The following is a 70,667-nucleotide window of genomic DNA, read 5'->3' as shown; positions in this document are numbered from 1 at the left end:
ATTTTGTCTGATTCTTTTTATTTATGCATTGCTTGCTGTTTTGTTTTGGTTTTTTGGGTTTTTTTAAACAGGTGCACTGGCAGAAAGAGCTTTGAAACCCATTATTCCCCAGGATTTCCCATTCACAATACGAGTTACTTCTGAAGTCTTAGAGTCAAATGGTATTACCATTTTCTTATTTTTAAACTTATTTTTAGAGACAAATTTGGTTCTTAAAAAAAGCTTGAGTTTGACAAACTTGATTCATAGGCATTTTAGGTAATAGACCTCGTTTTGAACCTTCGTAATCTTGATAGCTCTATTACCTGAAGTACTTAAAACAAGAAGATCTATATGGTCATGAACAATAGACCTTTCTTTCCATTTGCCTAAAAGCACAGTATTAGTATGAGATGCAAACATAAATTCTGAGTTTAATAAAATAGTATTTGGGGGCATTTTTATGCTACAGAGTGAGGGGAAAAAAAATAGCATGTATTGAGACCCATTCTTTGGTGTTTAATCACAGCTGGTACCCTCACTGACTTAGAGATGACTTACCTTGGCTGTCTGTATTTGTTCTTTCCTATCTCCCCAGTTTGGGAAAGAGCTATCTGTTTTGCCTTCCTACAGAAGTTTCTTGCCACCCTCTCCTGGGTGGCAAGAAACTCCATGAGGTCCACCTCCTATTTCCTAGCACTGTAGTGAGATTAGGTGGGTGGGAGAAGGAGTTAGTGGAGAGAGGGAAGGAGTCCCATTTGCAGCTTCCTGCAAAACCCACAGATTGCTTCTCTAGAATATTTAATATTAATCATGATGTTTGTTGAGCTTTTTTAGTATTGGTATCATGAAAGATTCAAGCTATGTTACCCATTTATTGTTAAAAATACTTTTACTACAGAAAATTTCTAATTGCAATTATTTATTGTAGTATATGTGTTGCTGCACAGTATTTTCTAGCTAGCAGCAAGTTAATTTGTCAAACTGGCATTGAAGAATATCACTAGCAAGTTTTTTTTTTTCAGGTATGTCTGACCAGCGTTTAATACTTTTTTTTTTTCCCTCCTGTAATCTAACTCTGTAGGGTCATCTTCAATGGCTTCTGCATGTGGTGGAAGTTTGGCATTAATGGATGCAGGTACAAAATATGGGACTTAAAAGGACAAACTGCATATGATAATGTGTTCTAGGATTTGGAAATGACCAAAGGTTATAAAAATGTATTTTTGTTTGCCACTATTAGGAGTTCCAATATCAAGTGCGGTGGCAGGTGTAGCAATAGGTCTCATTACCAAATGCAGTCTGGAAAAAGGAGATATTGAGGACTATCGCTTGCTGACAGACATCCTGGTGAGTGTTTCTAGCACTGTTGTCTTCATTGCTGCTTAATTCTGTAAAATACCCTCTATGGCCACCTTCTGTAACAATTTACCCAGTTAATTCTGGAACATACGCTACTGGAAATACTGAATAGTTCTAGCTTCTCTGGTTTGTTTCCCAGACTCCTCACTCATTTCAGAAAATCTCTCTGAAATGTCTAGTCATGTTTCCTCGTTTTTTGTAATCACTTGGTTATTTCTTTTAAGCTCTCAAAGCTCTCTCTTTCCAATGAATTTTGTCTTTTCTCTTGGGAGAAAGAGATTAATAATTCTTGAAAACTTTAATTTACTGAAAAACACAATATATTGGATGGAGACAGAGCACTTGGCAAAGTTGCTGGGAGAGAAAAATGCACATTATTGTGCTGCTGCAGCTTCTTCTTGTGGCACCCACTGCTAGTGGATTTGTTGTTCAGAAACTAGTCCACAAAAGCTCTTAATTTATAAGGCGAGAAAGGAGCAGTGTTAATCATGAACAGCAAAATAAGGCTGAAAAAAAACATGCGAGTCTCAGAAGTAATTGCAAGTCTGCAGAACTACTTTATGGCTTACTGAAACACAGAGTGTACTTTTAGTATAGTAAGACTTGACCCTGGAATAAAGTTACTCCAATTTGCTTGCTTTCTGTCTGTGCTGGTAGGGAATTGAAGATTACTATGGTGATATGGATTTCAAGATGGCAGGTACTAACAAAGGAATAACTGCCTTGCAGGTATTGTAACATTCAGTCTTCCCAAAATTGAACTCTGAGAACGTGTCTAAAAAAGCTTTCATTACATGTTGACATAACTCTCTTTGTGTTAGGTTGATCTAAAACTGCCAGGAATACCAATAAAAATTGTAATGGAAGCTATTCAGCAAGCTACAGGTAGGTCCATATTTGTATTTGCACCCATTTTATCATATTAAATGATAAATTGCATTAAAATCTAAGTTTTAGGAAACTAAATAACAGATTATTATATTTTTTTGTTCTTGTGGAAAAAAATCGCTCTCTTCAAAAAAACTGGTCTTGTGGTCTTGTTTGGGTGTTGCCTGTTATGCTTCAATACGGGTACTTCATAAAAAATAAATAGCTTTTTGTGTCAGAGAAGAGCATTCCATCTCCAAAAAGCCAGGCCCTTCCAACCACACTTAAATTTCATATGATTGTACATTGTATCAGTTAAATTGTCTGCTACTCTTGGAGGTTACTTCTAATAAAAAAAGAGAACAAAATAATAGTCTCTGCAAATGGTGTGGTACTTACGGCCACCAGTTAGTACAAGGGGTAACTTGTTTTGAAAAATACAACAAAGTTAGTGGTGTAGCAAACTGGAGCAGGGGAGTTGGAAACATACGAAAGAGCAACATCACGGTAGAAGAATATATTAAGAAATATTTGCACACAGTATTTTGGATTTGACTGACTAAACCATGTCAGTTCATAAATAATATTTGCACACAGTATTTTGGATTTGACTAAACCATGTCAGTTCATAATTTTTGCCATGCTGTATTCAAACCATATGTGGTGAGTTGGGGAAAAAGGGTTTGCTCTTTGCTCTGCAATAGATCAGTAAAAAGCATTGTTAAAAATAAGATCCAAGCTAACTTTAAAGTAACTTGTAAATGTCTCTTGAGCAGTGAGTTCTTAGAGCTTAAGTAAAAGTCCCTATCGTCTCAGGAGTTCATAGTTAAGCTCTAGCAGCTCGGTAACAGCAAACTATTTCTCATTTACCATAAATTCAGCTACATCTACTATTGAAATTTATTGCTGCCTGTATTCTGATGTGTACAGCTAAAATTTTATTGAGCCATATAAAAAAATGAAGCTGCAAGCTTGAATAAGGATTTAACTAGTTGGAAGAGAAAATTTTCAACTTGATTGTAAAAGCAAGGTTTTAATGAGAAAGCCCTTATTAAAATGTAAGAACTAGTAATTCCTTTTGAATGGTGTTACCACTTCAGGCAGCTCAGCTAAAGTTTGAGGCCAGTGTATTAAAACTTAAGTAATCAAAGCTGCGCCCTGTTGCTATTATCAGCACTCTGATTTATTTAAATAATACACTGAAACAGAACTGTATGTAATGTTCTAGGCTGCATAAAATCAATAAATGTGCTGAAGGCACAGCTTTTGTATACACAGAGCAGAATGTTTCACTGCAACAACCTTCTGCTACCTGAAATGATACCATGATAAAGTCTCAAGCTAGACAGGAGGCAGATTTTATGAATGGATTTTTATCTACTTTAGAACAAAAACTGCATACATTTATTTTAATCTTATACAAAGCTCTTAATTTTAATTTCTTCCTCCTTTCCTCTTCTCCCCCTCTGCTCCCCGGCCAACCCCCACAGCTGCTAAGAGGGAGATTTTACAAATTATGAACCAAACGCTGGCAAAACCCAGACCTAACAGATTATAAAGTGGACCAGTTGTAGGTAATGTTAATTGTATGTTGATATGAATTCATCTCTTATAATAAACTTTTTAACAATAAGCTGCTGCTTAAAACAGTTTTTGTTAATGAATGTTTGTTACGTGTTTCTGCCCCTTGGGGTTATTTTTTTCTTTGGATTTTTTTTGGTTTTTTTACTGCTATATGGGGCAGCACTGTACTATTTCACTGAAAACAAGAAAATAGAATTAAACTGATGTGAAACTGACAAAATCAGAATGTGTATGGAATGTCAGCTTTGGTATGGCTCAAGGTGGTTTACGCTCATCAAAGTATTTGTATCCTGTTTTCATTTATTTTAATTCTTAAATGTAATTACATCAATGTTTAGTAAGTAATACAAGTAGCTATAGAAGATTAAAATCTAAGTGAATGTAACTTATTTTTTGTGATTGTTATATTTAGTATTTTGAAGTAATTTTCAATGTTCTTTCAGAAACTATCCATGTTCCATTATCAAAAAGGTTAAGATTTGTTGGTCCTGGGGCCTACAACTTGAAAAAACTTCAAGCACAGACTGGTAAGACATTCTTGCTTCCTGTGATTAAATTATCCTAATGTGTTATTAACTTCTCTCTAAATGAAAATTACTAGTGTAGAGTTTTTAATTAGTGGATCTTGGTAGCACAGGTATTTCTAGCACAGGTATTTCTGAATCTTAATGCTATCTTTAAGCCCTTACATATTTTAAAGTAGCTACACTTCCCAAATTGTTCTGTAGACCACCTCCATAGAACTGGCATTCGTGCCTCAGCAGCAGCAACCTAGTAAGTAGATATGAAGAAGTATTAAGAGAATAGGATACTTTTTGTGATTTATGCTGCAGACTGTAAAACAGTATTTACCTTTGTTTTCAGCCTGAGACATTTAGCTGATCCAATGCTCAGTACAAACTGAGTCTGCACTACATCTTGATAAGAGATGCGTGTGTTTGGAGGAGCTATGGGAAGCTCACTTCAGCTGCCCTTGGCTGTGTAGATTCTCTCTGTAAAAAAATGCTTGCAGTTTGCCTGGCAGCAGGAATTCCCAGAAGTTTGGTGTACATGTGATGGTGTTTATCAGGGCTTACAGAAGAGGAAATTAAAGGTTCATCCAGGGACAGTATCGTAGATAGTGTTGAACGGAAGATGTGAAGTCAAGCAAGTCTGATTGTGAATATGCCTAAGTGTTGATCAAATCTGTGCAGTTTCTCTTCCTATAAACAAAAGCTTTTTCACTGTGGTTTAGGGGCAACACTGAGCTCTTTCCTACAGTTTTCATCAACTGTTTTCCTAGGGTTCTCTGAAGAGCTTGTATACACTGAGAGCGTGCTGGCATATGTTAGAAATCGAGCTGGCTGTCACATTGTAGGAGTGGCCTGTACTGGGGCTTAAACTGAGAGCAAGTGGTGTGAGCAAAGTTTCCTGACCTTGTTATATTTCTTGAAATAAATTAATTTATTTGTTTACACAATGGTTTGTCCTGCCTGGCCTTAAGTGCCAAATTCAAAGTTTATGCCTTTTGCACTACTGTTTCCTAAACAATTGATGCTTTGCTTGAGATAAATGCAGACTGACAGGTCACTTGGAATTAGGCCTATAGCTTGACATTGTGGTTGCCCTTGGACGTGAATGAATGGAATTTGCGAAGTGTTAAGCGTTTCTGAGAGGTTACACCATTAAACTGCTTTGTTCAAATTACTCAAAGCAGTGAAAGTAGGCATAGCCCATCCCTTACCAACATGATGAAGGTATTGTGCAACCAATAGTCAGCCATGGTAGCACAGGTGAGTTTCTGCTGTGATATTATTAAATTAATCAGATTTCTTTTATGAGCACTTCTTTGTAAATGCAAATTCTTTCCTTTCATAGAATCATAGAATTGTCTAGGTTGGAAGGGACCTTAAAGATCATCTAGTCCAACCATCAACCTAACTCTGACAAAAAAATAAATAAGAAATAAAAATCACTAAACCATATTCCTGAGGACCATGTCAACCCGTCTTTTGAACACCTCCGGGGATGGTGCCTCAACCACTTCCCTGGGCAGCTTATTTCAATGCTTGATAACCCTTTCAGTGAAGAAATGTTTCCTAATATCCAATCTGAACCTCCCCTGGTGCAACTTGAGGCCATTTCCCCTTGTCCTATCTCCTGTGACTTGGGAGACGAGACCGACCCCCGCTTCAGGTAGTTACAGAGTGCGATAAGGTCTTTATTGCTTAATATAGTAAAACTTTTTCATTTGTTCCCTATTTTTAGAAAGCTAAAAACTGGCTCATGTCTACAGAGTATCAAATGGATGTTCTGCTTCAGCTGTTTTGGACTTGAAACTCTTACTGTTTTGGCTAGCTTGATTAGTGCTGCTTAGGGGACTGGGTTGGAGAAAAGGAGGAAAAAAGAGTCATATTTCCCTTTGGTTGCAAGCCTATGCAGTCTGTTGGTCAGAAAACTATTCCAGAGGTGCAAAGAATTTCACCATGCAATCTTGCTGTGTTCTGTCTCTGAAACGCTTGAATTTCCATCAGCTATTAATGAAAGCTATAGTTTTATTGAAAATCTGCGGAATTAATAGAAGCTGAGATTCATTCATAAAACTAAAATTCTGTCAAGAATTTTTCCTGTCATAAAAGGTTTATAATAATAATTTTGTGTGCCTATATGGAACACAAGTTTGTTCAAGTCTTCAGCAAGCATACCTATAACTCAGTTTCCATTCAGTTGCCTGTAAAGCTGTCCGGTGCCTAATCTGAAGAATAGTTGAAATTATTAGGACTCTATGCAAGCCTTTACTGAATGTAACTTTTCTGCTTGCTGAAGCAGTAGCAATGTTCACCTAAATCCTCTCATTAAATTCTATTTCCAAGGCGTAACTGTGAGTCAGCTGGATGAAGAGACATACTCTGTGTTTGCCCCCACGCCTGGTGCTATGCACGAAGCAAGGGAATTTATCCGTGAAATCTGCAAAGATGATGTAAGGAGAGACTTTTGTCGTTAGCTTTTTCAATTTGCATTTTGTAAATTTGTGTCTCACTGTTTTCTTTTCTCACCCTATAGCAGGAAGTTAACTTGGAATTTGGTGCTGTTTATACAGCCACGATAACTGAAATAAGGTATGAAAAGTGCTGTGGAGCCAAAGTAGAAATTAGTTTTGCATAGATATATTCCTGATACCTAAATATGTTGTAAAAGAATTGATTTTTTTAAAGGATGCCAAGCTTCTGCAGGTGACATCGGCACCTGCATCATTCCTGATATTTTCTGTTGAAAATATTCTTCTGTTTCTTAATAAGGCTGTTTATTTTTGCTGCTTGTTCAGTTATTAGAATATCTCTATAAATCATAAAACTTCAGGCCTTTTTTCATCTGAGAAGAGGTGCCAGGAATTTGCTTTTTACTTTTTTGTAAGACAAACATTGGATTGAAATTGCATGCACTTTTTGGATGTACTTATTACTGAAAATATACAGTCCTGAAAGAAGTAATTTCTATCCACTTTCAATTAAGGAAAAATGACTGGACATGTTATGGTTGATAGAAGATTTTTTGAAAAAGGGAAGAGTAAAGTCTTGCTTAGGAAAAGTTTGCTAATGCTTGCTTTGAGGTCAATATGCAAAGTAAAATGCAAACAGACTGCTGTCGATGTATTTTGAAGTAACCGTGCTGTTCTCTGTTGCAGAGATTCTGGAGTGATGGTAAAATTGTATCCAAACATGACACCAGTGTTACTTCATAATTCCCAACTTGATCAAAGAAAGGTAATAAACGCTTAAACAAGTATAAACTAGACAATTTTATACCTAACCTTACAAAATTAATCACACTGAAATATTTTTTTTCTGAAAAACACTGTGTTCTAGATTAAACATCCTAGTGCCCTGGGATTAGAAGTTGGACAAGAAATTCAGGTAATTTTTTTTACTTCAAAATTTTAGTGACTTTTTTTTAATTTTTATTAGTTTGTGTTTATGAAGAAAATATTTTGCTGTATCATATTCCTTTTCTGAGCTGGTTAAAGGCCTGATCATTTCAAATTAGATTTATTTAGTGTCATACTCTTGTTATCTAGGGCACCGCATTAATTTGACAGAGCAATATAGACTAAACAGTGCCTATTGTTTATGGCTTTTTTGCATCAAATTGCAGGGGGGCAGTTGGGAACCAACCATACAAAAAAAAAAAACCTCACCACCTTTTAAGGAAAATGCTCTTTCCAGCTCTTTGAATTGGTCAGTCTTAAAGTGGTTTGTTTTCTTAACAGGTTAAATACTTTGGACGTGATCCGACTGATGGTAGAATGAGGCTTTCACGTAAAATTCTACAGTCACCAGCCACGACTGTGCTTAAAACCCTCACTGACAAGAACAGTATTGTCCTGGGAGGCACCGTTCCACAGTCATCTCCTTCATCCCAGTGACAGGTAAGGGCATGGGAGCAACTTAAGATGATTCAGTACTGCACTTTCTTTAGAACTATGGTAAAGAATTGTATCAGTCTGTTTTATATATTGTGCAGTTACCCTTCAGTGATGTGCAAATATTATTTGCTGGTTAGGTTGCAGCACCTCTTAAGTTAGCAACTGCCCTTTCATCTGCAAGTTGTAAAGAGCTTGATATTGTAAAGTTGTTTCAAATGCATTGAAAGTTTCGGCCATCCTACTTTCTCCAAAACAAACTTATTTGTTAATCTACAACATCTATATAAGCATTCCCTCTTCTCTACCTCCCCACCATTTTTTTAAAGAGGGGGGAGAGGGCTGGGGGAGAGCTGCTTTCTTGAAAGTTTTGAGTCAATCAGTGGAGACTTTTTGGTTAATCTCAGTCAATTAATAGAATGTCTAAAGCTCTTCTCTAGAGCTGGTTTCCCAGTGTGTATTTAACTGTCAATAGACCTATGCCTAAACTTTTCCCACAACTTGTGTATTGGTTTTTCTCTTAGGAAGCTACAATAACAGGAAGGTGTCTGTAAAATCAAGAGCAGTTGCACAATGGGATGGGCAAATGGAAGTGCAATGCACCAATGATAATTTAAGGCAATCTGTGGCAGTCTTTAGGAACGATTCACAATACTAGAAGAAATTAAGATTCACTGATGAATTATTTTTTAAGAAGTGTTTTTGAATTTCATGCCCTGATGTAATTAGTTGGTTACAGAATATTTTCTCTCTCTTTTCAGGAAAAAAGGTGTGATAGTTCGTGGAAGTACAAGTGACCTTTGCTAGAATCTGTAGATGTCTTCGCAAGAATCTGCAGGTGGATGGTAGTGAACCATATTTTTAAAATAGACACTATTTATGCTTAAAGGTGATGTATAACTTCAAATTGAAGTCTCCAAACTTATTAAAAACTCTTCTAAAATAAAAACAGTGCTCTTGTGTAGAATGGGTGAGATGATAATCTATGAAAATGGAATTGTGTAGACTGAAGAACAGATTATATTTCAGTGCCTAAGATTCTTCTCACTAACATCTCAAAATAAAAATGTGAAGATGAGGAGCAAGTACTTAATAGTTATACCCTGAGAGAAGGAATTATCCCATATACTTGGTTGAAAAGCACACTTGGCCAACGTTTTACTGGTTTTTCAGTGTACAAGATTGAAATGTTGAGCAAAACATAAAGACTTAAAAATATCACCTTTAACATGATTACAGTGTCAGATAAATACATCAATAGCTGTCATAGGTTTCAGACTTGCTGAAGTATCTGAGCAGGAGGGGGACAAAACAGAGAACCTGGCTGAAACATCATCGTTTAGTATCTGGGTTTGTTAACACTGACTTAAGTAGATAATTAAAACATTAGGATTAAAACAATTGTTTTGGAATGAACAATTGATGTGACAAATCTTCCCCTTAAAACACGCTCATTAAGAGTGTCAGAATTCCTCTATTGATTATGTTCCATCGGTGGATTCACTGATCTCTTTTAGCCTTCAAAACATTTCCCACGGGCTCACAAGAACTACTTGTTTTTCTACTTGTGAGGTACAGACTTTGAAAATCAAAGAGGTGTCCCTTCTGATGTTCGCCAATTTGTATATAGACCTAATAAGAAAATTAACTTCCCACCTGATGGCAAGTAGGCTCAGAACCTCCTGAAAGAAAAGAAAAATCACTGGGGAGAGGAGAAATGTGAATGTACAGTAAAAATTGCTCTTTTTTATTATTCTAAGTTAAAATATTAAAGGAGAAAGAAATGACTGCCTTGTTTCTTTGTAGTTGTGTTGTATGTCTTTCATCATGCAAGATTGAAAAAGTTTTCCTTAGCAATCTCTTCCTCTTCTTTGAGGACTGTAGTCTGTTATTTCTCAGTAAGAATTCTAATATTTATTATGTTTTTTAATTCTAATGCTTTCTGTGACTTAACGATATATCAGTCGATTAAGTTGGTTACCTATCCTGGGTAGTGTTAATGAAATTATGTAAGCAAATGTTCAAAGTCCCTAAACAGAAGCTTAGATGTTTCCATTTCTCATAATGATTCTCAGGAATTGACTTCTTCAATCTAAAGTGTTTTTCTGAGGTTTAGCTGCTTTTATTGTAGAACAGTTTCTCTAAAGCTCCTTTTTGTAGAACAGATGGATGGTCTAGTTAGTAAAATACTAACTTTAGAAGCTTTTTTTTTTATTTAGCTAGCACATTACCAGTAGGATGCTTGCATTTGAATCTGAAAATTTAGTAGCCAGCATAATCCCATTCTTTTCTGTAAAGGTATCTTCTTGCCTGCAGTAACAGGAGTATTAATAATTTCTGTGGTAGGTGGTGGTCTCAGTAAATCAACTTTGGGAGTGTTGGGGGGATTTTCTGTTTGTTGGATGATAAAGTAGGGAAAAAGACTTTTATGTTCCTGTGGTAGAACCTGTAGAGTCAGCCTGACGTTCTGCGCCTGTAACAAGTTTTAGGCCCTATGGGAAGGGGGTGGGAAAAAAAAAAATAGGCTTGGGAATTGTCTGGGAGGAGCACACCCCAGCTGCTCTTACCTGAGGAGAGAAGCTCGATGGGAGCCAAGAATTGAGTAAGCATGTGCTAGTCTGAACTGTCCTGGAGGGAAGGCAGGCTGGCTGCAGACATCCCGGGTTCACCCGAGAGCCGTCGGGAGCGGCAGGTGGGACAGTGGCAGGAGATACTTGACTCTCAGGTGGTATCAGCTATGATCAGAGAGCAGGTAGGTTAACAGCGCTTGAGAGAGCGAGATCAGCCCTATTGCTGTAGCTGTTTTTTTCATGTTTAAAATAGTGATTTTTTTGTCTCTGCTGCTTCAGCTTCTGTAATGACTCATCTTAAATGGAGCCACTGAGAGGCATTGCTATGGAAAGTGAAGCTGGGCAGTCGCAGTGTTACAGCAGGTCAAGAGTGCCAGAAATGGGTTTATCTGACAAAGCTGACACTTTCACGCAGGTGCAAAGTGTTGGGAGCTGGGGTATCTTTAAATGCCAGCAATAAATATTACAAGTATTATAATAAAAGCATAAGAGCTGACCTGATTGTACTTCTGGGATTACATGCTAGAGAGAATGGTACATTCTCTTAGTTTCATTCCAAGAAATTTGAAGTGATTTAGGAATAAGCTGTCTGTCTTGCTTCTGAAAACCACAAAAAAATTAGAGCTCCCTGCTGCTCCATGTTGTGACACTTGATGACTTGCTCCGTCTGCAGCCTACCCTACCAAAATTCTTTGTTTTGAAGAACAGAGAACTCTGAACAGCTATAGCTTGTCACCTTGTGATAATGGGGAGAGATGAGCTACTGGCAGGTGCAATGCCGCAACAAAGTTTGTTTTCTCTGAATCTCACAATGCAGAGATTCATATGTATTGCTTTCCTGGTCTTGTATTTGCCTTAGTTTTACATCAGGTATGTAAGAGCTGTTTGGGCAAGTCTTACACGTCTCCAGGCAAAGGCCCCCAGAATTTATTTGCTTTTTATTGGTATTGATGACAAGATGATGCTGCTGCTTCTAACAGCCTAGGCTGTGGAGTCCTGGATGCTGTTCTGCACAAAAGAGGAGTCCTGGGTCTGAGGGAATGCAGTGTGTTCTGGCTGGAGTGGCATTTTTCCACAGAGGTTACTGATTTCATGCCTGGAGAGGTCACGGATTTATTTCACGGCTTAAGTAGAGAAATATTTTTTCCTATGCCAATTCTGGCTTGTGTATCTCCTATTCCTTCTGTAGCTGTTTACCATGATAGATAAGAATTTGTTCTAGAATATTCTGCTGTGGTTTCTTGCTGCTTCTGCACATCTGGAGAAGTACTCCGTTTACTCTTGAGTAGGAGAGGTCATAATTTGTTTTATGCACTTGGTTTGAAGAGCTAATAGAGCATGCGTAGAAGTCTGGCAGAGGGGAGAGAGAGTTTGTGAGTAGCAAGTGTCCCAAAGCAGCAATATGCTGTGGCCATTGGTTTTTGTGTTTCTTTTCATGCGTTTTTCTTTTTACTGAGCTTTTGCTGAGGCAGAAATATGCCCAGTGTGTAAAACCTTGAGGGGATCTGGCCATGTAATGCAGAAAAGGCCACCAACATGTAGCCAGGAAGGTGTATGTGGAACCCAATTGTGAATTGCTTTATGTGGCTCAAACCATAGTTGGTGAAACCAGTAATGTAACGTGGCCTTTTCTACAGTTACTGACTCATTTATCCATAATGATATTATGCACATGTCCTGAAGTACGTTCCTATACTGTATACTGCTAAAGATAAGTGTATATGATAGTTCTCAGAGGTGTATCTTACAGTTGCCATCTTCTGCAAAGAAAACTTAGGATTGCGTGTCTTCAGTGTTCCATGTTAAGAATTAAAATAAGGGCTTGATTGGGGTTGAACCCTAGTTCCTCAGAACCCCATCCAGGGTGCTTCTCTTAGTCTTTCTTAGAGGTGATGTAAATTTCCTAGATCTGCCTAGAGAATGTTTCTCTAACATATGGAAAAAGCTGCACATAGTTATTTATAGTGGTGTATTCTGTAGTAAGCTTTCTCTTTCCCTTCATCTGGAATGAGATTGAACTTACACCAGAGAAATGCCTGTCTTGTAAGAAAGAGCTATACCGGTGTAACTGCTTTCGCCATTAGGCAAGAGCTGGAAGAGTCTTGCTGTGTCTGGGAATGAGACACACCCTGGCCTGGGGAGCCCTTGCCCTCCCATCTCCCTTCCCCTTCCCAGCCTGAAAGGTTTTGTTCTGAGACGCTTTCAAGCTTCCCCTCCTCCCCAAAGTCCCCGCCGTTTCACACAGCTTGACTTCTTCCACACTTTTTGTCCTATTCCCATGCAAACAGTGAAATGTAATTATTTTTTGGTACAGAGGAAACGTGTAGCTAGTTTTTAGTATGGAAAACTAAGCTCTACAGATTCCACAATGCCTGGCAAGTGGCCTGTTTTAAATTGTACGGTAAGGACTAGTTAAGCATGTTTCCTCTCATTGAGAAGCTTCACAGAACAGCTTCCTGAGCCTTCTCCACGAATGTACAGGGCACGTCGTGGTACAGGCCCCGCTGGGGTAAAGGCTGTGTGTGGCTACAAGCGATGGCAGGGAATGGTCTCGGTGTTGTTTTGTGATGCGAAGGAAACCTTCTCTTCCACAGCTTCAGCCCTGGGCCTCCCTCTGTTCTTACAGCAGGGGCTGGGCTCCGCATCCCGCCCATCGTCTGTGGCACAGCGGCGGCCTTCTCGGCGATGCTTTGTCTGCGCCGGTACCTGCTGTTAGCATCGCCTTTAACATATATATATATTTTTTAAATTCTTTTTTAAGCCTTTTTTTGTAAAGTGAGCTTGTTCTCAGGCGGAGCCGCTGCTGCCGGCCTTGCACGGAGGACACACCTCTCCCTGAGAGGAGCCGCTCTGCCCTTCCTCCTCTTCCCGCCGGAACACCCCCGCGGGCGCTGCCCGCCCCTCGCCTCGCCTGGCCTCGCCTCGCCTCCCCCGGGCCCGCCCCGCCCGCCGCCGTCCCCTCGGCGGCACCACGGCAGCTGCCGGCCGCCGTAGCCCCTGCGAGGGGAGCCCGTGGCCGGGCTGGGAGGAAGAGAAAGGCGGCGAGAGTCGGGTTACAAGATGGCGGCGGCGCTGCGGTAGCTGCTGAGGCGGCGGAGCGGCGCCAGCGAGGGCACGAGCCGGGGCGCGGCGTCGCTCTCTCGCCGTTGGGGAGCCATGAAAAGCGGCGCCTTAACGGCCCCGCCGTGCCCCTGAGCGGCCCCCGGCGGCCCCGCTTCCTCCCTCCCCCGCCCTCGCTCCATCGCCCCCCGGAGGCGGAGCGGGCCCGGGCCTGGGCCCCGGGGCCGGCGCGGAGGGCCCGAGAACCGGAGCTGCACCATGTCGGACACCCGTCGGCGGGTGAAGGTCTACACCCTCAACGAGGATCGGCAATGGGACGACAGGGGCACCGGGCACGTCTCCTGCACCTACGTGGAGCGGCTGAAGGGGATGTCGCTGCTGGTGCGCGCCGAGTCGGACGGTGAGAGCGTGGCCGGGGCTGCGCGGAGGCCTAGGCCGCCCGCCGCCGCCCGGGCCCGGGCCTCTTCCCCTCGCTCCCCGCCGCACCGGCCCCGCCGGCCAGCGCCGACACCCGCCGCCGCCCCGCCGGGCCTGGCTGCTGGGCTCGCCCCCATCCCCACCCCCCCGCCTTTATCGGGGAGGACCCCAGAGAATTGTTATGATTATGTTTTCCCCGGCCCCGTGCGAAGTTTCCTTCCCCCGATAAGCCGCCCAGGCCCTAGGCTTTCCCCCTGCCAGTCACCCTGGCCGGCTGCGTCTCCTTTGACTGAACGGAGATGAAGTTGTTATGTTTGACGACATCTTGTTCGCTTTGGAACTACTCTTCCTCCCCCCCCGCCCCCTTCGTGTTACTATAAAAAGTTCATTGGGTTTTTCTTTGTTTTGGGGGTGTTTTCCCCTAGAAATTCTCTGGTCGTATTCCGAAGTGATCGGGTTGCATGGCGTTCCTCGTGTTTTACTGCACTTTAAAGTCACCTTAAGGGTCTCTTTTGGAGGGGGGAGGGTACACGCTCACCACTTTGTCAGCCGACAGGTGCTAATGTGCTAAATAAACCACCTAAGACTGGTATAAATGACTCTGGAGCTGTTGCCAGGATACATACACTACTTGCATACACAAGATAAAGTCCCTGGGTTTATAGTATCCAGATGATTCACTTCTGAAGGACAGTTGAAGGAAATAAAAGCAAATGGCCCACGTGGCTTCTGTGGGGAAAAACATTTTTATACTGGGCAGCACAGTTACCTGATGTGGATTCGTATAGGTTTGCTAAACGGCCTTTAAACAAGCTAATTGTCACACCAGGTTTCAGGGGAAAAAACTGCGTTACAGGGAATTTCTAAATTGGAAAAGAAAAATACATTTTAATATGAATATTTATGTTGAATTTTGTCTTAACTTGCTTATTTTAGGGAATTATGTTTAAAGAAGATGGTTCTGCTGGACCTTCTGTAAGATGTGGAGTATGTTGAGGATATATGTTGGCTGGCACATGGGTGGTTGTTGTAAGACGCGTAGAGATGTTTGTTTTGTTAAACTTAGTAAATATATCTTCGTACCTTTTTCAGGTTCACTACTGTTAGAATCGAAGATAAATCCAAATACTGCATATCAAAAACAGCAGGCAAGTATTATTGCTAGGCTTTATTTTTTTTCTGATTACTGAGGAATTGTTTTATGCTCAAACTAATTGCGTTTTTCAGAAAAAAAGCAAAGCAGCATGACATGGAATTGTCAATGGTGTTTTTCATAGAGGGAAAAATCTTCCTTAGAAGCCTGTAGGTGCTGCAATACTTCACATTCTAGAAATTAAACCATGGTTCTCCTGAAAAACCCTTTTGGACTTCATGTTTTGAAGAGAATATACACAATTGGGGTAAATACTCATTTCAGTACAGGACAAATAGTTCAAAAAACATATAAGTGTAACTTTTGTCTCCCATCCCAGGCTGTATGAAATAATTACCGAATTAGGAAGGCAAAACTTTGGCCAGCTCTGTTACAGCGTATTTACTTCTTGAGTTCTTTCTCTGAAAATAACACAAAGGAATTTGTCTTTGTGTAACTTCTTTCATTGTTGCTGTTTAGTTTTTGTTTTAAGCCTTGAAAACTTCTGCTCTCCTAAGGAAAGGGACTAGCCATGGTGAGACTTACTTGCACAGTTGCATTTCCTGGGAGTAAGCCTTCTGCAAAACAAAGAAGTAAAACAGTTGGGAGCTATGTTAATGGGTCATTTTTGTTTAATCTACTAAAAAAAATTAGCTTACCAAATCTCTTTTGCTTTTATCACTTTTATTGCTTTTCTCTTTTTCTGCATTAATTTTTGGTGTCTCTGCCTACATTGTTCTGATGGTTATTACTGGCTTTTTTCTGTCTGTTCCTTTGTTCTGCGGTAGACTCTCTGTTCCTTTTTGTTCAGTGTTTTATACTGTTCTTTGTCATTATGGTATCCAGAAGTATTTCAGTAATTCTTCCTAAATCATGGAGACAAATCTTTAAGGATTTTGTTGGTTTGATTTTTTTTTTTCCAATGGAAAGGTGACAAGTTATGTTATGAGAATTTGAGGAAAGATACTTTTGAGCACAGGTTGGCTGACTTCAGCTTAGGAGCGAGTCAGTGTTGGACCTAGCTTTTAATTTTCAGAAGGCTCATTAGATATTGGTGGTTTTAGTTAGGTGGGTGATGGTGGTAGGCTTTCCTTGGGCGGGCCATACTGAGGAAGGGGGACGGTCTTTATGGAGCTCTGCAGGGTTCTGAAAGTTAAAAGCCTTGAACTGCTTCCTGTTTAGCGGAGGAAATTAATACATAATGAAATACAAATGCAGATTATGTTGCTGCAAAGTTTTAAATTGCTTCCTTTTGCAGCCTGTTTTCTGAAACTTCAAACAACTGATTATTTGAAAGCCTTCTTTACTTAATTGGTAGCAAAATTTCATGTGACTTAAGTAGCTTTTGTTGCCATTTTTCTTGTGGGAGTCTTTTTAGGTTGTAGTTCTGAAACACTGGTGGTGTGGTTTATTTTGGTTGGCTTTTATTACTGATTCTAATGCTTTTGTGTCCTTGTGGCTGAAAGCATTTCGTTGTTCACTCTTTCAAAGAAGTTTGGGTTTGAGTTGTTCTTTTTGTTTTTGAAGAGGAATAAAGATTGATGATTTCCAGAGACAGGTTCTAGGTTTGTCTAACTTCTGCAATCATGCAGCTTTTAGTTGGGAGAGTTTTGTCCTCAAATTTTACATGTATCTTTCTGAATAGAGCAGCAAAAAGCAGACCTCAACGTAGCATTCCCATGCTTCTCAATTTGTGGTATTTCAGTCTCACCTCTAAAAGATTGTTGTATTCAAACCTGAGCATCTCAAGAGCAGATCCTTTTTTAAAATGGTGGAAAGATGTAGGCAACATATTCTTTGGTTAATCAGAGATGAAGAGAGGTGGGCTTTCCTTGTGTTGAAGTCTGTTAGGTAGGTAGCCTGAAGACTCAGACCGTGCTGTTCTGCCCAGGGCAGGTGCTTGTAGGTGGATGGCAGCACAGAGGAGAGCACTCTTTTCCACTTGCCAGAGTTCAGTTGCAGATTTTCATTAAGGTGCTGATGGCCTTGGGTTTGGAGAAAGCTGCAAGATGGTGTAGTTTGATGGAAAAGAACCATGCCCTGCTTACACATCTGTCTTCATAGAAGTTACTTGAATGGACTTACAGAATAGCAGTCACTTAAGTTGTGGCTTGCGTGGCATCGTTCTGCAGAAAAAGAAAACTGCCCTGATATTTAGTTGCTGTGCATCAGTCTGTGATTACCAATATTAGACTGTTTGTGCTAAGTGGTACTGTAACCATTGACTAACTGTAAACAGGGCAGTTTCTGTAAACAGGCCTGTTATCTGCCTTCTCAAACCGTGTTTGTGGTCACAAGCTTTTGGGCAGAACTCAATTCTGTGAAGGTGTTAAGCGTACTATAATCATGACCTCTTTCTCAAAAGAAGCAGAACTTGGATTGGACATAGGTGCCAGGCTGCTCAGCGTACAACATGAAAGAATCTCTAATTCCATGTATGCAAAGAACATGAGAGCCTGCTTTAGATGCTCCTGGATTTTGGGGCATTGGCTTTGAGGTTACATACCTCTACTGGAAAGCCGGTATTGGCCATAAGGCAGGGTCAGATGTGTTGTGGAGGCTCTAGCAGGAGCAGTTTAAAAAGTCGTTACCACACCCATTTGTTGTTCCACCCTCTGCTTGAGGTTACTGTTCCCTGGCAGAACTGGCGGAAGAGCATGTCTTCAGTGAGAAATCAGATGAATCTGTTCTTGTGCTTTTTCACTTCAGCTCCATTACAGAGGTGGTAACTTTCATTTGCACGGCTGTACAACTTTAAACTGCTACAGAAATCCTCACTGTGAGCTCTGCCTTCTGATGTTAACTCTCCTTTAGGTGTGTTCTATCCATTTTCAGATCTGACCTGAAGAATGTGTGCAAATCCTGTCTTTTGCACTGCGTTGCCATCCCTCGGGAGAACAGAGCAATTTGCTTCAGGCAAGATGGGAGTTGGTTGAGGCTGGGATTTAACACATTTCCAGGGGTGCTGTTAAAGCCAACCCGAGCAGTTGCCAGGGGGCTTCTTCACTCCTCATCCACGCCAGCATGAGTATTTGTGTTGCTGTGTGACAGGTTAGGTGTAGGAACTGATTTAGTTGAAACACCCCTTTTCACTGGATTAATTTCTATCAGCATGTGTTCCCCTGCCTGGTTCACTGTACATCACGCTTCTGCTGGCGTGTGGGGGGCGTGAGGGGCCAGTGTAGGAGCATTCATTGTACAAACCAGTACCAGCACTGAAGAGGGATTAGAACTACTGTCTTGGTTTTATCTTTATCTTGTGTTGAAGTGAATTAAGGAGCATTGCTGTTGCTCATCGAAGGAGCAGCGTTGTGGGTGGGACTGTCTGTGGTCTTCAGGGGTTGTCTTAGGTCATGCAGGAAGTGGACTCCGGATGAGTAGATTTTATATTGGTATTGGAAAGTTATTTTCTGATGAAACTATCTTTTAGTTGTTCAGCAATATTTTCGGAGAAACTTACATAACTTCTGCTGTGTGTGGGTGGTACAGATTGAAATGGGTACTGTTCAGTAACTCAAGAATTCTCACAGAATTTTTGAGTGCAGTCATTGAAGTCACTGCACAATGTCTCTTGTGTGAATCATTCTGGACTATGAGTAGGATCTTTTCATGAATGCGTCTTTCTGTGTTCATCGAGCACCTCTGAATCTCAGATCACCTGTAAGTGTGTTGATTTTGAGTGTCAGGGCATCTTTAAGTTCGCGGAACATATAATCGTGGGTTGGAAGGAACCTTTCAGATCGTCGAGTCCAACCATCAACCTAACAGTGACAAAATCACCACTAAACCATGTTCCTCAGCACCATGTCTGCCCGGCTTTTAAATCCCTTCAGGAATAGTGATTCCACCACTTCCCTGGGCAGCCTGTCCTGATGTTTGATAACCCTTTCGGTGAAGAAATTTTTCCTAAAATCCAATCTAAACCTCCCCTGGCACAACTTGAGGCCGTTTCCTCTTGTCCTGTTGCTTGTTACCTGGGAGAAGAGACCAACCCCTCAACATCTCAAGATAAACATTTCAGATTTTGAGTTCTGTAACGCCCATAACATTATGCTAAGAATTCTTATTTTTTTATTAATCTCTAAAAGAGAACCAGATCAGGGAGCTGATCAGACTTTTCAGTGCCTGCAGCTGACAATAATTATTTTTTCCTTGAAGCCCAGTTCAACTGCACACTCTCAAATGGCACGCTGTAAACACAGAGATTCAGCTGTCTGTGTGCTGGAGCTGAGGGTGGGCAGCTGTAAGCAGAGACCCTGTCAGCTGTAGGAAGCTGTACCCTTTGTGCACACGAATCGAAGCCTGAAAGCAGGGAATCTACCTATTAATATTTGTGACTGCAGGACAAAAGTACAAGTGTAATACAGGGCACTGTAGTATAAACAAACAACTCTCGTGAACGGCATTAAAACCATAGTACAGTGAGCTTAGTTCTTTTCGGAATGAGGAAATTTCGTTTCTTTAAGGAATGTGTAAAAATGAGAAAGGAAAAAAAGCCTGAGCTTGTGCAAATGCTGTTGTTTTTAGTGTGGCCTGTGATTACGTTTTGGGAGAAGGAAGCTGATCTATTGGTAGGTATTTGTTAATAGTGTTGCCGTAAGAAAAGGATGTTAAGCTAGGCTTCTTAAAAAAAAAAAAAAAGAAAAAAAGGCAAAACCCTCAAAACACACAACTACATATGGATATTGAGAGATTAAGCTGACTGTAGAAATGAACTGAAGAATTAATGCCATATCAGTGATGCTGATTTTCATTCGTGTTCCAGAGGAATAACTGTAGCAGCTGGTAAGTTGTGTTTGTTGAGAGGGATGTGTGCTTTTCAGGTAGCTGTGCTGGTGGAGGAGTTTACCTCCTGTCCCATGCCAGCTGCTTCTCAGCAGTCCTGCCCGAAATGTTAGTCCCCTCACATCTCCCCGTGGAAATACTTACGAGCGCTCCCTGACCTATGTAATCCCAGATAACTGCATTAACAAAGGTCTGTTTAAATCATCTCAACTAACCTGATTTTGATCAAAAACGATTTAAGGAATGCTGAGTGGCAGTAGGTTCAAGAGTAGCAATGATCACTTGGTATTAATTATGTTTTTGTCCCTCTGTCTGCAGTGGACATGTGAGGGATGGTTGTATGATACCACGTCGTGTTTTGGCCTTTTAGCATAGTGAATGCTGTACAGATTGTCATCAGTCACCCTCATCACGTCCTGTTGCTTGGTGCACAAAGGGAACCAAGCAGCATTTTTGGGGTAAAGATGTTGGGGGGCAGTGGCAGTGCCTGTTTCCTGCTGCCCCTGAAGTTTCTTCAAGTATGTTGGGCATCTGTAGGCCAGTCAGATGTTTGTTTGGGTTTGGTTGCTAAGCTTAGAGATGTCACTTTGAATGTTTTGTTTACCGTAAAAGTGATGCGTAAGCTGAAGATTTACAAACCTTGATAATCTGTGCAGTGAATATTGACCTTTGTAAATGCAGGAAGTAAATTAACCTTATTGACCATTAAGCAAGGGCTTGTTGGTGTTTAAAAAAAAAGTAAAAGGTGCAGTAACAGTTCAGGAGATCAACACACTTGGCAGAATGTTGAACTGTTTTGCTGGAGCTCATCAAAGTAGCAGAGAGCTGTTCAGTTTGAACATTTTAACATGAAGATGGGGTTACTGTAGGATGCCAAACTATGTATTTGGATGTGGAAGCAGAGGCTGACATCACTCACAATACTGCCTCAAGTGTCCTAATAAAACCTCATAAAAACACCTGTTTAGTCGGTTCAGAAATTCCAGCGAATCTTCCAGTTATAATGTGCAAGTGCACCAATTGGATTGGTAGAGGCAATGTAACAGAGAAGAAAAATCTGCTCAAATGAAAGTACCTTTTGGCAAGACATTTGTAACTTTAGTATATTATTCAGGCTGTATGTCTTTTAATTCAGAAAAGAGTATTTTAACTTTAGTTAGGCATTATTTCTCATAGTGATAAGGCTGTATTAAACCCTTTCTGAGGAGGAAGCACTATAATCTTGGAGCTTTTGTTTCTGCTTCATTAAATATGAAAAGACTTAAATTGTTATACTGCAGGTTTTCTTAATCTCCTACAACATGTGCATTCCCTTTTCAAGACTGTTGGCTCAGAAATATGTTGCAGAAAAATAATATTCTAAGTGTTTTGGATATGAAAAACAGTATATTAAAATATATAATATATAAGGTACTGGTCATAAAATAGCAAGAAAGAATAATATTCTAAGTGTTTTGGATATGAAAACCAGTATATTAAAATATATAATACATAAGGTACTGGTCATAAAATAGCAAAAAAAAAAGGTGATGTCTCTTATGGCCAAACAGGTGATTTAGTATTTTAATGTCTTGCGTTCTTTTGTGACAAGTGTAATTTTAATAAAAAATATTTTTTCTTTAGATATGACTTAAACGAATACAGATTAATATGCAGTGTAGACCTGTTTCAGTAACAATATTTGTCTTTTTTTGTCTTAAACAGGACACCCTGATTGTTTGGTCAGAAGCAGAAAACTATGATTTAGCACTGAGTTTTCAAGAAAAAGCTGGCTGTGATGAAATTTGGGAAAAAATCTGCCAGGTACAGTTAACTTTAAATACTCTGTTTCTTCCAGATATTTTTATGTCTTCTCTGACTTCATGTTTTTGTGCTGTAGTTTTTAAACCTACTTGTAAAATAAGCATACGTTGGTCATTGTTTTCTGTACCTTTTCTGTGTAAGATCTTAAGTTGCCACTAGTTAGAACACTAGTAGTTGTTTTCATCCCGCGCTTTTGAAAAATGAATGTAATGATGAAACTCAGGTGAATAGGCATTTTAGGAGTGAGTTTGTATTAAAAAGGGGAGTAGCGGAGTACCGTGTTTTAATCATCCTCCCAGGTGGCCTTAGGAAGCTGGCTTGTTGGAGTGTGGTGGAACTGAAAATGTGTTGCAATGCATAAGGAGCAAGATATTTCACTGTGAGAGACAAAGAGGTGGCATTGCTGTATAAACTCAAAAATGTGATACATTTTTTCATCAAGACCAAAATCTTATTGCCTGTGTCTTACGGATATTTTGATCTTCATTGTTTTATTACAGAACAGTTTAAATTTTATACTTTGAACTCTGGAAGTAATAAATCAATGGAGTTGCACCTATGTGTACTTACAAGACCAAACCTGGGGTTTCACATTTGGAATTTATCATAACCTTCTCAGATTTTGAAATGATGCAATGTAAAGCTATTAATTAAAGAAACATAGTCTGAAAGGGATGCCTTCATGTGATCAGACAACGTAAACCGTTAGCCTTAGGTTCTTTCATCAAATTCCAAAACTCTTCCCGCTTCATCGTCCTCCTGTGTAACGTGTGAGCCTTTGTGATGCTCTTAGGGTTTGGTTTGATTTGATTTTTTGGCAAGTGTACTGTTGAGGGAAATGGTAGTGACTGTAGAGCTTAGAGGCAGCAAACAGATCTCTGCATGGCTAGACGTCTTCCAGGCAACTGAAGGTATAAAAGTGCTTAGCATAGCACATGTTACTGCAGTTACTGACTTGATTATTTTGATGTATGTTTTGGGATGAGACAGTAATTGTGCTTGCTCTCTTCTTAGGTTCAAGGTAAGGATCCTTCAGTGGAAGTCACACAGGACCTCATTGAGTCAGAAGAGGAACACATAGAAGAAATGCCTGAAACTAGTCCCTTGATCGACCTTCCTACTTGTGAACTCAACAAACTTGAAGAGATTGCTGACCTAGTTACCTCTGTCCTCTCCTCACCCATCCGTAGAGAAAAGCTAGCGCTGGCCTTGGAGAATGAAGGCTATATTAAAAAACTATTACAGCTTTTCCAAGTCTGCGAGAATTTAGAGAACACCGAAGGCTTACATCATTTGTATGAAATTATTAGAGGAATTTTGTTTCTCAACAAAGCAACTCTGTTTGAGGTGATGTTTTCTGATGAGTGTATTATGGATGTTGTTGGATGCCTTGAGTATGATCCTTCTTTGGCTCAGCCAAAACGGCACAGGGAGTTCTTGACCAAAACAGCAAAATTTAAGGAGGTTATTCCTATAACAGACTCTGAACTCAGGCAAAAAATCCACCAGACTTACAGGGTACAGTATATTCAGGACATCATCTTGCCGACACCATCTGTTTTTGAAGAGAATTTTCTTTCCACACTCACTTCCTTTATTTTCTTCAACAAAGTTGAGATTGTCAGTATGTTGCAGGTAAGTAATTTTTAATACTATATAGACAGATTGTGTATAGATACCTCTAGCTGTAGTTTCGAAATTGATTACAGCTCTTTATCACTATGGAAGTTAATCATACGTGCTCTCATTTGCATAATGTTTTGAATGCTTGCCCTTATTTCTGATACCTTTTATTTTTGAAATTATAGATTCCAGGTGTATATATTAGTGTTTTTAATGGGTTGTAAACATACACATTTTGAGCTGGTTTTGTTTACGTAATTGAGGGAACAATATATATCAGGGACATCTGTGACATCTTTATAACAAATTCTGAGTCTGTGGTTCAAAAGAGCATGTTCAGAACCATTCCTGTTATACTACTGTTACTTTATGGTACTAATTTCAGATGTTCATGTTGTAGTGTAAAGTAAATAATTATTATTTTTTTTCTCTTCATACTGATACACAAAAGTAATAATTAACCAGTATGTTACTACGTCAAAAAGCTGATGGAATACTTTGTAGACAGAAGCAGGCTTAAAAGTAATTGGGTGTGACAACTAAGCTGGACTGTGGAAGGAGCCATGGTAAAGAGCTGCGTTTGAACTTCATGACATTTAGGGTATTTTCAGTTCATATTTTGTTGTGCAAACTAATGGGTACCAAAGTGGTTTTTATCTGATTCTGATCCATGTCCTTAGAAATAATGGTACATTTGTGTAGAGCAGAACATCACAAACCTATCAGTTTTGTTTTGATCATGGATAGTCTCTGAAATACGAAGATTCAAGGAGAAGAAGAGAGCAGTAAAATTGTGGAAGGAGAGAGGCACTGGAGAGATAACGTTGCCATAGGGAATATTTCTAAAGAATGCAATAGAGAACTGAAAAAAACCCCTAAGCTACAGAATTTCATGAATAAGCTTTTGGACTTCTCTCTACTTTGGTTTGATAGCAGGAAGAAACTAAAAAGTAAATCCCATTTGCAAAGTTAATGGGTTTGCATTAAATAAATCTTCCCCTTTTTATTCTATTCCATATGTTAGTTTTCTAAAACTAAAATAAATTCAGTATCATTCTCCTGAGGCCAGGCCACAGTCCCACTTCCATTTAGAGATTTTTAACTCTGTAAACTTATTTATTTTTCATGTAAGTTTTACTATACTGAACGGTTAATTGTGCCTTAACAGAAAACTCCTGTTGCTTGCTTTTTTTGCTGCTCTCAGTCACTGCTGTCTTTGCCAGAGTAGAGAAAGTGCAGGGCACCTACACAGGATTGACCGTAATTGAGATGTGCATGTTAATTTACAAATAATGTTGCTGTTGTACATCATTTGAGCTGCCTTGAGAGTTACAAACTAAGAAGAAAGCACACATGGAAGAGATGTTATTGATAGCACGCTTGAGGAAAATTAGAGAGTTGTATGGACCTCAGGTTCACGACTGTTTTCACAGTCCCCTGGTGTAAATCAGCTTTTTGTTGTGGCCCAAGAACTCTAAAGCTCCTTTGGGTTTGGTGAACACATTAGAAGTCTTGTTACCCTAAATACACCGGCAAAGCTCCCTAGGAGAATGCAGTTTATAGGAGTAACAGATTGTGTTTGCCACAGCAGTAAAGCTCCTTTCTACGTGCTGTGAAGCAGCAGATCCCAGTGCTGCTGTGGATGAAGGGAGCCACCTGGGAAACTGGGTGAGTGTGGAGATCCTACGCCCTTCCTGTGCTCCAGGACATCAGCACCACACCGTGCAGCAGCCTTAGACAAGCAAGAGTTCTTTCTGGTGCCAAGCGTTGTGTTGTAGGGGTTTTCTAGCCTCTCTGTTGCTGATTGTGGTACGGTTATTTTTTTCAATAGGCTTAATTAAGCTGTTAAAGCCAGCAAAGCTTAGAGTAAGCTACTAAGTCTCTGTACGTTGCACTCTCTCTGGTGTTGATTCCAGGTATCGGTTGTTTGTAAAGCACTTCTTTTCCCACGTCTTAAAATTTTCAGGAAAAAATTGTAAGCCTTTGGTTGGCATTCCTGTGACTGTCACAATTCTGTATTATGTGAGCCTAATAAAGCACACAGATTTTAGTCACAGCACACAGAAAAATAGAGAAGTAAGCGCCCTTTACATGATGCAGTGTGATGTTTATATATATTTATTGGAATGCTACTGTTCCCTTCATGTTTGTTCAATGCATAAGTAAAGTTATGGAGTTGAATCAGTGATGCATAATTTTGTAATGCTGTAGCATAATGTTACTGTTTACTTTAAAATTTATATTCTATTTAAAGGTAAAATTGTCATTTGATTTGAGAGAATGCCAACACTATTTTCTATGTGAAGGAGTGTAGAGAAATGGATGTTCAGAGAGGACAGGAACTGCCCAAACAGTTGAGAGATGATGATGATGATGATCGCTCTGGTTCTTTTGTACTTGTTGAGTTTTAGGCAATGGTGTAACTGAAACGCTCAACAGGAAGTGAAATGTTATCCTATATATACTTAAAATAAATATCACTTAGTAGAGGATCTGAATGTGAAAGGCAAATAATTCTCAAAAAAGTTTTCCAGATTGAAAAAGCTGAACTTCCTTCAAGCAGAGAGCTTATTTTGAGAACAAGGTTAACAAAAGTTTTCCAGATTGAAAAAGCTGAACTTCCTTCAAACAGAGAGCTTATTTTGAGAACAAGGTTAATGGGGGCATGGGGGCACAACTTGTAACGTGTTGATCTACTCCCCCTTGCATGGGTGGTCTGAACAAAGGTTTGCAGGGCTGCAGATCCCAAATGGGTACCTGATCCCTGTGTGATGTCAGCCCCGTTGTGTCAGCGCCGTAGGTGCAACATGGTAAAATTTTGATGAATGGGAGTGTGGGGGGTTGGGGCAGAGCTGTAAACCCTGGGGGGCGTGACAGAAGGAAAGGGAATGACACCTCCTTTGGTCATTTAGAAGGCAGTTTTAGTAATCATCACCTGTGCTCAGTGTAGCCTATGGTTACCTGCTCCCACTGCGCAGAATCAGCACCAAAACAATGCCCTAGAAATGATCCTTCCCAACAGGTAGCCTTGGGTTTCCCTATCCTGTGGTAAAATGTAGGTGTGGAGAAAAAAAAGGGAAAAAACCGTTATCTACCAAATCTACTAATGCATGCTTTTTTTGTTTGTAATTAGGCATCGTAGTTAAGCTTAAACTAAATTCGACTTCCTACAGTGTGGGATCCAATAAAGATCAGTGTTTTAACTTTGAAGAGGCATCATGTAAGTCATGTTCTTCTTGTGTTACACAGGAAGATGAGAAATTTTTGTCTGAAGTTTTTGCACAATTAACAGATGAAGCTACAGATGATGACAAACGATGTGAATTGGTAAGTCCAGTGGTCTTTGAACACTTAAACCACAGATATTAAGTAGAAATATTGAAACTGTTGTTCTGGTTCTGCAACCATTGAGGTATTTCTGTAACCATAGAATAGATTCTAATGTAGCTGAGCCTTCGTTTTTGGATTCACTGGAAAAATATTTCTTGTGAGGTAAGCTCTGGTTTATTTGTTCTAAATAATTATTGTTGAGAAAGTACTAGCACTAAGCTGACATCCTAGGCCTAAAGGAATACTTTCTTCTGAGTACTCTTCAACATACCATATCACTTCTCTTTGTCATTTAAACACTGCTTTTTTCACTGTACTGTACTCATTCCAAAAGAACTTTTAAGTCCTATGACCAAGGATTACCAGTAGTCCCTTAATATATATATATTTGTATCACAAACTAGGATTACCAGTAGTCCCTTAATATATATATGTATCACAAACACTATTTAGCCTGGAATATGTTTATCAGCTGAAATTGCCTTGTTAAAATCTTCCTTTAAGTGAGGGAAGCATCTGTTTTTTCAAACAAAGGTCACGTCAGACAGAAGTATAAATCCTTCATACACAGGTGTGATAAAATAGCTACAATGTGACTGTATCTCTTTCTGGGGTAAATTTCAACCTCTGAAATTTCTGCTTGTTTTTACTGTCTTTCCCTTTCCTTTGTCGTTATCGTTGAAAGTTTGAGGAGAAAGGACTAGAATAATACCGTTTGCTAGAAAGGCACATGCTGGCCAGTACACAAACTCTTAAGACAAATTCTAACAGTTTCCTATTTTCAGAGACTTTTCTGAATCAAACACACTTTAAATTGTTTTTTCCTATTTGATAGGTTAACTTTTTCAAGGAATTCTGCGCATTTTCTCAGACATTACAACCTCAGAACAGAGATGCATTTTTCAAAACATTGGCAAAGCTGGGAATTCTTCCAGCTCTTGAAATTGTAATGGTAAGTGAAAACTTAAAGCTGATTTTAATAAAATTTTAAAAACCCACAGACATTTAAGTAGTCCTTCAGATCTGTGAAGCACCTTTTTGTAAGTTTGATTGGACACCTTTGCTCTGCTGAAAGTTGAAGTTTATCGTAATGTTCAGAATCCAAAAGATGTCCTCAGTGTTCTGAAGTAGCCTGACTTTGTCACTGTGATTATTTTTGCTTTTGCATGATGGGGAAGTCTGGGGTAGATGCAGCCCTTTTGACAACTGAGTGTAAAAATTGAGAGATACTCTCTTTCATGGGGCAGCTTGGGTTTTTTTTTCCGTTGTTGTTGGAACAGTGCCAAAGAAGTATTTTTAGATAATCTTGAACTGTTGGCTTGTTGCTATCCCAAAGATCTTGTAATCCTGTCTTTTCAGAGGTATGAAGCAGATTAATCTATCTTAATCAGCAATGTGAAAACATGATTTATTTTTTTCCCCTCCTTTGGTTGAAGCAGCTATTGCTTCCTGAGCATTGCAGTTCACATGGCAGTGCTGGTGATACTCAGAAACTATAAATTCTGAGGTTTTTGTATTCTAGAGTAACAGCCTGTGAGGTTACCGAAGGACATTGACTGTTAAAAAACAGAAGAGTCATGTAGATCTTCAGTGATTAGATGAACCCTAATCTTGTTATACTTTTCCAGGGCTAGACCAGCCCAAATATTTTCTGTTACATTAATATTTTAGGCTTAGAAATAGAGTTATCAGAGAAAATAGCAGACCTTAAGGAAAATTATTAATTCTTGTTGCCTATAAATGAGTACAGAAACTTTTCTACAGACTGATTTGTATAGTTGTTCCTTCTGTACAAAATCAGTAAACTCTGGATGACAGGTACAGAACGTGAGCATTTTAGGTACTCTAGCAAGTAGCACAATATAAATGTTTCCTGCCTAAGTTAGGGCTATCAAATTCACTTTTCTAGAGGATTGAAATAGTGGGGTAACCATTTTGCTGTTTTGGGTTTGGTTTTTTTCACCTATAGTTATTTTTGTGTCTCTCAGAAACTTTTGTAATAAAAGGTTTTCAAAACTTTCAACTCTATTCTTTGAAGCTTTACTTCATAATAAATACCAAACTTGATTTACTCAAATGAATTGATCTCTTTTTTTTTTTTTTTTTACTAGGGAATGGATGATCTGCAAGTTAGATCTGCTGCTACAGATATATTTTCTTATCTGGTAGAATTTAGTCCATCCATGGTCCGAGAATTCGTAATGCAAGAGGCCCAGCAGAGTGATGATGTAAGTAAAAGTGGTTTGGAGTTTGACTATACTAGATTTAGAGCAAAAGGGAAGAAAAACAGCAAAACAAACCTTTCTAGCATTTGGAATACAGTTAGCCCAAAAACTTAGACAGTAGGAATGTAGGAAAAAGTAGCTTTAAGATGAAAAAGTTTCTGAGCATGTTGGTGTTGTGTGTGTTTACAGCAATAAGATCGTAGCTCTGCCTGACAGTGAGTTCAGGTGAGGAGGGTTGTGCTTCACAGCTCTTCCAGTTTTTCAGTTTCACTTCGGTTTTACTGGGGAAATCATTCCACTATTGAAACTGTGTCTAATTATTTTGTGGTTGTTTTGGTTTTGTTTTTTTTTTTTTTGCAGGACATCCTGCTCATCAACGTGGTCATTGAGCAGATGATCTGCGATACGGATCCTGAGCTCGGGGGAGCTGTTCAGCTGATGGGGCTCTTGCGCACCCTGATAGACCCAGAGAATATGTTGGCCACAGCTAATGTAAGAAAACACAAAGGGGTAAAGACCTTTACTGTCTCAGCACAACGGAAAGCCTGGTATTTATTCCTGTTAGTGTGGTGGAGGATAAAAATAAAAAGAGGTTTTTATTCTTTTTTGGCAGTGTTATGTATGGTCTGGATACTGAATTTAAACAAGCTAAAAAATAAGCTGAAATTGCCATTAACTTTTGATAAAAGGAACGTGTCTGTGGTATCGTACAAGTGTTTAATAAACTAAGCAGTTTTGCATCCACGGTGGGGCTTTCCTGGTGCTAGCTGGGCTGGTTTGCTGTGTCTCGGATCTTCTTCCAAAATAAAGAAACGTATCTTATTTGAGTGAAGGTAATGTTGCAGGACCAACCAAAAAGATACAGGCAGACCTAAAGGAGTTGACAGAATTATTTGTAAGCTGTCTTTTATGTTTCTACTCTTTCTTATTTAAAAGGAAGTACACAAATGCGAGTATTTAATAAAGTTATATTTGTTTTAGAAAACGGAAAAAAGTGAATTTCTCAATTTCTTCTACAACCATTGTATGCATGTTCTTACTGCACCGCTTCTGGCTAATACATCAGAAGATAAATGTGAAAAAGGTAATGTTACTTCCCCACCACCACCACCCCCTTGTAATGTTTTTCAGTGACTTGCAATCCTGGGAACAGGGACGAGCCTGTGGCCCGAGCTGGGAAGGCACTTGCTGAGAAGTGGTGTTTCCCCAGTGCCAGGGCTCTGTAGGCAGAAGTTTTAATAGCCCTTTAGTCCAGCCTTGAATGATAACGGATCTTTATGCTGTGCCTTGTATCCTGTGTATCTGCTTGGTGTGTATTATTAGTTGTATAACTTTAAAGAATATTTACTGTAAAGCAGAGAGTGTCTTTTAGCTCACAAGTACTTTTTTCTAAAAGTTTACAAAAATGCTGATGTGCATCAGTGGTTACAGGTGTGCTCAGGTGATTAACTGCAAGGACTGGTTTTCACTTGGCTGTACTATAGAAATGCTGAAAGAAATCTATTCAAAGCAATACAACTTGGGACTCCTTTATCTTGTTTCTTTTTAAATTTTTCCTGGTACCATTAAAGGGGTTGGAAATCTCTGTTTGGCACACACAGATAACACTCGCTAGTTTGCCTCTACTGCTTCACAAACAAATTTAACATTATTACAGCCTCTTGAGTCAGACTTTCTTTTGAGTGCTCTTTCAAGAGATTAAATCAAACCAATACGTATTTGGTAAAAACATTTCTTTCATCTGACCCGTCTTCTCATGTTAAGTTTTAAGTAAAAAAAAAAAATGTTTTATGCATTTTATACAAAAATAAAACTTGTAATACTCATTTTATAATATTATTTGAAAAAATTTGCAACAGGCACTTTCTTTTATTCTATGTATACTATTCCTAAATATTAGATTACCTATTTTCACCTAGTTGAATTTGAAACTTTGTAATGTAAATTGAATATATAATCTGAGCTGGCATGCATTCTTGCTGTATGTCTATTTCTCGATAGCTTACAGGAACTTTTGATTTGACAAAAGTTTGAATGGCTGCTAGAATTGATTGTTTATCCCCATCGTTTAAATATTTGCAGTGCTTTGAAAAACTTTTTCTGATTTTTGTTTTTGTTTTCTGTTTATCTGATGCAGTAGTTGGGTCCACTAAGAGTAACACAATTTGTCCTGGTAAGTTTTAATTGACGTTGAGTTTTGAAAGTTGTCTTGTGTGCCGGGTATGGTGTTTTTATTTAAAAAAAAAAAAGAGTTAGGTATGTCCATACTTTATTTTTTTAAAATACTTTTTATTTAAATAGATGTAGGTGCTTTGCTTCGTTTGAGACAACAGGAAGCTGAAAGAACATTTTCGTCTGCTTTTGAGTTACTGGGTTTCACTTTTTTTTTACTAGTCTACTTTGTTACTCAAAGTTTAAATCAATGTTAGTAAAATACATACTGAAGAGACAGAGCTGAGCTTTTACAGTTTGGATTTTTATCTGTGCAGGCTTCTTTTTTGATGAGTATGAAAAGGCATTGCTAATTAGGTTCACGTGAATACAGATCGGACTGGCTTTTTTTTTTTAACTCCATACCAGTAGTCTGGATTGCCTTAACCAGTAACTGGTTGGAACAGATCCCACTGCCAATTCAGCATGGGTTTTGTGACTTAAAAAAAAAATATATAAAGCCAAATTTGTACGTGTTGGTTTGTTCTGACCCAAAGTCCCGCTTCCTAAAGCAACGCAGTTTGTCACTAGAAACGTGTGAGGAGCTGTAATAGCAGCTGAGCGTGGTGATGATTTGGTGCATGACAGCACTTTGTGGTTTTTTAATATAACTTAAGGCTTTACTTTTTCTTGTAGATAATTATCAAACGGCACAACTACTTGCCTTAATTTTGGAGCTGCTTACTTTTTGTGTGGAACACCACACGTATCACATCAAAAATTACATTATGAACAAAGATTTGCTAAGAAGAGTACTGGTCTTGATGAATTCAAAACACACGTTTCTGGCCTTGTGTGAGTATGGAGCTGTTGTGATTTCCTTCTTCGAGGCTTTGTATCTACTGTGGGGAATGTAAAGGAGTAAAAGTGTTTATTTAACTCAAAATTCATGTTAATTTCCTCTTTATTACTGACTAGCTCTTAAGTAATTTTGAAAAAAAGGTAGCAGATGGCTGTTACTGTAGACCAGTGCAGGTTGTGGTGGAGGGGAATCGTGTCTTTTGAAGTCCACAATGAACATTTCGAGTCTTTATGACAGAAAGGATGATTTGTGATCAGCTGTCTTAGTTCATTTAAATGGATAAACTGTAATTTCTTAACATCGTCACAAATCTAGTGCTCCTGGTGGAGAGCAAATGAAATTTGGTGAGTGTGGTATTTAAAGAATAGGGGCTGGTTCTGGGAAGTGCACACGGAGAAGCACAGGAATGAGCTAATACTTTAACTTCACCTGCGCTAAAGTTTATTGCTGCTGGATTTCAAAAATAAATTATTGGAGCCTGATCACACTCAAATACCCGGGAAAGTCAAAGAATGAAAGAAAGGTTACCTCTCAGCAAATGTTTCTTCTGAACTTTAAGAAAGTGCTTTTTAAGGCTCTTGGGTTGGGGGGGTGTGGGGGGTGGGACGACGCATCTTCCTCTCAGTAAATGTCAGGTTTTTTCAGTTCTTTTCAAGAGAAGCAGGTTGGAGCCCTGGCATGTAGTTACTAAATTCTGGAATCTCTTTCTTCACATAGGTGCTCTTCGCTTTATGAGGAGGATAATTGGCCTAAAAGATGAATTTTATAACCGTTATATCACCAAGGGAAACCTGTTTGAACCGGTTATAAATGCTCTGTTGGATAATGGAACTAGGTACAATCTACTCAACTCTGCTGTGATCGAGCTGTTTGAATTCATCAGGGTGGTAAGTTCAGCAGCTTCTTCAGCTCTTCTGTGTATGTGGCATCTCGTGGAGAAATACGAAATGCAAATCTTTCCCTTGAAATAGTGTATTACTACTTCAAATAACAAGCTAAAAACCCCATAGATAAATGTTGAAATGGAAAGGAGGCAGCGAGCTGCTTCGTGCTTGTTTTACTTGATTGTCCCATCACAGAGTGTGTGTTGGCCCTATTTACATACACTATTTACACTATTTACATACACATTTGTGTAAAAGCGTCCCACAGATGAAATTCATCTCAGTGGTAGAATGTGTTGTTTCTAGACCAAGCTTTGAAGTGAGGAATTAAGTGAAATATGTTATATGTGAGTAAATCTGGGTATTATTCAGTCTAAATGAGACTAATTTGGCTAGAAATTTGAATTACCATTGTCTTTTAAAATCCTACACACATGCTTTCTCAGCCAGTGTCAGCTTTGAATCGGTAGATTTTCCACCGGCAGCGTTTGTGGGCACAGTGTGTGTGTGGAGAGGACAGAGGGGACAAGGAGGAGCCCCTGCTTTGTGGGATTGCTGGGGTGGACAACAAGGACTGGCAACAGCTCCTGAGCCACTCGCTGCAAATGCCTTGGGCTGTGGGAGTTGTCTTCTCAGGGGATCCTTGTGGTCTGCAAAAATGTAGGGCAGTTTTTAGTCACAGGATGTTGTAGCTGCTGACTTCTCAAGAAGGAAATGCATTGTGTCTCCAGGTGACTTTTGCCAGTGTGGTTTGAAAGTTAAGAGTTGCCCGATACGGTGAGGCTTGTGAGGGGGTGAGGGACTGAAAGGTGCCTGGTGCCACCTGTGCTGCTCTGGGTTCTGAGGACAAGAAAAAACAGCTGAAACTTTGGGGGAGAGCCTTGTTTTCTCAAGAGGGCTTAATCCTAGATAGCAAGCATCATGGGGTAATCGAGCTGTCACAGGTAGAACTGGGACAGTACTGACTATATTGTCCATTTGTATGGGAAATTATTTCCAGATTTCAGCTTTTTTATAAAAAAAAAAAATTCTGATGACTTCACCCTTATTCTTTAACATTTTTACTCTGGACAATGCATCAGTTATTTTAAAACTAAACTCTCTAAAGGTTTCAGAACTTCTGCATGTTAATATTTGAGACTGAAACCCTGTTTTGTTCTTATGCAGGAAGATATTAAGTCCCTTATTGCACATATAGTTGAAAACTTTTATAATGCACTTGAATCTATCGAATATGTTCAGACATTCAAGGGATTGAAGACAAAATATGAGCAAGAAAAAGACCGACAAAACCAGAAACTGAACAGGTACGACCCGGTTTATGGATGCTGAGACCTTTACTGAATGCCCCTGGGTGTTATCTTCTTCCTGCTGCTTGGTTTTTTCCTTTCCTAGAAGGCAGAAACAGCAGAAGGCTGGGTTGGTTGGTTTTTTGGTTCTTGATGAAAACTTCTTTAATTAGAGTAAATCTCCATCTGGCTTTCCTTGTGGCCTCCTGTAGTTACCGCTCACGTTTGTCAGGATACGAAATGTTACATTCAGAAAACTCTCAGCTTACGAAGAGCAGATCCTTCTTCTGTCACTCAGAGTTAGGATTCAACCTGCCTTGGTGCCACCTGGGCTTTTGCTGAAGCTCATGTTGACGGCAGAATGGGAGAGGGAGCTGGGCTGCCTTCCCAAACTCAGGGAATTCACACTCCAGCCTCAGAAGCCGTTGCTGATCCTGGCTGGGTCTGAACCAGAGGGCACAATTTGAACCCCTTGTCGTGTGTCTCTTACAGTGTTCCATCTATATTGCGTAGCAATAGATTTCGCAGAGATGCAAGAGCCTTAGAGGAGGATGAAGAAATGTGGTTCAACGAAGACGAAGAAGAAGAAGGTGAAGCTGTTGTACCTCCAGTCGAGAAGTCAAAACAGGAGGATGATTTTCCAGATAGCTATGAAAAATTTATGGAAACTAAAAAAGGTATTTACTCCATTTCAGCTTGTCAGCACTGGAAGTGCTCTGTGGCAGATACCTGGAGTATCATGTAAACAAACCAGTTGCTTGTGCTCTGTATCATCATCAGGAGTCAGGGTATTCTGTGTAATTAACTAATTAATTCCTTACATGTCTTTGCAAGACAGTTTAGGATTAAAATAATAAGTTAAATTGCTCCAAGCATGCATCTAGATTAAATGAGATGCAATAGCAAAATTTTACGTGTACTAGTGTGTGCTGAGAGAGCAGTGTCCCCGTGTCCCCAGCACCCCTGCCTTCTCCATTTGCATGCTGGGTGAGGTCAGGAGGTGAGCTGGGAATTTATACTGAATTTAAAAAAAACCAGTAGGGCAGGTTTTGCCCTGTGATGATGCTGTGATGTGGATTGTACTCCATGGTGTACAGCCGATACTTAAGTATGAAAATGTTTGTCCCTCAGCTAAGGAGAGCGAGGACAAAGAGAATCTTCCAAAAAGGACTTCAGCTGGGGGATTCAAATTCACTTTTTCCCACTCAGCCAGCGCAGCCAATGGTGCAAACGGTGCAAACAGTAAATCCGTGGCAGCTCAGACGTCACCAGCAACCTCCAACGGCTCCTCCTCAAAGAACACAACCCTGAGCACAGCGGTGACGGCCTCCAAGGTGGGACAACTGGTACAAAAGCTGCTGTTCCTCACTGAGGACAGCGGAGCACTGTCAGGAGACTTTGCTGGTTGTAAGGTGGCATGGTCAGCGTGGCAGTCAGCGTTAGCCTCTGGGCAGGGCATCTTATTTACATATAAACTCATCCAAAGCCCTGTCCAGCTAAGCCCTTACTAGTTTAGGAGAAGGTTTAAGGAAGTATTAGGTGGGACAGGAGTCTGTTGGGAACCTGGTGGGCACCCTTTGATCTTGCATCTTCTGCATAATTTAACTCTTCCCACTCCTCAGCTTTTTTAACTGTCCAGTTGCTGCTGTGTGTGTGATTGTTTTTTTTTTTTTTCTCAATTATGTTACTAATCCCCCAACAGGGGGCCCACAAAGTGTTTTTAAGCAGACGAAATAGAGTTAGTGATACTTCGTTATGTCTTGCCCAGTCGAGCAAGTTCCTGAGAGGCTACAGGAAATTGTGGCAAAAATTGTATTGCACACACCTAAGACTTAGCAGCAAAATGGACGTGCAGTTACACGCGTTAGATTCTCTGACTGTCCAGGTGGGAGCTTGAAAAGGGATTTTAAAGTAATTCTGAGACCAGATCCCGAGACGCAAGGAAGTTCCAGTACTTTTATAACTTTGAGGTTCAAAAATATTCTTAAGACAAATAGGTCTTTGAACAAAAAAGGCATCACCAAAACCTTTCTGCAGCCTCGTGTGTCCCGGGCAGGTTGGCTGGGGGTTGTGTGGTAAAGTTGCACATTTCTGGGTATTTTTTTAAATGTGAGCTTTTCTTTTTTTTTTTTTTTTCTTCTCCTTTTTTAATTGGCAGGGAAGTCTAGTTGGCCTAGTGGATTATCCTGATGATGAAGATGATGATGAAGAGGAGGAGACATCTCCAAGGAAAAGACCTCGTCTGGGTTCATAAATGAAACCAAAACTTTGGAATAAGAACTTTTATTATGGGGTTTCAAATGCTGCAACTGTTTTAAGAGCTAAAAAGAATCTGATTCAGAAAGCTTTCTCCCATGAGTATATAAGATAATACAAGGAGTAGCAAAAGAAACTCAGTGTATCAGCTAGAAAGGGTTAGTTCTGTAAACACAAAGCTTCCCAGGAACTTAATATCTTTCTAGTAAGTAAGGAGTCTGCCATTCAGGCTGTCAAAAAAATGAAAAAGTAAAAAAAAAAAAAAGTGGGTTAGTATTCACAGAACCTGGATGAAGGCTTCTCAGCAAGGAAAGTCTCAGGTGTTGGGAGGGCAGGGGGAGGGAAAGATACGGTAAAACTTTTTTTAAAATATTGCAGGGTTTCCCCAGTGTTTAACAGAACTAGGAAAAAAAAATTCAAGCTTAAATTTTGAACCCAGTAATCTTAATTTTGTAATGGTGCTGTCAGTTGTGTTCTTTTAGTAATGCCTCTTTTAAAAAAATTTTAAGGGAAAACTAACTCTGTTTGCATAAGAACAATCCAGATTTTGGGACCATTTATTACCAATTAAATCGCATTTCTCATGGTTGGAGGGAGGGACACTGCCGTTCTAGTGCATGTTGAATTGTTTAAAACAGTTACAAATAAAGTTTTAATTTGTATTTTTCAAGAGGAGAAAACGGAAGCTGGATTCAAAACGGATGGTTTTCCTTGTTTTTTCGATTAGACATCCAGTAATATTTATGCCAAGGAATTGATCGCTTCCAAAATATCTCCAGGAGCTGCTTGTGTCAAAGCGGTGCTGCCCCCGGCCCACCCCAGGAGCTGGAGGGGCTGGCTGTGTGGTGGAAGGGGCTGTCTCCTCTGGGGGCAGCCAGCCCTTCTCCTCTTCTCCAGTTTCAATTCAACTGAGGTGGTGACCAGAAACACTAAGGGGTTTTTCGTAGCGATGGATTGAGCAGCCTTTTAACACCAAAGTCACTTTGGACCAAGCTGGAACCATCACCCAGAGACCCCGCTCTGCGAGGCCGAATCAACAAGCGGCACCTGAGGCTGGGTGTTAATGCAAAAGCTGCTTTTTCTAAAAACAAGAAAAGCACATTCCACGTGGTAGGTTGAGCAAACGGCGACTAAAGTAGGCGAGTTGGTAGAGGCAAACAGTCCAGGTTTTATTCGCAAGAGCAGCAAGTGAACTGTAAATATTTTAATGTTAGTTTGCCCGTATGTGATCTGAGATCATGACGACGTGAGAGGAAATTTCCCAACGACAATTAACGTGTCAGAAATGTTAAAATACGAAACCAGCTGCAATCCACCAGAGAGATCACTCTTGTAATATGTGTTATGGGTCCATTTCTCCTGGAATAGTTTAAACTGAAGCAGTTTCTCTGTTTTGGAGATTTTTGTAGTTAATTTTAATTTTAGCTATTGTTTGGAAAAAGATGGGCTGTCTGTGTAGATATGAAGTATAGTTTTTTTCCATAAAACAGAAGTTTATTTTGTATTAAAAATACCACTGTACTTGTTTTACACCATTTGTATACATGTGGTGATATTAATGCTGAACTGTAAAATTCAGGAATTAAAATGTGACCCTGTAATTCCATAACTATTGCTTTTGTTTGGTTTGTTGTACATGGTAAGTTAACTCAGAAATTTTAAATGTGGCCGTTTTAGAGTATTTTTTTAGATTAGTTACCCGTGCAGTTTTCAAAGTTAACTCTATACCACTAGATGAAATCCCAGAGGGGAGAGGTGTGAGTTCTTACCGACGGACGGCAGCTCCTGCCCCTGGACCTGGGGACAGTGCCATGGCCCCTGGGGGCTCCAGGCCACCCAGAAGGGGACTCCTCATCTCCCACCTGTGCCACCGAACGCCCCGTCAGCTCCCACCACGGGATGTGAGGAAGCCTTTGCTGGTCAAGCACAGCTGCTTGCTCTCCTGCTGTCCATAACCTGGTTTCCTGCCTGAGGAGTCTTTTCTCTCCCCCGGTAGCGAGGATGGGCTTCCTCCAGCACTACACACAGTATGTGCCTTTACTAACCTGAGGCTGAAAAATGGCATCACCCGCTCCGTGGACCTGAGCTGTCCTGAGTCTCTGTAACAGCCACCCCAAAGAAGGTCTCTGAGAGTCTCCGACCGACGCGCGTTAGTCCTGACTGTTCCCCACCGCCCCAGCTCTTCCCTCAAGTACTGTCAGGAGCTTTAAAAAAAAACATACGTTCAGACCAACGTGAGGGGTGAAAAATGGCATCACCCGCTCCGTGGACCTGAGCTGTCCTGAGTCTCTGTAACAGCCACCCCAAAGAAGGTCTCTGAGAGTCTCCGACCGAAGCGCGTTAGTCCTGACTGTTCCCCACCGCCCCAGCTCTTCCCTCAAGTACTGTCAGGAGCTTTAAAAAAAAAAATATACGTTCAGACCAACGTGAGGGGTTTGGTTTTTTTTTTTTTTTTTACAGCAAAAACAAGAATGTCATGAATTTTTATAGTTACTAGAAAAAGACTGTGTAAAGTGGCATTAGATGTCCCGTTTAAAAACAAATTAAAAAATACTATCCCTGTAGAAGGTGACACACGGTATTCTTTTAAACTGGCTTTTGTCTGGGGCCGTTGCCCAGTCTGACCTGGTGGGTTCTGCCTGTTCCCCTGTCTGGGGTCCTTCCACTACCACTCTTTTTTTTGGAAAAGAACATCTGCCAACATGTATCAGTTATAAATGCTATTTTAATAAAAAGTTACATGAAACTGGAATTGGTTGGGTTGTTTCTTTGAACGGGAGTTACTGTTGCAGGGAGCTGTGTAATGGCAGGGAGCAAACTCTGCCCCTCTTCCCTTTGGCTCTCACAGCCAAACCAGGAAACAACATTTTAATGTATTTCTACTTTGAAACAGCATTGCTCCTGACATCCCGAGCTTTTACTTCGTAACTAAGGCAATTATTTTTTACTTAAAGTTGCATTTATAGCAGTACTGGAGCTGAGGACTCATAAATCGCCCTAAAGGTATGTAAAACAATGTAATCCAGAAGGAGTATGTAAATGTCTGGACTCTGAGCTGCATTATCTTTCTGAAAAATAATATGATCATAGTTGCATTTCCTTGTGAAATTAGACTTTATTACATTGCACAGCTGAAAAATAGTAATTTGCTTATAATGTTCTAATAAAAGGAACAAAGTTCTATAAATTTAAAAATAAAAAAGTTAAAATTTCTAACTCTCTCAACTGTTCACATCAGTTACTCTGACAGCTCTCAGTATCTGCTTTTGTTCTATACAATAGCAAGAGGCTGAGGCCGGTGCGTCACACACTCTGGGCGCTGCAGTTGCCATTCAATGGCCTCACCCTTGAGCACGCGCCAGTGAAAGTCACTGAGTTTCCAGCATTCTGGAAAATAAGTGTTTTTAGTATATTTCATAGTGTAATTTTAAATATTTATACATAAGTACCAAGTTGCTGATCTGAAAGTCCTATAAAACTCAGTGTAATACTGGAAAACAAATCCATTCAATTATTAGTTACATAATTTATTCTAAAAACATCCTTGTGTTCTTGGGTTCTGCAATGAGCTACTTAAAATTACCGCTTATTAATAACTTCTTCTTTGAGTTTTTCTGCAAGCATTTTCCTCTTCTGTAGTAGTCTTTGCTTCTCTTCTGACATTTCCTAAGGAAAAAAAAAAAAAAAAACACACAAAATAATGAAAAACCACTGCAGCAAAGCACATGGCTTCCCTGGTCAGTGCTCTGACTTCTGGCACCAGCAGCTGCCCCAGGTGAGCCAGCCCAGCTCCGGGGACATGCTTGCTCTGCCACTTGCAAACCCAGGGCTTCAAACTCTTGTGCTCTCCAGAAAAACTTAAATTAAAAAAAAAAAAAAACAAACGTAATTCTTATTCCATTTCTTAAGAAGTGGATCCCAGGATGTGGACGACCGACTCGCCTTCTTTCGCCACTGCACGGTATCAATCTTTTTGAAAGGACTACAAAAAAAAAAAAAAAAAAAACAAACCCAACCTAATTCTTATTCCATTTCTTGAGAAGTGGATCCCAGGATGTGGACGACTGACTCTTTACATCAATCTGCCTTTTTTTGCCACTGCATGGTATCAATCTTTTTGAAAGGACTACGCTTAGCTGTTTTGGGAGTTCCCCAATCAGCAATATTTTAGGCATGTTCTGAGCATAATAAAATGCTCAACAACTCTGAAAAATACCTGAGGCAATACAAGATCTCTGGGCTTAAGCAGATGCTCTGTAAAGAAGAGTAGTGATTTTCAAGGTGTTTTTTTTTAAATATAACTGTTATCACATTGTTTTGTGGGAGCCTTTAAGGTCTTCTACAAGTTTCCTCATTTACACTGCGAATTTTCAAGTATTTCTTCTTGTATAAATGTGGATTAGACCTATTTGTGGCAAATGCAGTAAGTCACATTAGCCACAATGATTAATGATTTTTTTTTGTCTGATGAAGACCTCTGTTTTGGCAAACCTTTATCCTGTCATAGGATTCAGAGTTTTTTTTTATGGCTGTACTCTCTTTCCCAACAGGGAAAGAAACTACTACCTTTTTCCCCCCAAACTAGATTTTTCTATCATCCCCAAGGTGCAAGGATTTTTGTGATTTAGCACTTGTTTTAATTGTACCTCTGCCTGCAGCACCCCCTCCTCCTGTCCCCAGCCCCCAATCCTCCCAACAACAGTTGCCCACCCCTCAGAGAACCTTGGCTTCCTGCCCTGCATCCTCTCCACCTCCCTTCTAGCTCTGCAGCTGAGGGATAGAAATCAAGCATTTCTCCATTTGAAATAGGTACAAAACTCCCAAAAGAGACGAAACAGAGAAAATCCGTTACCTCTGTAAAATAAGACTTTGCAGAAGAAAAATGCTTTTCCCATTTCAGCTGGAAAAAAAGACCCCAAAACCCGGGGATTTAAGGCAGTAGCTCACAGATTAGGAGAAAACCAGCATTTTAGCCATTCATACACATAAATTAATAATAAGGACTTGGTGGTACTAAACCAAAATAATGCTAACTTCATCACTCAAACTTTTTAGCCTATAAGTCTCCAAAAATTGTAACTTGAAAATAATTCCTCCGCTGTGCAAATGCGCTCCGTTCACCCCCCCCCCCCCCCCCTTTTTTTTTTATCCTGCTGCATTATTCAGCAACAATATTTACATCTTCACTGAAATCATCTATGTTTTTTTTATAAAGCGGTCAGGATGATTAAAACATTTGAATCCCTCACCTCTTTGGGAGGCGATTCCTCTTCCTTCTGGTCAGTGTTTGCTGGTAACAGCACGTTATTTCTTGACTCCTTCTTTGTAGCCATCAGCAAATCTCGTTTTTTCTTTAGGTAGTCCTCTCGTTGCTTCAGCTGCTGTTCTTCAAGTTCTGATAAATCCTGAAATTATTGGGTTTTTTTTTTTTAGAATACATTTTAAAATTAATTTTTGGTATACATGTTATGTATTTGTGAGATAAAAGCATTTACATCGTATTTGCCTCCAAAATTACTAGCTGAAAAAAATCCGAGCTGAAGTTTCAAGCCAGAGCTGTCCATGAAGAAATTATGGTGGAACAAAGGCTGAATGCTGAGTTCTATTCTAAATCTAGAATGATGATCTGCACTTTATGCAAATTAAACTGGTAAATACCGTAAGTTTTTGCATGCTGGGTTGAAAAAACAACAAGCACCGTAAAAACCCAAAACAACCCAAACCAAATCCACCTGATACACATTTAAGACAGTATTACATTTAAATATATATTTCTAGTGTTGTAATCCTGTCTTTTTGCATTCTAGTTCTATGTTTGGGTATTTTTCTTGTTTGTTTGTTTTAAACTTACAGGTCCTTTCACCCCAGCTTTTTGTGCCGCGTTTTCTGAACATTTTCCAGCTGACTTTTTCTTCATGTCTTCTTTCCCTTTGGTACAAGAGGGCTGAGGTCCTTTTTGTAATGGGCGTACTGGTTTTAAGTCTTCCTTTGCAGATTTCTGAGATTCCTCTAAACAGCAATTTTACACAGAAAAAAAATTAGAAAGAATAGAAATATATCAAATAAAAAATAAATTGGTGTTCTTTCCAATATCCAGATGTCTCTTCTGATGAAACAGGAAACTTAAAAAACCCCCACATTTCTCCACTTTTTATTAATAACACTTTCTTTCCAAACTCACAGATACTGTATTTGCACTATGAAAGCAATTAAATAGTGCTTTACATCGTAAGTAGCCCTACTGCAATGAATTATAAATTAGTCAAATGCTTGCAATATAATTACATTTTCAGTGTTCTGATAGTGGGTTCAAGTTGAGATTGTACTTCAGTTTCTGTCTCGGCAAGCCCAGCAGTCAGCAGCTTAGAAAGTTCACTTTAACCAACTCTAAGAACAAGTGTACTGGTTCACGTTAGCCAACCAGTACAAGAGTACTGGTTCAGCTTTCAGCTTCAGAGAAAGGAATCAGAAAAGAACCTATCTGAGTGAAGTTGTAGGGGAGCGGGGTGAAGGACAGCTCGAGAGGTGCAAAGCATTGCAGCCACACAGCTGGGTTACTCCTCTTCAGAGCTAACCCTGCCCCAGCCCGAGGGTACAGTGGGCACCCTCCCTGTTTCCCCACCCTGGGTGGGTTCAGAGCCCCAGAGGGGGTGGCTGGTGGCTGCCAGGGGAGCTCTGGGCACCCACGGCACAAACAAGGCTTGGGCAACCTCTGGTGTCCTCCACTCCCTATCAAGTCCCTCACCTTGTGCGAGAGAGCAGTCCTGCACGATACCCTGGTCGCCTCTTCCTTTTTTCTTGGACAAACACAGCCTCTGCTGACAAAGAAAAGTAACCCTGTCCTAATTCCAGCCTTTCATATCTCTGCAGATACCAAGGGCCTTGCATCCCACTGAACTGCACGGCGTCTGAGATGGCATCACAGCTACAGACCTCTGAATCAAAGCCCCTCCAGTCACCGGACTGCAGAGCACCGTAGGTTTTCACAACTTTACTATGACTTCTCTTGATTTGACCTATGACTCCTGAGTGAGGTAAGTTGCTGCTTCTACTGTACTTCTATTAAAAATTAAGAGGTTTTTGACTGCTTTAAAATACGCCTGAAAATATAGGCAAGAGTACAGGTAGTGAAATGCAAGTTTTCCTGTGTTCAGTCAGTTTGAGCCTATCCATAATATCCGAGTCGTTATTCAAAGTACAGAAAACAAACCAGGACAGAAATGTAAAGCTCAAGTTGAAGAATTTGCACTTCACTGAAATACGTCTGCTGGAAGTCTTGATGCTCCAAATAATGTCTTTTTGTAATGGATACAAGTTCTTAGAGACACTGTGAGAGGTCAGAGTTAAAACTGCTAGAAAAAATCCTCACACTGTAGATTAAAAAGCAGAGGGGAAAAAAACCCCCCAAAAAATCCACACGCTGCATGTCAACTTCCTATACCATAACCAACATTATGATTAAGGAAAGCTACTTACCAGAAAGCAGTTCTTTGAACTGTGTTGTTTGTATGTAAATCTACACTGCTGCTGTCCGTATCGCAAACACTGGAGCTGGAGGTGTTTGTGTCTGGGCAGTACCTGTAGGATGTGATCATAGGACCCTCAGTGTCACTTAACCCACGGACCTGAAAAGACACTGGGAAGGGAAGGAGGGTGGGCAGTGGATGTACAAACAGACAGCGCATCTCAAAGAGTTACAGTTACTGGTACGTAACATTTTTTTCCTTTGAGAACTTGTCTGGATGTACATTCACACTATGGGTGACTCTAATCCACCTGGACAATTCAGAATCTTCTCAAAATACAAGCACCCAGGAGATGCTGCATCCTTCTTATCTGTGCGACACAGGCAGCTCAGTGCCAACACGAGTGCAGCTTTTGAAGCAGCTGCCCTGCAGGTACCCAGAATGGGAAGTGTTGTCCAACAACACTGGAAAGGTCACTTGCACTCCGAGGTGTTGAACATGACCTTCACCATGAAATTCACCCTTCCGATCTCTCTGTAGTGCAACAAGTTGGGTGGTCAAAGTACAGGAGGAATGGTTTTGCAAGCTCTAATCTGTAAACTACTTGTAAGGAGCTCACCAAAATGAAATTAAGAAAATTAAGGCAACTACCATTAAAATTTCAATTCAATATACAGTGGAAACCTTTAAGGTGCCCACAAACTGCAATCTTGGGTCTCAAGGTGAAGGGGAAACAGCAAAAGATGATAAAAACACTGTGCATCTGAAGGAAATGTATGGCAGACTGGAGGTAATGAAAAAGGAACAAAAGTTCTTCCTTTTCCTCACTAGGAGAACTGGTTCATGCAAGGGCTGCCAAGGCAGCCAATACTCCCCAGGTACAGGATTCCTTCCCCTGCTCAGGTAGAGAAAGACAAGCTGTCCTGTTCCTTGGTAACGTGGCCCTACAGGTGAGAAGATGGAGACAGGATGCAATCACAGGTCTGGTGGGCTGTGAGGGTCTGGGACGGAGCAGATGAGAGGAGCGCAGCTTGTCTGCCACCCCAGAAAGGCACAAACTTAGTGAAAGGTTCTTCTTGTTTCCATTCCCAGAGTTGTATCTGATAGCAAGAAGAAGCAAGTCAAGCAGAGATGATGATCCCGTTACCCGAGACAAAGCTGGAGCTGGGAGCCCATGTGTTGGAAGCAGGCAATAACGGAACAGTCTGTGTGAGAAACAGGTCTGGAAGAAGATTGCCAGTACAGATTCTTCTTGATTTTTGCCACCACTACCCAAAACCGCTTTTCCAAAAGGTGATACTGGAGGATAAGCTGTGACAAACTTTCTTAGTAGCCTCTTTGGACAGCTATGCTGCTACACGATGCCAGTTCTACAAGGATGAAGATGGTTTCCAAGCAGCTGAAACCTTTTGTAGGCCTGTCTCTCCGTTGGCATTTCAAGAGCATGGGAATGCTCAGCACCAGCTAAGCAGGTGTTTGGAGAGCACAGAAGAAGTCTCAGCTCCTGAGCTCAAAGATCTCCTTGTCTCTCAAGCACAGGATTAAGTTCTGCAGATGGAATATCTGCCAGGAATGTGCCTTCCTCCTGGATCAGGAAGACAACAGCACAGACATGGCTTAGTGGCACCACTACAAGGTGGCACAACTATGCAAAATTAAGAGGAGTAAAAGCAGGCTGGGTGAAGAATGCAAGTACAGCTGCAGGCCCTCTGCATCCTTCCGATGGTAGAAGAGGAGAGAAGACCAGTTCAAATAAATGTAACAAAACCTCAGCAGAAGGACAGAAGGATAAAAGGGCGGGAACTTTAAAAGTCAGTGACACAATTTATTCTTTACGTTTCCTAATGTGAAAGACACTCAGTTTAAAAGAATAGAGGGTCCTACAACCACCTCATCTGTTAATGGCCATCAAATGAAACAGCAAGGAGCAAGTAAGCCCCAAAGGTACTTCCAAGGCTAAAAGTATCCAGCTCAAGTGTCTGTGATATGAACACTTGCAGTGTGAATGCATACAAAGACAAGCACAAGACACAGGCAAGAAGTAACTAAAGACAGCGCAGACTATTGTTTCCCAAAGTTCTAATTATATTCTTGGAAGCAACCTTAGAATATTAAATTACAAATTTTTCACAAATTCGTAAGAGAGCAAATCCCACTGAGATGTAATCTGGTTTTGAAGATCACCTATGTGTACCTATACACATAGTTATGTGTGTATATATACATGCCTGCCTCTGTGTGTGTGTGTGTGTGTACACACATCTACATACGCAAATATATATGCTTCTTTTCACCTAAGAATTTTCCTGCTTTCCTGAACAAGTCAGCACCCTTGTGCTTTAGCTGCAACACAAAAATACCAAGAGTGCCTCCATCACAACCAGTAATTCCTTTCTTTTCCTCCTCCCTGTAAAAGCACTTGTATGGTCATGCTCTCCAGTAAATAATCATCTACAAAACGGTTCAGACAATTTTCACTACATAACTTGGGTAAACTTCAAGACTACTTAAACCAGCTCTCCTTGGTATTTTAAGTTGGTTAAGTGTCACAATCCCACTCAAAAACAAAAATATAAAATTGAAAAGCTTAAAATGAGTAAAAAAATCTGAACCAAAGGCAAAAAAGATTCAGTTTGGGGGCCTAACAATTCAGCTTGAATGAATCTTAACAGTTCCTTCAGAAATATTTGACTGCTATCAAGAAATGTTGTATAGTTATAAATTAAATCTATAATGGCCACACACAGGAAGAGAAATCATAATTTAAATCAATGATTCATAGTTACTTACAGGGAACATATTGTTCTTAACAATAATGGCAGCATATGCACAGTACATTAAAAGATGAAAACTGTTAGACTCCTGTATTTCTCCTCCTGCTGGAGATGACTCATAACATCACTGAATAATAAAACAACTCAGGTTGGAAGGCACTTCTGCAGCCACCTCGTGCAAATATGAGCGGACTCTTCAATAATTTGAAAGTAGTACCATATTGTACACTCAGCATTGCACTTTCCCACAAAATTACCTAATGGAGATTTTGGAGCTTTTTCAGAATCGTCAGCTTCCTCAGTGGATTCCTTAACTTTCACAGCTCCTTTTGAATCTCCTGGAAGACTGGTAACATCCGCTGATGTAAGTTTATCACGTGCCTTAAATTAAGAAGCAAACAAACAAAACTAAGCGTTACATTTCCTGGCACTGTACTTCAGGCATTAAACTCTCAATACAAAGAAATCTCCCAAAAGAACTTTCAATTAAAATTGTGTTGCTTACACTACATACTGCATGGCCAAAGTCCACAAAAGCAAACTTAATAGGAAGGTTCTTTCTGGCTTATAGTCATAAGACAGTTTCTTTTTTTAGTTCAAAACCTGTTCCCTAATCAACAATCAGAATATAGAGTATTAGGTAAATTGGTATTTAGTTTCCCAGCTACAAATAGATAATGTAGGGGGGTGTTTTTTGCCACGCTTCACCTGTGACTTTTAAGCAGACCTCTGCCCACCAGAAAAATACAATAAGAGAACCAGGGATGTATAGTGACTATAGTTAAATATATAGTTACCACAGAAATGGGGGAATAATCAGCTGAATGGAAACAACAGGTTTGGATCATCTCTGACACTATTGTTTCACTTCCACACTTGTATGGGAAATCTTGACAATGCAACCCACCTCTCAAAACAGTAAAGCCAGCTGGGATTTGCCCAGAAAATGTCTACACTGATCATCAACCATCTAATTCATGTCAGAATCCCCCCAGCATTCATCCAAATATTAAATTATTTTGTATTAAAACATTCTCTAACAAAAGCATATTATTGAACAGTAACTATCACCTTCTCTGTCTACATGAACTTGACTGAGGCCTCTGTAATCTGGCTTTTTTTAATCAACAATGTTGATACTCTTGACTGGCCTATAAAATTTGGATAAACCTGCATCTTAATACAACTTGAATTCTTAGATGAGCCAAAGCTTGAGTTTCCCAGTTGTTTTGTAAGCAACCCAGTAGAACAGATGACACGTTTCCTGGAGTCTGTCATTGTAATATGGGAAATAAGAGTTTTGTCAGACACTGCAGAAAGGTTTAATTGGGTAGAATATCCCCTCTGTTCAGGACTCGCACGCAGTAGCAGAGCTATCATCTGCACCTATCATGGGTTTGAACTGAGGAGCAGGATTGGAAATAGTGCATTGACCTCTTGTAGTAGCTACATTTGGTCTCCAGGCAGTATCGTTGTAATATGGGAAATAAGAGTTTTGTCAGACACTGCAGAAAGGTTTAATTGGGTAGAATATCCCCTCTGTTCAGGACTTGTACTCAGTAGCATAGCTATCATCTGCACCTATCATGGGTTTGAACTGAGGAGCAGGATTGGAAATAGTGCATTGACCTCTTGTAGTAGCTACATTTGGTCTCCAGGCAGTATCCTTTGTCAGTTCAGGCTGAAGAAACATTGTCTTTTTCTTTTTTTTTTGTATCCTTTGTCAGTTCAGGCTGAAGAAACACTGCCTTTTTTTTTTTTTCCTCCAAAATTTTGTAATGACAGAAAAAAATAGAAGGGCAATTCTGCTCCCTTTTGGAACAGCCTACAATTCCAGCAATTTTTATGTTTTCCCAGTGAAGGGGAGGTTTAATTTCTACTGCAGTTGATTTCAATTTCAATTTGTTTCTCAGCTGCTGAATGAATAGCAATTTAGCCAATCCATGTTTACATTCAGTTCCCTTCCTACATAGTTTCCTCTGATGGAGACCAAGTGATGGTCTAACTTGGAGAGGATTTCTGGTTCCTGGTGATTAGGTTCTGGCAGTATTATGCAGACTTAATGAACAACTATACTGTCTATGAAGTGATCCTTAAAATTCCTGAAGGATTATGAATGCTGTAATCTCTAAGAAGCTTATACTTTGAAGTCTCTTTGATCTTGACAATATTAGTAATTCAAATATTCTCTGGATCTGAAAGGTTGACATCCGTTACCAGGATTTTAGAATTCAGATAGTGAAGAGGGAATATGCTTATCATATGTGCTCCACCAAATGACTGGTGGTTAATGGTATCACATATAGCACTAGTGTCAATGATACCATCAAGAAAAATGTAAACAACAGAATAGACCTTTCAAAAAGAAGTGTCAGTAAGACCTTTCTGACAGACCTTTTGTTTGCTTAGGATGGTACACATTGCCTTAAAGTGACACCCAGGACAGGATTATCAGAGTATTTCTTAATCATCAACACGGCTCTGCTGGAAAAGTAAGATACTCACTTGTTCAGTCCTCTTTCTTTCTTGCTCTATTTCATATTCTTCCTTAGATTTTCTGTAACACAAAATACAAGTAAATACTCAAAACTTCTTTAGTAGTAGTCATTTTTAGGCAAATTTAGCACTGCTTAAACATTTAAGGCCTATAAAAGCAATTACAATATGAATTTGTTAGTATCCAAAATACTTCCATGACTTAAATGAAAATGCACTCCTAAGAGAAATAAACAAACGCACAGAACCCACCATCCTCACTCTGTCTTTCCCTGTGCAAAAGTAATTGTATAAGAATTTCCAGAGCTTATCTATCCCTTGTTTCATTTGCTCACTTAAAGACAGGAAGGTAAGTATTTCCAGAACACAGAGGGAAGATAGTATAACTTCATATAACATGTAAGGATTAATCTGCTATTATTTGTTTAAGATTATGCTTATATATGTGAACTGGGAGTGAAGGAGAATCTACAGAAGTTGTGTCACACATCTTCTTAGATCACAGCAACAGTCATTGGATGCAACTAAGAAGGAAGCTGTAGAAAAGAATGAAGCCTACTGCAAAAGCAGAATTTGCCTTTCCGAAGCCGTAATGTTTAGAGTACTCCCTGAGTGGATTACAGCTAGTGTGCTCCTAGTGTCCAGAGACATCTAACCCAGATCCAAGTTCAGATCTACATGGAGATGCAGGGGAGAACGGAAATGATGGGGATCTATAAGTTGCACATCACACACACTGTCTAGTACCATTCATTTTCTCTTAGGTAGGATTTTGACAAGAATATTCAGGTCATCTCTAAGATGAAGGCAGTTTCCTGGAAAAGGCTAGAAGAGTTTGGTCCTATATATAGATTTATTTTTTATTTTAAAATAATATATGGGAGTAGGGCCTATTCATTTTTTTTACCTTAGAACCTCCCTCAGTATTTTCATTTCTTCTTCTTCAATTTCACTGAATACATCAGAACCCTCTGTCAAACAGTCAGGCAATACACCTATTAAAAAAACATGCCAAAAGTTATGCATTACTCTAAAGAAAATTACTTTCTACTCCATTTGGCATCATTCTTCAGGTAGAGAGGAGGGGGGAAAAAAAAAAGGAAAAAAAAAAAAAGTAAAAACCATCTAATTCTTCCTCTCTGTAACTGTTTCCAAAAAGATTCTAGATCTTTGGCATCAAGTTGCTAGTAGCAAAAAGGCAAAGGCTTCTGAACTATGAAAGTTTTGACATCTAAGGGTAAAGCATAAGCCATACTCTGCACTGACCATTATACAGCATTTCCTATACTCTGCAATTCAGCCATGGCTAATTTGAACCATTGTCAAATTTAGTGGTTATATGAAAGTTGGGTATAAATTAATTTTCTCTTCTTTAAAAACATGCGTGTATTAGCACAATGAAAGCTATAACTTCTGCTTTCTATATGTTTTTTTCATAAGGGACTCTACAGAGTGAATTGCAAAGTAAGCACGGCAGATAGTACAGCACCATTGCGATGCAAGTAGCATAATTCAAACTATCAGTGTTGACATTGTTGGTGAATTGATATGATTGCTTTAACACTCAAAATTATCACCAAAATAACAAAAAAATTAAGTGAAATTTCACAGAAAGATTTAGACACACAGAACTGAAAAAGCTGTTAATTTGAAAAGGAACATAGACAGCTGTCACAGAGAATACAAACCAAGGACTACGTATTGAAATCCTACTTCCAGGAAAATAACTGAATGTTTTCCATTAACTTGAATTGGAACTGAACCATATGCTATACTCATTTATGAATAGATTACATAGCCATCAAAAGAACAATAAAAAGATGAAGAGGAGTGGAACACACATTTACCACTTCTTACCATTTCTTTCTTTAATGATTCTAATAGCTTGCAATTGCATTTCAATATTTTTCTGTACCATCATGTTTTTAAATAGTCTAAAATCTTCCGCTGCCAACACTGTTTGCAAAATGGCCTGTGGGAGGGAAGATATGCACAACATTAAAAACCCTAGAGAAATCATAACCATCTCAGTCTGCTTGAAATTATATTAAGATTTAAATTCTGTGGAGCATGTTTTTAATAATTATGTTTAATTCTCCTGTCTGTTTTTCCAAACATACAAGTTGGGCTAATAGTAAAGAAAAGAATTTGATGGTTTCTGTCTTTAGATCAACATGCCTACAATAATATTATCACAAAAGCTGGAGGGTTTCCCAGTGTAAGTTTACAACTGCAATTGGTTTGACTTCCTGAACAAATGCGTGAGTTTGAGTGAGGAATGTGAGCTCTGAAGAAGATTGTTACACATCTAGGAGGAGATATCAACAAAGCCCAATTTAAACTGGCAGCAGAAGCTCCCGCTCCTCTGCCCAGTATTCCTGAGACAATTCTGAAAGATATCTTTGAGCAGGTGAAGGGCTGCCCAGTCATGCCTCGTGTTCTCAAGACCAGTGATTTTATTACAGATTTGACTGGTTTATTATAAAATCAGAGGAAAACTTTTTGTTTTATGGAATATGTCTATTGTTTTGATCTTCATGTTTGTCTGCTACTGTAAACTGAAGGCTAATGTAAAGCTGAACAAGCTTAGGGGTTTGTTTTAGAAAATACAAAGCATAGTAATATGTAATAGTAATATGAATCTCAAAAGGTGTCTGACACCACACAAGTGTCTGTCATTATTTTCAAGATGCACATTTTTTCTGGTTAAAGTTCGTAATATAAACAAACACACGATGTTTTAGACAATTACAGTTTTACCAAGCAAACTTTTCAAAGTTTCATCTCCACTCTGCTACATTAGTGAAAATGTAAAGCTAAAAAGTAAATCTATATGTTCCTAAACAAAGGAAAATTTACCTGTGAAGTGTGTGTCTTTGCAAGTGGAGACGAAAAAGCCTCTTGAAATTTCTCTTCATTAATTCCAACTTCTTTAAGATAGTCTTCTAATAATTTTTCAACCTGTAAGTACAAACCTTACTTTTTAAGAGGTTTATCCTTAAGAATCATATGATTTTTTTCATAATTGTATATTCTTTTCTGCTGACAGAAAACAGGCAATATTAGAAAATTCTAAATAACACAATTAGAAGTTCATCTAAATACTACTCTAACATTTTAAATTATATTTCATTGAAATATAGCACAAGTAGTCAATAATGCTCACCAGAGCTTGGTACTCCTGATAAATTTCTGTATAAGACAACTTGCTTTCTTCTTCATCATCAAAAACTGTAAAAAACACCAAAACACACACAGATTTTGGACTTAGTATTTAAGGACTAACACATTAAATACATCTATGTCTTAAAGAGAAAGATTAACCTTTACAACATAATATATTTAATCATATGAAAATACAGGCCTTGATAAATAATAATGCATTTTTCCACACATTCAGGCTAAGCATGTACTTTTGGTAATTTAATGTAATTAAATTTCATAATTTAATATTGGGAAAACATATCTTCATAATAGAAGCAGATTTCTAAACAAGTTGAGAACTCAGCAGATATATACACTAAAAACTAAGATTTAATATAAGAACTACCACATGAACTTGTGTAAGGTTCTTCTAAGATGGCAGATGACAAACATAAAGCAGAAAATTTCTCTCACTCTCTATGTATTTACATGGAGAATTTACTAAAGACTTAAACCAAATTTTTTTATAATGCCATTCACTTAGCAAGAAGCCACAGAGATTCAGGAAAACTTGCCTGCATAGAGACAGATAATCCCAAAGATGAAATCTAGTGCAAGTAAGTTATTTTTTTAATAACATCTAGCCTGATTCAGACAAAATAGGCATCTGTATAGTATAGGTCATATTAATCATATTCATACAAATTTGTATTAACAACTCTTGACACCAGGCTAATGATCTCTACACTACAGAACAGAGAGAAGCAGCAGAAAATAAGAGAAACTTAGAGTCTGGGGGGTTTAATTTACATTTTTATCATGTCAACAATGAACAGAGGTAATGTAAAACCTAACAATAAAAGCAGAGACTTAGAAATAAGACTTCCTCAATCTCCTTCAAAATTAGCCACTGCATTTTGGACAAGTCAATTTCCATGTGCATCCTTTGAAGTCATCTGCAGAATGGGAATTCTGCTTAAATTGGTGAATGAATGTGATTTATTCTTCATACGTATAAGGTATCTCTGATGGAAGATGGTACTGATGCACATAGAATTAGTATATCTTTGACAGAAACTTAGAGTGACTTTAGAAAGCATCATTTCCCCAGCTGTGACAGTCCCAAGGCAGTGTCACATTGAACCTTCACAGGGTGTGATGCAAGATGCTGTTCCTAAAACAGAAAGTACTTCCACCACTTTCTAACAACTTACAGCAATGCAATGATAGAAATCTAATCAAACAGTTCAGGCCCTCAAAATAAGGAAGGGAAACTTTTAAATGACATAATCTGGAAAAACAACATTTGCTTTTGTTTCATTTTTGCACAGGGGAAATTTCTTTTTTGAAGGGATTTGAAAAAAAAAAATAAAAGCTTTAAAAATAGCTAGGAATAAATTCAAATGGTAGAAAAAGTAGTATAAATCGTACCCTAAATAAATTCAGCTTCTATGGGAACCACCATATTACCCAACCCAAGAGGGTGAAGACACTTAACTGCCTCTATTGTCTTCTGCATCTCCTGGCGGATTGTCCTGAAATGGTCTCTTGCAGACCCCAACCTTTGTCTTATCTGTTCTCTTCTACCTCCTACTGTTCCTTCTGTTCTGGGCACCAGAAGGAGGGGTGACACGGGGATGTCACTCCTCAGGCAATGTCCATGCCAACAGCTAGCCTCACACTGCGAAAGGGATGCTTCCAAGTCCTTCTCCTCTTCCTCCCACAGCTGCAGGACAACATGGAAAGCAGAGTGGAAAGCCTGTGCAAACTGCTCTCTGTTCTCAGGCTCTGAACAAAAATGGGATGAAGTTAAGTGCCAAGTAAAGCAAGCTGAAGTCAGCATCTCCTCCGAGTTAAGTGGCATTAGAGAGTACTTTGAATGGAGACCTTGGATTTTCTTGCATCAGGGCTCCTGAATAATGTAGTCATTATTTTCCTTAAGATTTTGGCACAGACTTTTTGATTGCCCGACAGGAACAAAGATCTGAAGAACCCCCTTATCAAGATAAGTCAGGGCACCCAGATATCCTGAGAGAAAAACTCATCATTTTTCTGTTAAAACTGAAATCTTCACTAGGACCCCTCAAGTGGGATGAGAGTTACGTCAAGTTTGAGTTCCCCCTGCTAGACTGAGCCACTGACTTATTTCACCTCTTGGGTGAAATGCCAGTAAGCAAACCTGAGGGAACTCCTCTTTCTCTCCCCAGTCCCCACTGCCTGGTGAGGCAGCTCTGTGCCAGGAGGGAAGGGAGTCACAGCCAGCAATATCTGTTTATTTCTCTTGTACCTTGTCTATCTTGTCTATCTTCTGGTGCTCAGAACCATTATCAAGGTTATCTATGTCCAAATTATGTTTTAATTAGTAGCTGGGAACACCTGAATAAAACTGAAAAGCCCTCTCACCTTAAATACATACCCAGGGATTTAACTTCAGTTTCACAGTCACATAAAAGGGAATTAGTCAAGCCATGAGAAATTAATCAAGTCCCCAGGAGAAGGGAGAGAAAGCAAACTAGTTATCAACAGATAGAAAACCGTTAGGATCATTTATAAGTTGAAGTGCTAAAGTTGGGCTAAATAACTACAGTTCCAAAATAAAACCCTTACATACCAATTACCGAAACTCAAACTCTATTTTTGAGGAATCACAAATTATTGACAGTTAATCTAAATGTTACTAATATGCTTGTTCTGTCCAAAGACTAAGTGTTTTAAGAATTAAAAGAATTCTGTCTGACAAAATATCTCAGAAAAAAACCAAACCAAAAAAACCCCAGCGATCAGTAAAGCATATTTAGAGAAACGAAAAGCAAACAGCGCAGATATCAGCAACTAAAACTTCAGATTTCTTTAACTGTGCTTCTTAGCAACCCTAGCACTGCAGTAACACTTCAGTCTTTTCATTTTTCTTGATAGCTTCCAAGTTGTCCAACAGCCCTCTGTAGCACAAATGATACCTTGGAATATCATTTACTGTAAGGCATTTCTCTACTTTGTTCCTCCAATTTCCTACGTAGAAACAAACGAGGAGGAAGCAACCATTATATAAGCTTGCCTCGCACTACATGGAAATTTACAGAGGTTCCATAAATCTTCTTACTGCCAGTAAATTCCCCTCAACCTTCTAAAGAGAGATCATTGCTCTAGAGAAGGATAATCAATTCCCCCGATCCCTAAACCTAGACCCTTTGCATGATAATCAAAATGCTTGACCGACCTCAAGTTTAGGCAGACTTCTTGAGAGAAAACTTCTGGCCTAGATTTCTCTATTGCTTTCTAGCTGTAGAGAGCCCAGCAGCTTCACCTTTCTCGTTTCCCAGTATACCAGGGAAAAGGTGTACGTACTCACACTGGTCTTGCCTCATGCAAAGCTTGGGAAGGATAGAAATGATTCAGGATAACTGAGAAGCAGCCTGTTTAGAAGCTGGGATCTGAATCAGAGGTGCATCTGTTTCACCAACTATGAAAAAAAAATTCTTAACGGACCCTAACAAGAATAATTGCACAACAAAAGCCACAGCGTGGCCCAATGAGGCCAACTATTACAGCAGCTGCCCCAGAGCCCACAGCAGGATTGAGGGGAGGAAGAGTAAATGCAAGCAGGTAGAATACTTCAATAGTAAGAACCATTCTACTTTGAGCTTGATGTTACTAAGTCCCTTAGAAATAAAAAGTATTTGGAACCGTTAGTCTCATTACTTCAGGATTTTAAACTTAAAATTATTACTGCATCCTACATCCTGTCAGGTGATACTAAAGGAACAGATCTCATTCATGATAGCCACAGAAAGTCATCCTAAATTAGTCTATGGCAATATGCTCTAACACTTCTCATGTGTGAACGTCTGCAACACGGGTAGGGTCACAGGCCATCATGTTCTCAAACACACTTTTTTTTTCCCCCAATAATCACAAAAGAAATCTTCCTTTTTCTAAAGGACTTAGGCAATGCTCTCAGACTTGCCCAAATTGTAATTCCTTTGCTACCATAAGGATCCGGGTATTCTTTGGCAGCAGAAAATTTGTTCTGTAAGTAGCAGAACTAATTTAGCCAAACCTCTACTGCAGAAAGTCTATTTCCTTCTTCCCTTACTACATACGTACACCTATCTGGGTCTCCTCAGGCACCTTTACATACAGGTACAGGTCTGCCCCAGTCATGTCCCCCCACCATCACTGGTTGTACTTCCAGTTTACCCAGGCCATTCCCCAAATTATTGCATGATTCCCTACGTTCTTTCCTGAGAAAAAAAGAGGAAGTTTAACCAGAGTTGCTTCTGAGCTAAGCTCATGCACAGAGCTGTCTATAAAGCATGTCTGATAACCATTGACATTTTCATGCTATTGTTTTTTGAGAGGTACTAACTTAGGGTTTCTGACCTCTTAACTGCCAAGGTTCACAAAGTTGCAGGAATTTGGGCCTTCTACTCTTCTGTTCTGCTGGCCAGATTGCCATTTGAATTGTACCGTCCAGCTTCCTGTGCAAAACCATCTAGCTATGGAACAGTATTAAAGGCCTTCAACTGATTTCTAGCCCCCCCGGGCATTACGTGCAGCAGAACGAGGATCTCGCTTGGGTGTCATACTGTAAGCTCATGCCATAATCCCCTGTACGAGCTAATGAGTGCAAATTGCCGCATCCCGAGAAATGCCTTGCTGAGGGCAGGCCGGCTTTCCGAGGGCGAGGCACCCCCTCCCAGGCGGTGCCAGCGCGGGGCCTGCCGAGCCCTCCGCGGGGACCGCCGCCACGCCGGCCCCGTGTGCCAAAGGCCCGCACGGGGATGCTACCGCTGCCGCCGCCGCGGAGGGAGCGCGGGGCCAGGCCCGCAGAGGTGGCGGGCCCTGCCGTGTCACCCCGGCCCCTCGCGTGTCCCCGCATCCCCGTCCCGCCCCCACTCCACGGCCGGCCGGCTGCGGGCTGAGGCGGGGAAGCCCCCGCCGCGGCCTAAGAGAGCCCGGCCCGGCCCCGCCGCTCACCCTCGCATTTCTGCTCCATGAACTCCAGGATGGGGATGGACCAGGCGGGCCCCCGCAGGAACCCCGCGATGGTGTCCACCACCCACTCCACGTCGCCCTCCTCCTCCTCCGCCGCCATCACCGGGGCTGCCGCCGCAGGGACGGTTGGCGCGCCCGCCCGTCGCTATAGCAACCGGCGTCACGGGGCGGGGGCGCGCGCGCCCCGCGTGGGGCCAGCCCCGCCCCAACGCCCCCGCGCGCCCCGCCCATCACCGTGTTGCGGGGCCGGGGCGGGGGGCGGACGGGGAAAGGCGTTTTCCCCGCGTTTTCCCGCCTGGAACCGGGAAATCATTTCCGAGGCAACACGTTAAGAAGTCTGGCGTTAAAACGGAGCGGCCGCGGTGCTCCTTCTCAGGGGCGGCGTTTGTGGGCACGCTCCTTTTCGCCACTGAAAATTGGCGTGGTTTCTGTCATTGTCCTCGCCCTTTGCACTGCTGAAAGACTGACGTGTTTTTCCTAACGCTTAAATTAATTTCCCTCCTGCTTGCTTTACTTGCGTGCGCTACCGGTGAGTAAAAAACTCAACCAACCAACCAACCGAAACTCTCTTAATTCCATTTACCCTCTTTTAACTCTGCCTTGGCTGGAGGGAGCTTCCCTGCCAGCGTGGAAGGGCTGGCAGAGCAGGTGTTCCAGTGTCTGCTCCCCTCCTTCTCGAGAAGAGCTCTCAGAGACACTAATGAAATGTTACCTGCATAAAGATTCAGTGCTCGGCATAGACTTGTTTATTTTCACCTCAACGTTAACAATTCTGTGCTCTCTTCGCTGCAGAGAAACTCCTGATCAGCTGTGTTTAATTTCATTTTAAAAAGGGACTGGGCTGGAAAGCCGCCCGTTCTCCTTTTTGCAGGTCACTTTGATCCCTTCACACCATCCAGTGCTGCTGCTTCTCCCACCCGTCCTGTGCTCCGAGTCTATCAATCAGCACTATAAAGGGATTACTTGTCTCCTGTGGAACAGCTACCTCAGATCTGATTGTGCACATAATTTAATTACTAATTCAGGCTGACATGACTGTAAATTACTATATAGCAGTAGCATCCTTTTCAGCCTGCTCGGTAGCTGCCAGCAGTCACCCTGTGACTGTCAGGTTGTGCTAGCTCTACTTGCACTGCCAAAAACCAACGCTTATATCCTGGGTTTTTTTTCTGAAATCTGTTCTGCTTTCTCTAAAGCCCTCTTCTTATAATGTTGTAATCTCCCAATGCCAGGTAAGTGGGAGGACACAGCCCCTCGCTGCCACCTTGTTGGCCCTTCCTTCTACCCACCGCTGTGCCAGCAAATCCCAGCCCAGGGGTTTATTGCCCCTCCCAAATGCCAGCACGGGAGGGGCAATAAACACTCAATGTGAAATCAGCCTGGAAAACCTGAGAAACCAATCAGGCAGGGGTCAGACCACAAAATCCTAGAGTTTTGTGTGTTTCTCCTCCTTTGAATGAAGCAGGTAAAAACCTGTAACAGAATCATATGCTTGGAAGCTAGAAAGCATCTAACATTCAGATGTGACTTCTCAACAAGGGTAGGGTGGATTTCAAGGTGCGGGGTGTTTGGTACAGCACATCAGAGAGCTCACAACGCACACCTCACTTAGCAGAGTTAATTTGAAAACTTAAGAGTCTCATAATTTCCCTCACCACTATTGATACTGAGATTAATTGTGACAGATGTCACAATGCAAAACCAATTTTGTTCTTTGCCTCACACACTGATGTACCACTGTGCACAGCTGTATTACAGGCCATGCCAAAACCATCTGACTTCCCTTGCTTCTGCTAGCAATATGCTTGTCTCTGCTGAGGTCAGCTGAGATGTCTCTAACACACAGCTCTGACGTTGAGAAAAATCTGCTTATTCTTTCAGCATGGGTAATCTTCTTATTTTTCACTTTTTATTTGTTGCATAAAATGTAAAGCATTTCATCATAGATACAAGAAAAATTGCTAAAGTAATGAAAATGAGGGAATTCTGTCCACTAGAATCAAAAGCATTTTGTCACCTCATATGAAACTGCCCAATATTATTATGTTCTATTCTTAGATGTCAGGGGGAACACCTGAGTTAGTATTTCTGTTATTAACACAAAAGAGGGAGCAGGAAATGTTGTCTGACTCACAAGAGAGCAATTACTGCTTAATTTTCCATCTCCTCTGTACAAGTTACTATATCAGACATTTTGACATACTCTTGGTTCATTGCATTGTATATATACTGACAAGGAAATTTTGTCAAGCCTTTCCAGTCTCTGCATACCACTGAATTCTTTATGTCAATACCCAATTCTCTTCACCTCCAGTGGGTTCCACTCATACGCATAATGCAGCAAATCACAAAGCCCAAAGTATCTTTTCTGCAGTCTCTCTTTTTCACTAATAGCTAGATTATTTTTTCATTTCCCAGAATTATCTGGGGAAATATGCTAATACATAATTTTTCTTTTACTTTATTAATGCCTCCTAAAAGTTACTTCTTCTCCTAATGCATTCAGTACAAAATTAAGCTTATAAGCAATTCATTTTGTGTGCATCTTTAGAACAGAAATATTGAAAAGTTACATTCTTAGTATAGCCCTATACCTGAACACAGTCTGTCAATCCATGAACATTTTACTGGATTGCATCTCATCAATAAAACCAAAGCCCACATTAAGGGGGGAGCCTAGCACCTCTCTGGCATCAAAATACAAAATTATAGTAACAGCACAACTTGTAAATATTTTCCTCTGGAGAAAATGGCCTTGGAAAAAGCACATAAGATCAAAGAAAAGCAGTTCTGTTAACTGTTCTGATTGAATCTTGATGTGTCTAATGCTGTCTGTCTTTCTGTTGGGACTTTGACCTATAGCACAATAACAGAGAACTCTGACTTCTTATTGGTGAATGCCATTGTTTATCTGTTACTGCATTTTTAAATTTATTTATCTTTGGGTAAAAACATAAATTAAATCTCCCTTCTTTTATTAGGCACTGTTTCATAGTGTATGTTTCACTACTGTATATATACAGGTGCTAAAGATATTCACAGGATAGGTAGTCTGGGTGTTACCTGTGCTAGTTTTGGTATTTGAAAAAGTTATAAGTATATTCAGGCCCTTAATTTTAGTTTATTGTAGATATTAAAAACTAATAAATTTGAAAATTAAAATAAAAAAGAGGCAAAAAGTGTTGCAGATGAGCTTTTAGCTGTTAGCAAAGCAAAGCTAGTTTTCACATCACCTTTAATTTCTTTCTTTTAGTCTTTCCAATGTGGATAATTTTATAGATGTTTGAGCAATGTTGAACATATTGGCAAAGGTGTACTAACTAGATTTACAGCTATAGTAAACAGTCTTATTATTACTCTTTTGTTTAGGTTTTAGTTCTTCCATCTGCCTAATTCATAATTCCTAATAAATAGTCTTACAACTGTAACAACTATAAATATTTTCACCGTAGTAAACCTAATGCAACTTTTCCAATTTCTTTCTAAAAATTTTTGTTTGGGAGAGATTTTTTTAGGGAATAATTATATCTCTGAAAGGAAATTCCAGTCTTGTTTTGTAAATCTGACCTCAAAGAGAACCTTGATCTTAGGCTATCTTCTGGAAAGCTGCGGTGCAAAGGCCTTTTTCTTCATGGAAACTGTGGGCCCGCAGGGCAGGAGCGGACCCTAGGCAGCTGTAGTGCACTCCACTTTTTCTGTGTAGCAAAGGTATACTTAGACTGTCCTTGACATATTTTTATCTAACTTGTTCCTCAAAACTTCTAATAAAAGAGATTCTATTACCTTCCTCGTATTCATTTTTTCCTACTAGACCCACAAATACAAAGTTATTAAATTTAATGGAAAGGCTATAGGAGCAGAGATTCTATTACCTTCCTCGTATTCATTTTTTCCATTATTAAATTTAATGGAAAGGCTATAAGAGCAGGGGTAATTGTATATTTAACAATGGGGGTGGGGAGGGAAGAGACATCATACACTCTATTTAAAATGTTTAAAGTACTGTGATGTTCTCCTTCAAATTATGACTTTTAAGGCCTCTAAATTGGTGCGGTTCATAAATTTTTAAGCCTTTGTTTTCACTCCAGCAGAACACAAACAGTTCTGCAAATTGCAGGCCAGAAGGTTTATTCACATGAGTATGTCAGGGGAAAATGGGCAGAGTGTCTCACGTCAGCAGGGTAGCTCCCTTGAGTATTAGTTTGTAAGGTTAAGCCTTATGACTATAAGCTTGCTTAGACTGACGTACTTCTCTGCGCGCACTTTCTCCTCATCTTCTACCTCACCCCTCCAGAGAAAAGCAGCCTGAAGTCAGTAGCCAGGCGATTGAAGGGCAGCACATTTCTTTTGTCTGGGAACTCAGTTGGCATTTGACTACTCAGCTGCAAAATATTTACTATGAGAAAAGAGAAAAATGATGGGAGTCTGCTTTATGGCAGCAAGACTGCCCTTCCAAAAGAATCTATGTTTATATAAAACAGCAGAAAAGCACTACCACTACAATACCAAACGCTACGTTCTCACATGTACTTGATTCATGGGGCAAACATTATGGTCAGAGCTAAAGCTCTGTGCCCTGTTTATCATACATAGGCCTCACATGAATGTCAAGATACATATTCCCTGGCAATTCCTTGCACGTATTTTTCATTCTCGTTTCTTTTCCTACACAACAGCATGTGCAAAAATATACTAAAAATGTAAGTTCGTATTTTTATGCTTCTTTATTTTTCACGAGGAAGAAATTGAGTATGTTGTAGCAAGTGAGGGGGAGTGGTTTTATGTGCACAATTTAACATGCACTTAGGAATGTGCTTTGTACTCAGCAGTACTTAGATAAAATATTTAATTAAGCTGTTTGCCACTCTCGGTAAGTTTGTACAACAAAATGTGCCTCTGGCACCTAATTTAACACATGAGCATTCTCATGTTTTCATCAGTAATATTCTTCAGTATAATAGGCAGAGTTAAATGTGACTTTTGCATAAAAGGTTAAAAGTTAAAATACTAATCAGTGTGGTTTGATTTGCAATTACTTATTGGTGAGGTTTTTTGTCAAATATGCTGTATTTCAGTGACTTCATTGTACTTTAGTCAAAGCTAAAATAGAAATTAAATTGGTTCTAAGGAATGCGAACACGTTGAAGAAGCGCTTAAAGTCAAATAAGAATTAAGAGTTATCTTAATTATCCCCTCCTCAGGGATATTGAACTCCTGCAGGAACTTCTAGAGATCTTCCTATTCAGGTCATTTTCTTTTGTTTTACAAAGTTTTTCTCTTCTCTTGTGACTTGAACGTTTTATACAAATGTAAGGCTGTTTCACTAGATGCCTTTCCTAGCTCTGCTCCTCCAAGAGCAAGGTGAGTACCAAACAGATTCAGTAATGTCACCCTCTGGCAAACCCTTTTTGCCCTGGGGCACAGCGAGCCAACAAGAGAGCCCTGTTACAGATACAAGTTCTCCTTTGGTTCTCCCTTATCTCCACCTTCCCATTGCTGGGATGCTGAAGGGGGAACCAAAACTGTTTTCCACCGTTAGGGTTGGCTTTGGAGTACTCCTTTGGCTCCTTACTTACTTACTTACTTTCTCCCTACTAAATCTGTGCATAAGTCCAAATAGAGACACAATATATTCTTAACACAGTTCTTGTTCTTTTTTAATCCTGTCATATTTTTCAACTGCCTTCTCCAATGAAAATGGCAACTTTTTGATGACTATTTTGATGACTGAAATGACTATTTTTATTAAAAATAAGCAGACTGATGTATTACTAAGAAACTACCTGAGCTTCCTGACTCCAACCCCCAACTCTATTTTTAAGAGCCATTACCATTCATATTTTAAGCTTAAGCTTTTCAGATAAAGATCATAATGCTTCTTAGCTAAACTATCTAATCTTTAAAGCATCTAAAGTGTTCAACATCTAATGCTTTCATCTTATAATTTGTGGAAATATGAGATACTAAAAAGTACCAGATTACTTATTTCTTCCCTCTTAGATTTTTTTTCATTTATATACTTGCCTCAAACTGTAAACCATGCACATTTTACCCATTTATCCAAAAGTCTATCCATACATTTGACAAATCTTGTTTTTTTTTTACCTTTACCTTTACCAAAAATAGGATTTATTCACATATATACATGTATACTTTTCACAAGAAGTCTCTCCACACATTGACTAAGTATTCTAGTAATATTTTAGTAATTGCTCTAGTGCTTTTACCATTAATTTTTCTGCAGTGTCTGCACATCTTGAATTCTAAAAACCTTTGTAATGCTTTAGTTTCTTCTGTCCAATTTCAGCTGATTGTTATTGAGGGAAGACAAATTAGGGCAAGGTGAATTCTATGGTTTGATTTGAAGCCTGTGATCTTTGTTATTCTAATCTCTTCTGGCACCAAGTTCTGCAGCCATGAGCAAGATAAAAAAGAAAAAAGCCCTGCCTCCTTCATTCTGAAGTAGACAGCTTCATTGAACCAGGAAAGGTAGCATGGGAAGTCCTAACTGCGGAGTTTGAAATAGCATCAATAAGAGTATGAGATGGCTAGAAACCTTGTGCAAAATGCTGGAATTCATTGGCCGCTGCAGAACGTAAGTATGTTATTTATTCTCCCAGTTGTTCCCCATGTCTGACAGAAAATGGAAATCCTCTGAAATAACTGATGAATTCTGTTATTACAGTTACTGCAGTCCTTACCATCTGAATACAATAAATTATTTAATAGGAGACTATAGAAAGAAAAAGCAAGTCCAAGAATGATATCTCAAAATAAGACATTTCTCTGGCTAGCTCTCCCCTGTCCATTCCACACCACTGTTTTGGGAAATTGTGCAAGTGACAAAAGCTGATATATGCATAAATGTACACATTTCTGACATGCACCGGTGCTGGAAGATTTAAGAATTATAATAATTAAAAAGATTGCTCCATACTGCCACTGTAAACTATTTAAGTCATGTGTTCAGGAGAACTGAAGGACCTTTAAAGCAGCAATCTTTGGACCACAGCTACAAGGGTCCAGTCCTCACTTGCAGCTGATACTTGTTTATACAACATAAGATAGGTCCAGTGTGAAACACGCGGCCAAATATAGCCAATAGCCTCACAGTTAGGTGATCACACAAAAGATCTAAGATGTGGCTGCTCAAGGTCCCTGGACTAAATCTGGAAAACCATCTTCCTACAGCTTTGGAATAGGTTGTTACCACTAAGATTGGATTTCCCATAAGATGAGAAAAACCTGATAAGACATTGCATCCTAAAGCAGAGAAAACTTTGCTGCAGTTTAATCTAATTTGAAGCTACCAGTTAAACAAATTGGCATCTTCTAATTCTTTTAATGGAAAACTAAGGAATGGTTCTCCGAATTGTCAAAGGCTCTTCTGACTGGTGCTGGCAGCCGTGAGAGTGGAGGGGGAAAGGAGTGGCAGCTGGCATGTGTGAAATTACAGCCAGAGGCAAAGAATGGAACAAAAGAGTACTTCACCCTGTGGTTGTGACACTTCATTGTTCTATAAATCAGGCAGAATTTCCAGGGTTAATGCTTTCACTGCTTTATACTATTGCCATATTCCAGTCTAAAAGTTTAAAAATGTGTGTAATCATGGCCAAGTCTAAATCTAAATTCCAGAAATACATCAAATTGAAGCTGACTGCTTTTGTAATAGTTCTAAGCATTTTGAAGTGTTTTATTTTTCTCATGAGCAGCTCCTCGCTCTCCCGAGGGTTCCACTTGCTCTCATTGTTCAGCCAGTAACTGATCTCAGGCATCCGCGAAATTGGGAAATGTTCCTTCGTGACTCTTCATTCTTAATCACAAATTAAGACATGACCCTTAATTAGATGACATGTGAAAGAGTTTCCCTGCCATTCTGGAGTTCAGAAGTGTCTTCCACTGTCCTGCCACAGCCAGGAAGGCTGTCAGCACATTGATGCTGACACCACAAAGTAGTGTAGCTGTTGCCAATAAAAAAAGCCTCATGGAGGCTTTGTGTACCAAGCATTGGTACAACACAAGCAAAAGAAGCATCTTCTGTCTCCACATGACTATAGCCAGTAAAAGTCTGTAGTGTGCAGCAAAGTATCTGGTGGTCTTAAAGGAATTTCTGACACTATTAGTAGCATTTCACTCCATGCTTACAGCTGCTGTAAAATAGCAGTGTAAATAGTGGAGAACTTCTCTATGAGATAATACTGTATTTCAGTCTCACCAGCAATTTCATCTGATCAGAATAATCAGATTAAGACTGATATTGTGTAATGGGATACAGTCAAGGGCTCTGAAGATATCTCTGACTGGAGTTTTGTCATTTTCCTTTTAAATTTGAACATGAAACGTGAGTGCACACGCTATCTGTGATTTTTTAAAAACATTTTAAGTTTAAAATAGGATGTTTTTTTCTCCCAAGGTGCTGTTTCTTTCAGAGAGAATCTGACTGAGACAGAGAATCTGCTTTTCTCTACCAAAGAAAAAGTTGTCAGTGAGTGCCAGGACAAAGAGATGGTTAGAGTTACTACCTGGGGGAATTCAGATGCTACTGTCACAGGAAATTCAAACTATTTTGCTAAGAATCCTGAGTTCACATAGCAACTGCATATTTTCTTGATAAGATTTATTCATGGCATCATTTCTCCACCAGAGATGATATTCTCCACCAATACAGAGTTGAGTATTTGACTCAGTTTTGGGAGGAAATCTCATCTGAAGGTCACACAGATCAAAGGTCTCTAGATATTGCGCAGTATGACAATTCAATATAACTCAGCAATTTACTTTGTCAAACTGATGATTAACTAATTTTGACATTAGCAAAACTATCTAGTTTAGCATACAACAAACACATATATAACCCTAACTGAAGTAGTTTGAAGATAATATATTAAAACATATTTTAACATATTTTTCAGACTACAATTTTTGTTTGAAGTCAGAAACCAAACTCGTCATTTGGCTAATGCAGTATTATGATGATAAAATTGAATTTGTTCCTAGATATATTACTTTCTCAGCATGTGTTAGAATCTTTTATTTACCCAGCATCATGGGCACATGTAGCATACATTCTATTTTTGTATTTAGAAGTTGTCAAACAAGTTCTCGGGTTAAATGTATTTCATAGTAGATAAAATTGGTTTCAGCTGATTTATCTCTAGTGCTAGGGTCCTGGGTGTACTGTAATCACCCTTTCCAGCTTCACCTGAGCCCCCCCACACCTCTGTCTGCTCTCCCAGCTCATTGGCCTGGGAGGGGGAGAACCTCATTTGAGCTTGCTCAGGGGCTGGTTCCTGTTGCTTGAGTTCTGCTGTGGGTAGGTTTGTGTTTAGCCTGGTTTCTTACTGTTCTTGAGGTGTTTGCTGGCCTTTCTGGTTCTACCCATTATCCTGTCTTGTCTGAGGCTTTTTTTTTTTGGGTGATGGCACCTGATACTAGCACTAGCTTTGCCCAGCTTGGCTGCTACAGGACTGTACCCTGGTTGGTAAGGTCTGTGTCCCTCCTTGTGTTGTTATTGTCCCTGACTCCTCTGGAGTAGCCTTACTTCTGCTGCTCTGGGTGATGGCACCTGATACTAGCACTAGCTTTGCCCAGCTTGGCTGCTACAGGACTGTACCCTGGTTGGTAAGGTCTGTGTCCCTCCTTGTGTTGTTATTGTCCCTGACTCCTCTGGAGTAGCCCTACTGCTGCTGCTCTCTATATCTATATTTTAGATGCATCTAAAGTAAAAATCTAAACAAGCTACTGCAACTTTTGCTCATTGGTATCATGAAAGCCTTTCACAGCATTATTCCTTATGAAATACTCAAAATGGCTTTACCTTTACAAGCCAAATATATTGTACAAGGGTTTTTAGGCTTTATTCTGTGTTGAAAGTAGGTATCATTCAGGTACTCTGTGAAGTTCATTATGGCTCTGCAACTAGAAGTAGATTAGAGCAGAAATTAAGTATCTAAGGGAGGCTACGAGAGAACTCTTTAGGTGATACAAATGATTTTTTTTTTCCTAAGATAGATAGGCAAAATACACACTTCTTTATAATTTTACTCTAATGTCTGTCAGTTCTGTATGATGTGCATTAAGATGTCTTTTATACAGTCTAATCTGCATAAGTATTTGGGTTTGGAGCATTATTGCAGTTTTGAAGTGAATTTCCAGGCTGCTCACTTACTGCATACTGATTTGGTTTAGTCTGGCAGAAGGTTTATCGCAGTTGAGCACCAAATACTCATCGTTTTCTAAAAAGTTCCAAAACCACAGATGGTCCTTAGGCCAGCTTTGAACTATGTGTGAGCTGGTGCAGGGCAACCAGCCTAAAATGACTTTTAGCTAAAACTCTTGAACGGTATACATGGTATTCTCAGCAATGCCTACTGATTTGATTTTGTTGTACTAAAATAGTTACTTATACAGCCTTAGCATTGGTCATAGTCTGCACTGTTAACACTGACAAAACAGTAATACTTCTCAGTACAACTGTGGTCATAGTCTGCACTGTTAACACTGACAACACAGTAATACTTCTCAGTACAACTCCTTCAAGGTTGTCAGAAGCATGATACTGTTTTTGACTTCTGCCTAACTGGAAAACTTACGCTCATAATTGCCTTAAGAGAAGATAAATTGATCTATAGAATCACAAAATGGTTCAGGTTGTCAGGGATGTTAAAGCCGAACCATTATTAGTTAATGTAATTATTGGTTAATGTAATAATTAGTTAAGCTGAACCACTATGTTGATTTAACTTTCGCTGTGTCCCGTGTTCTAATCTAAAGAAGGCAGAAATAAATTGCCAGATGCTAGGACATTTTTCTTATTGCAGAATGGAAAAGGTCAGGGAACATGACTGCCACAATTCCTTGATAATAACAGTCTGAAAAAAAAAGTCAACCTTGTAGCCTTAGAAGTTGCATATGGATTTTTGGGAAACACCTTTTCTGGTTTTGATGTGAAACTTTCCACACCAGTCCCAGATCCCTCTTTTGAATCTCTAACTTCTTCAGCCGAGTGTCATGCAAGTTAAGCAGAAAGACTTTAATTACATAGCACCTAGTTTCGGTTTCTCTTCAGTTCTTAACACTTTAGGAAATATGCGTTTTAATTTCTTTTTAGAACTTCTCTTAAAAAAGGTTACATGATATCAGGATTACTGAAGTATTACCTGAGGATATATGGAGAGTGAATAGATCTGAAGACTGCCCAGGCTTGGAACATAGAGCAAGGAAGACTCTCACAGGCAATGGTTAGGGACATAAGTTTGTTTTGAGTCATTTAGTCTTACTGCAGGGCTTGGCTTTCAAGAAGGCGTTTAGTACTATACAAAGGTTCTGGGGACTCTTTAGAAGAACATAAGTAGAGCTTGTATTTCTGATTTTTATTATCCACATGTTTCAGTTGTGCTCAAGAACTTTGGCTAATCGCATTGTATTGTTGATTATAAAAGCCAGGAAAAAAACCAAAAGAAGACAACGCATCCAAGACTGCAAATCCAGTCTTTTTCAGTGGTGCACAGTGACAGGACAAGAGGAAACGGGCACAAACTTGAATATAAAAAGTTCCACCTAAACATGAGGAGGAACTTCTTCACTTTGAGAGTGGCAGAGCACTGGAACAGGCTGCCCAGAGAGGTGTTAGAGTCTCCATCTCTGGAGATATTCAAAACCCACTTGGACATGTTCCTGTGCAACCTGCTCTAGGTGGACCTGCTTTGTCAGGAGGATTGGACTAGATGATCTCCAGAGGTCCCTTCCAACCCCATATCATTCTGTGATTACAGCGCTTCACAGAAACTGTGCTTTATACTGAAACAGAAAAATCAATCGGATATACAAGAAGGAAGTATTTCAGTGGAGATACAGATGGAGGTGTTTTGTATAGAACATAGTCTGTCCTGTTTCATAGTTTTCAGTTGTATAGAACTTGTAGTTACTCAGACATTATACAAATTAGATTAGCAAATTACACATCCTGGAGAGCACAACTTCATCGTGTTTGCCGGTGTGTGTTTTCTGTCTTCCAGGTGTAGAAGAGATTCCATGCCTATGATTAATGTTCTAGCCATGGTAGCTCACAGTTGTGATTAAGCCACATGGAAGTTCAGGGTAGCACAATAGTGCCAGGGTGATTTTTCTGGAGATTGGAGCAAAGCTCATAAATTACAAACTCGTAACAGCACCACATTAGTTCTCATCAATGTTGCAACTGGCCTTTCAAAAGTTTGCAGGTTTGGTGGGCACTTGTCAATAAGGTTTCTGAGGGGCTTTCCAGTTGCTTAAAACAGTTCACAGAACCAGTGTTCCTATTTCTACTTTTCTTCCTGGTTTTAATGTTGGGTGTCTCAATCTGTGAGTAGGAAAAAGCTACACTGTTACTCTGCTCTGGCAAGGTTTACTTGTGAGCCAACATTACCCACAACAAACAAAGGCAGGTGATGGGAACTACTTGATTCTAGCAGCACTGGAAAAGATTTGCCACCTTAGGTCTGAGGCTGAAGAATAATGGTGTTGCTGTGGTGTTGCTACTTCACTCTTATATTACTTACTCTGATATTTCCTTTTTTATTATCTGCTAGGGTGCCACATAATCAGGCTTAAAGCAGAGGCTCTGCTTGGAGCAGAGGGAGAGATGAAGTTGGGTTGTATATGGCTGGGAGCGGCTGAGCAGTATTTCCCTGAATATCTGAATGCAACTGCCATACCAGTACATGTGAGAACAGGAAGGCACAATAAAGCAGAGTTGGGAGAGGAAGAGTGGAGCCTTTCACAATTTATAAACAGACTAAATGATGGTAGCATAAGCAAGGCTGCTTGTGTTCCTACTCAGAGGATAGACCGGGTGTTGAATTCCAGTGCGTGCATGGTTTTCATTAAGCTTTGTGTAAGTTTTCACAGTTGATTTTTTGTGAAAGTACCATGAGTTATTTATTAAGTAGTTTAAATTTGTGGACTATGTATTCAGGATATGGGATTTTTACGTGTGCTTTAATGTTATTTAAAAAAACAACAACAACAATTTGGAAACTATGCTTTTATAGAATGTTCATTATCCAGTGATGCTATGTGTAACTTTGCTGGTTATTTTGTGACTGTATCATGGATTACCTCAGAGTGGAACCCAAAGCTGGGAGCTGTACCGTCATTGCATCGGACTTATTTCACCCGATGTACGTGTTATTCATGCTGGTTTTAACCTTATAAAACCTCTGAAGCATGGTAGG

The 70,667-nt window shown here is 39.8% G+C and overlaps 3 protein-coding genes across 6 annotated transcripts in view; 2 read left to right on the top strand and 1 right to left on the bottom strand.

Moving 5' to 3' along the window:
* Window positions 1-9,979, top strand: part of PNPT1 (polyribonucleotide nucleotidyltransferase 1) — a 22,171-nt gene extending 12,192 nt beyond the window's left edge. Inside the window, 13 exon segments of the mRNA XM_014966471.1 lie at window positions 72-161; window positions 1,064-1,117; window positions 1,223-1,329; window positions 1,999-2,070; window positions 2,163-2,226; window positions 3,699-3,782; window positions 4,236-4,319; window positions 6,645-6,751; window positions 6,835-6,890; window positions 7,457-7,535; window positions 7,638-7,685; window positions 8,039-8,197; window positions 8,953-9,979. Of these exon segments, the coding sequence (XP_014821957.1) occupies window positions 72-161; window positions 1,064-1,117; window positions 1,223-1,329; window positions 1,999-2,070; window positions 2,163-2,226; window positions 3,699-3,782; window positions 4,236-4,319; window positions 6,645-6,751; window positions 6,835-6,890; window positions 7,457-7,535; window positions 7,638-7,685; window positions 8,039-8,194 (1,001 nt within the window). The 3' untranslated portion in view covers window positions 8,195-8,197; window positions 8,953-9,979.
* Window positions 9,980-13,706: 3,727 nt separating this feature from the next.
* Window positions 13,707-38,187, top strand: PPP4R3B (protein phosphatase 4 regulatory subunit 3B). 4 transcript variants are annotated; one of them, XM_014966379.1, is made up of 16 exons: window positions 13,707-14,221; window positions 15,331-15,386; window positions 21,860-21,958; window positions 22,973-23,593; window positions 26,831-26,908; window positions 27,747-27,863; window positions 29,023-29,139; window positions 29,497-29,628; window positions 30,118-30,220; window positions 31,274-31,309; window positions 31,984-32,142; window positions 32,867-33,036; window positions 34,201-34,340; window positions 34,836-34,999; window positions 35,454-35,656; window positions 36,481-38,187. In XM_014966379.1, the coding sequence occupies exons 1-16, from the start codon at window positions 14,080-14,082 to the stop codon at window positions 36,574-36,576; spliced, it is 2,433 nt and encodes an 810-aa protein (XP_014821865.1). In that variant the 5' UTR covers window positions 13,707-14,079; the 3' UTR covers window positions 36,577-38,187. The 4 variants fall into 4 exon arrangements, with proteins under 4 accessions (XP_014821865.1, XP_014821866.1, XP_014821863.1 ...); XM_014966380.1 differs by having other exon boundaries at window positions 34,815-34,999; window positions 35,532-35,656; XM_014966377.1 differs by having other exon boundaries at window positions 13,708-14,221; window positions 31,277-31,309; window positions 34,815-34,999.
* Window positions 38,188-39,665: 1,478 nt separating this feature from the next.
* On the bottom strand, window positions 39,666-57,594 carry CFAP36 (cilia and flagella associated protein 36). The gene is made up of 10 exons (XM_014966381.1): window positions 57,436-57,594; window positions 52,481-52,545; window positions 52,174-52,275; window positions 51,172-51,286; window positions 50,222-50,309; window positions 49,324-49,375; window positions 47,076-47,199; window positions 42,430-42,587; window positions 41,828-41,983; window positions 39,666-40,244 (listed from the first exon to the last, which is right to left on the bottom strand). The coding sequence occupies exons 1-10, from the start codon at window positions 57,551-57,553 to the stop codon at window positions 40,158-40,160; spliced, it is 1,065 nt and encodes a 354-aa protein (XP_014821867.1). The 5' UTR covers window positions 57,554-57,594; the 3' UTR covers window positions 39,666-40,157.
* Between the last annotated feature and the right edge of the window lie 13,073 nt (window positions 57,595-70,667).

Source organism: Calidris pugnax, unplaced genomic scaffold (assembly GCF_001431845.1).
Source record: "Calidris pugnax isolate Ruff unplaced genomic scaffold, ASM143184v1 scaffold31, whole genome shotgun sequence".
In the NCBI taxonomy this organism is placed as follows: Eukaryota; Metazoa; Chordata; class Aves; order Charadriiformes; family Scolopacidae; genus Calidris; species Calidris pugnax.
Note: the sequence above shows the minus strand (reverse complement) of the source record. Positions and strands in the feature narration are given on the sequence as shown.

Bases quoted from the DNA above. Each gene is read 5' to 3' on its own strand.
- PPP4R3B (XM_014966376.1), top strand. From the start codon at position 14,080: ATGTCGGACACCCGTCGGCGGGTGAAGGTCTACACCCTCAACGAGGAT. The intron at 21,959-22,972 runs GTACAGTTAACT...CTCTCTTCTTAG, and splicing joins TTTGGGAAAAAATCTGCCAG to GTTCAAGGTAAGGATCCTTC. The intron at 32,143-32,866 runs GTGAGTATGGAG...TTCTTCACATAG, and splicing joins ACACACGTTTCTGGCCTTGT to GTGCTCTTCGCTTTATGAGG.
- CFAP36 (XM_014966381.1), bottom strand. From the start codon at position 57,553: ATGGCGGCGGAGGAGGAGGAGGGCGACGTGGAGTGGGTGGTGGACACC. The intron at 52,276-52,480 runs GTGAGCATTATT...TTGTACTTACAG, and splicing joins ATCAGGAGTACCAAGCTCTG to GTTGAAAAATTATTAGAAGA. The intron at 50,310-51,171 runs GTAAGAAGTGGT...TTTTTTTAATAG, and splicing joins AATCATTAAAGAAAGAAATG to GTGTATTGCCTGACTGTTTG.